The sequence below is a fragment of the Entelurus aequoreus genome, linkage group LG10 (assembly GCF_033978785.1).
Source record: "Entelurus aequoreus isolate RoL-2023_Sb linkage group LG10, RoL_Eaeq_v1.1, whole genome shotgun sequence".
Taxonomy (NCBI): Eukaryota; Metazoa; Chordata; class Actinopteri; order Syngnathiformes; family Syngnathidae; genus Entelurus; species Entelurus aequoreus.
The window spans coordinates 50832561-50904649 of record NC_084740.1 but is presented as its reverse complement, the minus strand read 5'-3'; the positions used below and the strand labels follow the sequence as shown (position 1 = coordinate 50904649).

Genomic DNA, 72089 nt, shown 5'->3' with positions numbered 1-72089 from the left:
ATTCAGCTACACTGAAATAAAGAAAATCCTCCAAACATCACAACTTTTGCCGCATATTTCTGAAAAAGCTGCTGCTAATTCAAGCATTTTAGGTCGCAGGAATCCCAAAAAAGCCCGCACCGGATAAAGGGAAGTACCTGCTTTGTGTTTGATGGACGTTTTACCCATCATCTCGGTACAGGCCCCCGCCTCCAGCAGAGAACCCCCATCTCAACTACCATCATGCTTGTCACCTTATGCATTGCCCTTTCAATTAGATGCTCAATTTCACCCTGCTCGTCCCACGGGAGTCACAACCACACCATCCCAGATTGGAATCCCATAAATGTCACATGACCCACTCCCACTGCGCCGTTCAACACTGCCTAGTCAGCTTGATTGCCAAACATGTGACAGAGAAGAGGACAATGGACGTGTAGTTTCCTGCCTGACACCGGGGTGTGTCTTGATAACAAGGCTGCCTTGTGGGAGACCCACGCTGCTTGATTTTCTGTATGTAAAATCAGCATCACACTAAAAGCAAAATGATAAACATGTTGTCACATTAATACAACACAATAGGAGTTATTTCTTTAAAGGCAGAACTGTCCATCCAGTTCCATATTACACATCCCAAAACCAGTGAAGTTGTCACGTTGTGTAAATGGTAAATAAAAAGAGAATACAATGATTTGAAAATTATTTTCAACTTATATTCAATTGGAGAGACTGCAAAGACAAGATATTTAATGTTCGAACTGGAAAACTTTGTTATTTTTTGCAAATATTAGCTCATTTGGAATTTGATGCCTGTAACATGTTTGAAAAAAGCTGGCACAAGTGGCAAAAAAGACAGATAGTTGAGGAATACTCATCAAACACTTATTTGGAACATCCCACAGGTGAACAGGCTAATTGGGAACAGGTGGGTGCCATGATTGGGTATAAAAGCAGCTTCCATGAAATGCTCAGTCATTCACAAACAAGGATGGGGCGAGGGTCACCACTTTGTCAACAAATGCGTGAGCAAATTTGTCATGTCTGTGTTGATCATGTTTTTGTTTGGCCATGTTTTGCTTGGTTCTTGGACACTTTTTAGTTCTTGTTTTCACTCCCTTGCTTTGTCACCATAGTAACCATTAGTTTCACCTGGTTCACATCCTCAGGTCACGCACCTGTCATGTCACGCACCTGTTTCACGTTTAGAGTCACGCACCTGTTTCACGTTTAGAGTCACGCACCTGTTTTCACTGATCATGTCACTATTTAAGCCTGTCTGAAGGGAATAAGCGGTAGAAAATGGATGGATGGATGTTTCTGTTGTTCGTCCTGGTGACATCCTCTATCATTTCATGCCATGCTTCATCTACCCACGAGATTAATGTTTTTTATAGTTTATTCTTCATGCCATTGCCAAGTAAGTTTTTGTTATTGTTCATAGTTTTTTGCCTTTGTGCATGTCCTTTGTTTTCATAGTCAAGTTTTTGTACTTCCGCCATTGTGCGCGCCTTTTGTTTATTCTTTTTTGAGTGTTAATATTAAATCATGTATACAAATTCACGTCTTGCCCGTGCCAACTTTCCGTTGCCTTCTGAAAAAACAAAACCCCAGGACCAAGTCATGACAAAATTCTCCAACAGTTTAAGAACAACATTTCTCAACCAGCTATTGCAAGGAATTTAGGGATTTCACCATCTACGCTCCGTTATATCATCAAAAGGTTCAGAGAATCTGGAGAAATCACTGCACGTAAGCCATGATATTAGGACCTTCAATCTCTCAGGCGGTACTGCATCAAAAAGCGACATCAGTGTGTAAAGGATATCACCACATGGGCTCAGGAACACTTCAGAAACCCACTGTCAGTAACTACAGTTGGTCGCTACATCTGTAAGTGCAAGTTAAAACTCTCCTATGCAAGGCGAAAACCGTTTATCAACAACACCCAGAAACGCCGTCGGCTTCGCTGGGCCTGAGCTCATCTAAGATGGACTGATACAAAGTGGAAAAGTGTTCTGTGGTCTGACAAGTCCACATTTCAAATTGTTTTTGGAAACTGTGGACGTCGTGTCCTCTGGAACATGATTATTTGCAAAAAATGAAGTTTCTCAGTTCGAACGTGCCAACTTCACTGATTTTGTGTTTTGTAGATAACACCTACAGTAGTAACGTGGCTACTGAGTTGGTCTGTTGGATTTGCATGGTCGGCTGTTACCATCCCATCCGATGTGAGGCACTGAAGGAGGGAATACATTTGTGGTGCAGACCTTAGTTGAAAATCCATTACATGCATGAGCAGCAACATGTTCTCTTTTGCCCTTCAGTTACATCTCATTCATCTTTTCCTGTTGCTTTCTGCCAGTCTAGAGGAAGTCATCATATTCAATGAGACAAAAGCCTTCAGGCAGAGTTAGAGTAAGGATGTTGAGTAGAGTGCAATAATATCAACTAAAGTTGACCTTCTACGCGATGTGGGGTTTCATTTCTATGTTATTTATCCAGAAAAAACAGTGATGTCAGACAGTAGAGAGAGTGTTCTTCACAATCTCCATTCTAGCTTATCCCAAATGTATTTGATGAGGTTGAAGTTAGGACCAGAGGCGTCACAGGATATAAGCAAACTAGAGTTGTACGGTATACCGGTACCCGTATAGTACAGCGATACTAATGAATCATATTCAATACTATACCGCCTCTAAAAAGTACCGGTGTCCGTCCCCGCCCTTTTTTTTTTTTAGCAGGCATGATGCCGCTTTGTCGTCACGTCGTGACATTGCTGGTTTTACCATCAGACGAGCATATTCGGCGGCACACAATCACGGAGTACTTACAAGCAGACACAGTGTGTAGACAGAAAAGGGAGAACTGACACATTTTGGCCTAAAAACTAATGATAAAAGTGAAGTTATATAACACTGTAATACCCTCAAAAGAAGGTGCTTTAAGACATGGCTAGCTAGCTAGCGGCTAACATCCTTTCGCAGTCTGCAGTCAATAACATCAACAAAGCGCACTTTTGTGCATTCGCGCACAGCATAAAACCTTTGGTGGACAAAATGAGACAAAGAAGGAGTGGAAGATTTTACATGTAAACAAACTGCTGTGTCACAGTCCACACTATGGTGAGTTCAAGAACCGCCGAAATGAGTAGGACAAAAGGATGATGAGCAAATAGTGTCATCAGTGAAGCATACACACAAACATATTAAACTGTGGTAGTTCTAACAATTGGGAAGGTTTGTGTCATGTTTGTCCTCAAACAAAAAACATACTAAAACAAACAAAAAAAATTTCGCCCATCTTTTTCCATTTTCAATCCTTTTTTGAAAATGCTCCAGGTAGCCACTTGGGTGGCACTAAAGAACCGCATGCGGCTCGAGAGCCGTAGGTTGCTGACCCCCGGTCTAGTCTATAAAAAAGCGCTCTATAAATGTAATCAATTATTATTATTACTCGCTTTTTTAGCAGAACCATTTAAAAACAGCAGAGCGCTCCTCAAATACAATGGCTGGTTCAAAATAGGACTAAAAGTGGAGGGAGCAGTCTTCACCCTCTGGTCCTTAGCGCCCTGGAAGTCTGGCCCCCAAGACAATTTAGTTACATATTCCTGCAGTACAACAACAAACACAAGTGAAGTAAAGGAAAACTGATTTATGAAATTATTTGTTGGCACTTTTTTGTCATTAAGATGAATAAAACAACACTAAATTATTTAGTGCGGGCCCCCTAATAATTCAGCATTACTCTTAACTGTTAACATAAGCAAGGATGAACACATAATTCTATTGATTTGGAGATCTCAATTGCCTTGGCCTCCCAAGTCCAGTTCTCTATTATGAGATGGGGTTATAGTGACATCTAGTGGTTTGTTCTTTTACAGCTTTTTCCATATACAGAAATGAAAACATCCCTTCGATACTTTATTATTTTGTAATTAAATACATTCTCTTCACAATTCTGGCAAATACTGTACTGCAACCACCACTTTGTATCTAAATTGTATTTAAAATGCCGTGTACTGTTCATATTACCATATTTGCCAACTTATTCTCCATCAGGAGGTACAAAACTATTCCTCAGCCTTGGACAAGATGGCAGGGGAAATCCTCGCTCTGAGCACACAGGTGGTGACGTTGGAGTTGAACAACCAACAGCTGTGCAGTGATCCATCTTTGCAGCAGGCTGTTCATGGCGCCAGCAACCAGGTCAGGGTCGCAGTTGCAGAGCCAAAATGTACAAAACCAAAAACATTTACACATTTAAATGGTAAATAAAAACAGAATACAATGATTTGCAAATCCTTTTCATCTTATATTCAATTGAATAGACTGCAAAGACAAGATACTTAACTTTATTTTTTGCAAATATTAGCTCATTCGGAATTTGATGCCTGCAAAATGTTTCAAAAAAGCTGGCACAAGTGGCAAAAAAGACTGAGAAAGTTGAGGAATCCTCATCAAAGACTTATTTGGAACATCCCACAGGTGAACAGGCTAACTGGGAACAGGTGGGTGCCATGATTGGGTATAAAAGCAGCTTCCATGAAACAAACAAGGATTGGGCGAGGGTCACCACTTTGTGAACAAATGCCTGAGCAAATTGTTTAAGAACAACATTTCTCAACCAGCTATTGCAAGGAATTTAGGGATTTCACCATCTACGCTCCGTTATATCATCAAAAGTTTCAGAGAATCTGAAAAAATCACTGCACATAAGCAACGTTGAATGCCCATGACCTTTGATCCCTCAGGCGGTACTGCATCAAAAAGCGACATCATTGTGTAAAGGATATCACCACATGGGCTCAGGAACACTTCAGAAAACCACTGTCAGTAACTACAGTTGGTCGCTACATCTGTAAGTGCAAGTTAAAACTACTATGCAAAGCCAAAGCCATTTATCAACAACACCCAGAAACGCCGCCGGCTTCGCTGGGCCTGAACTCATCTAAGATGGACTGATACAAAGTGGAAAAGTGTTCTGTGGTCTGACGAGTCCACATTTCAAATTGTTTTTGGAAACTGTGGACGTCTTGTCCGGAAACCCCGGACTGTTGAACAACTTAAGCTGTACGTCAAGCAAGAATGGGAAAGAATTCCACCTGAAAAGCATAAAAAATTGGTCTCTTCTGTTCCCAAACGTTTACTGAGTGTTGTTAAAAGGAAAGGCCATGTAACACAGTGGTGAACATGCCCCTGTGCCAACTTTTTTGCAATGTGTTACTGCCATTAAATTCTAAGTACCGTATTTTTCGGACTATAAGTCGCAGTTTTTTTCATAGTTTGGCCGGGGGTGCGACTTATACTCAGGAGCGACTTATGTGTGAAATTATTAACACATTAGCGTAAAATATCAAATATTATTATTTATCTCATTCACGTAAGAGACTAGACGTATAAGATTTCATGGGATTTAGCGATTAGGAGTGACAGATTGTTTGGTAAACGTATAGCATGTTCTATATGTTATAGTTATTTGAATGACTCTTACCATAATATGTTACATTAACATACCAGGCACCTTCTCAGTTGGTTATTTATGCCTCATATAACGTACACTTATTCAGCCTGTTGTTCACTATTCTTTATTTATTTTAAATTGCCTTTCAAATGTCTATTCTTGGTGTTAGCTTTTATCAAATACATTTCCCCCAAAAATGCGACTTATACTCCAGTGCGACTTATATATGTTTTTTTCCTTCTTTATTATGCATTTTCGGCCGGTGCGACTTATACTCCGGAGCGACTTATACTCTGAAAAATACGGTAAATGATTATTCGCCAAAAAAAATTAGTTTCTCAGTGTGAACATGAAATATCTTGTCTTTGCAGTCTATTCAATTGAATATAAGTTGAAAAGGATTTGCAAATCATTGTATTCTGTTTTTATTTACCATTTACACAACGTGACAACTTCACTGCTTTTGGGTTCTGTAGGCCTGTCCTTTTAACAACACTTAGTAAACGTTTGGGAACTGAAGAGACACATTTTTTATGCTTTTCAGGTGGAATTCTTTCCCATTCTTGCTTGATGTACAGCTTAAGTTGTTCAACAGTCCGGGGTCTCCGGGCAAGACGTCCAAAGTTTCCAAAAACAATTTGAAATGTGGACTCGTCGGACCATAGAACACTTTTCCACTTTGCATCAGTCCATCTTTAGATGAGCTCGGGCCCAGCGAAGCCAACGGCGTTTCTGGGTGTTGTTGATAAATGGCTTTGGCTTTGCATAGTAGGGTTTTAACTTGCACTTACAGATGTAGCGACCAACTGTGGTTACTGACAGTGGTTTTCTGAAGTGTTCCTGAGCCCATGTGGTGATATCCTTTACACACTGATGTCGCTTTTTGATGCAGTACCACCTGAGGGATCAAAGGTCACGGGCATTCAATGTTGGTTTTCAGCCTTGCTGCTTACGTTCAGTGATTTCTCCAGATTCTCTGAAACTTTTGATGATAATACGGGCCGTAGCTGGTGAAATCCCTAAATTCCTTGCAATAGCTGGTTGAGAAATGTTGTTCTTAAACAATTTGCTCAGGCATTTGTTCACAAAGTGGTGACCCTCACCCCATCCTTGTTTCATGGAAGCTGCTTTTATACCCAATCATGGCACCCACCTGTTCCCAGTTAGCCTGTTCACCTGTGGGATGTTCCAAATAAGTGTTTGATGAACGTTCCTCAACTTTCTCAGTCTTTTTTGCCACTTGTGCCAGCTTTTTTGAAACATGTTGCAGGCATCAAATTCCGAATGAGCTAATATTTGCAAAAAATAAAGTTAAGTATCTTGTCTTTGCAGTCTATTCAATTGAATATAAGTTGAAAAGGATTTGCAAATCATTGTATTCTCTTTTTATTTACCATTTACACAACGTGACAACTTCACTGCTTTTGGGTTCTGTAGATCCAAATGATTCAGTTACATCAGGGGTGTCCAAAGTGCGGCCCAGGGGCCATTTTCGGCCCACAGCTAATTGTTTACCGGCTCGCCACACATTCTGGAAATGCTATTGCAAAAATTTAAAAAAAACTTTAAAAAAGTGGAATGAGGTGAAATCTAACTAGAAAAAGTTGCAATGTTGAAACAAAGCTGCCATGCATGCTGTTTTTTTTTCTTTTGTCTATTTTTATTTTATTTTTTTTGCCATTGCTCAAAAAAAAAAAATCAATGTTATAATGAATTATTGACCTATTCAAAGCTCTAATTATTTCAAATATTTCACTTTAAAATGTTTTATGTGGAAAATATTGCATATTTTGTGTGGTTGCCATACAAAAACATCAACGTTTTCTTTGACAAAAGAGCATAAAACAAACAAAATAATAGTTCAAACGTAAAATCGACAGATATATCTGAAGTTGATCTCGTAACTTAAGTGTTGAAAGTTAAAAAAAAACTACTAAAAATGTATCACTTTATGAGTGGGGCACCTTTTGTATCCCAAATATATTTAATGGATTGTATTTATCTTTTCACTGTGATTACTCAAAAATAATAATGAGTTAAAAATCAATGGTGTCCTGCATTATTGATCTTTTTAAGGCTCTATTTACTTCACATCAAACATTGCTTTCTGAATGCTTTGGGCAGTGGGGGAAATACTGCATATTTCAGTTTTATTATAAAAAACAAAGTTGTCTTTGACAGAAAAGGCATAAAACCTTTTTTTTTTTTTTTTAACTTCATATCAACCTGAAGTTGATATACTGTAGAGATTTACTGTAAGCGTTAAATAAAAAAAAAAAAGATAATTTCACTTGTTTTTAACATTTTAATGACTTAGACCCTTTATGGTCCCCGGGAGCCCTAAAGGTAAAAAACAAACAAAATCCATATATTTTGTTATGGTTTGAAAATGAAAAATATCAAAATGGCCCCCGCATGCTTTAATTTTTCCGTGTGCGGCCCTCAGTGGAACAACTTTGGACACCCCTGCCTTACATGCAAAAACACTCAGAAATGTGTTTTGACAGAAAGTGAAGTGAAACATGACCAAGTCGTGACGTAGGAGGTGTGACGCTCATCCTTGTCTGTGTCTATTCCCTAGCAATCTTGCGATAAGACAGCTCATTTAGGCCATGGAGACTCCGATAAGCTGACGTGGGTAAAACATGTTTTATCTTCTGAAGGACAGCATGTGACCCTCGCTGGAAGGATGTCCTTGGACTTGTCTATGCTGGCATCACTGCCAAATAATCATCTCAATGCCTCAGTGGAGTGTATCGCATCAACTGCATTATGCTTTATGGCATGAGTTTACATTGAACATGCATACAACATGATCCATCACAAATATTGATACAGCTCTTGTATTGCATCTCATTTGTGTTGTGGCCAAGTATGAATGTTGCACATGACAGGCCTGACTGTGTCGTCATATTCTAACCTGCAGGGGGAGACGAGTACAGCCGCCTCACAAAAAGACAGGATCATGCAAACCCCGTTTCCATATGAGTTGTGAAATTGTGTTAGATGTAAATATAAACGGAATACAATGATTTGCAAATCCTTTTCAACCCATATTCAATTGAATGCACTACAAAGACAACATATTTGATGTTCAAACTCATAAAACTTTATTTTTTGCAAATAATAATTAACTTAGAATTTCATGGCTGCAACACGTGCCAAAGTAGTTGGGAAAGGGCATGTTCACCACTGTGTTACATGGCCTTTCCTTTTAACAACACTGAGGAAACTAATTGTTGAAGCTTTGAAAGTGGAATTCTTTCCCATTCTTGTTTTATGTACAGCTTCAGTCGTTCAACAGGGTCTACGCTGTCGTATTTTACGCTTCATAATGCGCCACACATTTTCAATGGGAGACAGGTCTGGACTGCAGGCGGGCCAGGAAAGTACCCGCACTCTTTTTTTACGAAGCCACGCTGTTGTAACATGTGCTGAATGTGGCTTGGCATTGTCTTGCAGAAATAAGCAGGGGTGTCCATTAAAGACGGCGCTTAGATGGCAGCATATGTTGTTCCAAAACCTGTATGTACCTTTCAGCATTAATGGTGCCTTCACAGATGTGTAAGTTACCCATGTCTTGGGCACTAATGCACCCCCATACCATCACATATGCTGGCTTTTCAACTTTGCGTCGATAACAGTCTGGATGGTTCGCTTCCCCTTTGGTCCGGATGACATGATGTCGAATATTTCCAAAAACAATTTGAAATGTAGACTCGTCAGACCAAATAACACTTTTCCACTTTGTATGAGTCCATCTTAGATGATCTCAGGCCCAGAGAAGCCGGCGGCGTTTCTGGGTGTTGTTGATAAATGGCTTTCGCTTTGCATAGTAGAGCTTTAACTTGCACTTACAGATGTAGCGACCAACTGTATTTAGTGACAGTGGTTTTCTGAAGTGTTCCTGAGCCCATGTGGTGATATCCTTTAGAGATTGATGTCGGTTTTTGATACAGTGCCGTCTGAGGGATCGAAGGTCACGCTCATTCAATGTTGGTTTCCGGCCATGCCGCTTACGTGGAGTGATTTCTCCAGATTCTCTGAACCTTTTGATGATATTATGGACCGTAGATGTTGAAATCCCTAAATTTCTTGCAATTGCACTTTGAGAAACGTTGTTCTTAAACTTTTTGACTATTTGCTCACGCAGTTGTGGACAAAGTGGTGTACCTCGCCCCATCCTTTCTTGTGGAAGACTGAGCATTTTTTGGGAAGCTGTTTTTATACCCAATCATGGCACCCACCTGTTCCCAATTAGCCTGCACACCTGTGGGATGTTCCAAATAAGTGTTTGATGAGCATTCCTCAACTTTATCAGTATTTATTGCCACCTTTCCCAACTTCTTTGTCACGTGTTGCTGGCATCAAATTCTAAAGTTAATGATTATTTGCAAATGTTTATCAGTTTGAACATCAAATATGTTGTCTTTGTAGCATATTCAACTGAATATGGGTTGAAAAGGATTTGCAAATCATTGTATTCCGTTTATATTTACATCTAACACAATTTCCCAACTCATATGGAAACGGGGTTTGTAAATCCACCCGATACTGATCACAGTCATTATAATCTTGCACCAGAGAACAAGACTAACCTGCTGGGGTCACACAGGAAGTAGACATGTCATACATTAAAGGCCATAGAATTAGATGCAGAATTGGATCAAATCCAATACAAAAACTGCTGTCTTTATTATATTCACTATATGACAATGTTGTGTTGATTAAAACTGTCATATTACAACTAGTGCTTTCATTGTTGTTTGTTTATGGCGGTGACTCTTTTTTCATTCAATATTTCCTTTATTTTGATGAAGGAATGGCACTTTTGGTCATGATCTCACATGACAGTTTAGACTGTGTTCTTTATTTTTATGTGTTTGGAATCGTTTCCTGTCCTTCTGCTGTAGTTTTGGTAGTATTTCCTATTTAGTATCTGTTTTGCAACACTTTTACACTGTGTTCCTCATCCCGCCAGCACACCCGCTCCTCATAGTTGATTAGTTCTGTTTAGCTTCACACTGTTCCCTCTTTCATTATCTTCTGTATGTTAATATGTTCTGTTCCTGCTAGACCTGTGTTACTTTTCTTCTGCCTGGTACCTAATAAACACTTTGTCTACCTTCTTTGCAGCCTGGGATCCCGCCAAACCGACGACACACACCTTTGTTACACTTGTTTTCTAATTGCTTCAATACTACTAAAAAACAGTCACATGTATGTCCTTTCAATTGGCCTGTGCCCTATCTTTTAAATATGTGTATTTTTCCAGACAAAAGTGGCCAAGGACAGATGAATTTGAATACATAAGCTGGAGAAGACTGAGGGGGAGAATTCACACTCTGGAGGCAAAGGTGGAACTGGGATAAATAATCACAACTGACTCTTCAGTATTACAATAACATGGTTTGTTTTGTTTGCACGTGTAGAAGTGGATGACAGCTCTAAGTCCTGCAGAGGAGATAAAAGCAGGACATGTTGGCCTGATAAGGACTTCCGACACTTGGAATCTTCTCCAGTGGTCCTTGGTCAGTTTGGTGTCTAGTCATTTTTATCTCAGTTATGCTGGATGTGAACATATCTTATTTTGCTTTTACTTCTTGCAGAGGACCCATCATATCTGCCAAGAAGGACAGGAGTCCTCCCTCCATCAACACATGCGGTAAATAGGCATTAACTGCCGGTCACTATAGGCCCATTTTCTTAAAAAAGTATGTGATGGTCATTGCTGATGAATACCTTTCAACGCCACTCCCATCTGACACGCAGCTAGCAGATAATTGTGTCTCCATACACAGTGTGGAGCCGCTCCCCTACATTAATAATAATCGCATCCATTACAGCAAATAAACTGAATTTAGAATTTCAAGTAGCATTATCACTGGAGGACGAGGCTAAACATGTTAGATTTAATTGCGTTTTGTTGCTGTATGTAAAAAGGGCACTGCTGAAGTGGCAGCAGCTTTGTGCTCTTTAATGTTTCCCTTTGGTTAAAATAAAGTTAAAGTACCAATGATTGAGCAGTGAGCAACAGCGGTGGCCACGCCCGGGAATCATTTTAGGTGATTTAACCCCCAATTCCAACCCTTGATGCTGAGTGCCAAGCAGGGAGGTAATGGCTCCCATTTTTTTTATAGTCTTTGGTATGACTCGGCCGGGGTTTTAACTCACAACCTACCCATCTCAGGGCGGACACTCTAACCACTAGGCCACTGAGCAGGTCTTTAGAATACAATGATTTGCAAATCATTTTCAACTTATATTCAATTGAATAGACTGCAAAGACAAGATATTTCATGTTCACACTGAGAAACATAATTATTTTTTTTACAAATAATCATTAACTTAAAATTTAATGGCAGAAACACATTGCAAAAAAGTTGGCACAGGAGCATTTTTACCACTGTGTTACATGGCCTTTCCTTTTAACAACACTCAGTAAAGGTTTGGGAACTGAGGAGACACATTTTTGAAGTGGAATTCTTTCCCATTCTTGCTTGATGTACAGCTTAAGTTGTTCAACAGTCCGGGGGTCTTCGTTGTGGTATTTTAGGCTTCATAATGCGCCACACATTTTCAATGGGAGACAGGTCTGGACTACAGGCAGGCCAGTCTAGTACCCGCACTCTTTTAGTATGATGGTATTGTCTTGCTGAAATAAGCAGGGGCGTCCATGGTAACGTTGCTTGGATGGCAACATATGTTGCTCCAAAACCTGTATGTACCTTTCAGCATTAATGGCGCCTTCACAGATGTGTAAGTTACCCATGTCTTGGGCACTAATACACCCCCATACCATCACACATGCTGGCTTTTCAACTTTGCGCCTATAACACTCCGGATGGTTCTTTTCCTCTTTGGTCCGGATGACACGACGTCCACAGTTTCCAAAAACAATTGGAAATGTGGACTCATCAGACCACAGAACACTTTTCCACTTTGTATCAGTCCATCTTAGATGAGCTTGGGCCCACAGAGGCCGGCGGCGTTTCTGGGTGTTGTTGATAAATGGCTTTCGCTTTGCATAGTAGAGTTTTAACTTGTACTTACAGATGTAGCGACAAACTGTAGTTACTGACAGTGGGTTTCTGAAGTGTTCCTGAGCCCATGTGGTGATATCCTTTACACACTGATGTCACTTTTTGATGCAGTACCGCCTGAGGGATCGAAGGTCACAGGCTTAGCTGCTTACGTGCAGTGATTTCTCCAGATTCTCTGAACTTTTTGATGATATTACGGAGCGTAGATGGTGAAATCCCTAAATTGTTTCAATAGCTGGTTGATAAATGTTATTCTTAAAGTGTTGGACAATTTGCTCAGGCATTTGTTGACAAAGTGGTGACCCTCGCCCCATCCTTGTTTGTGAATGACTGAACATTTCATGGAATCTACTTTTATACCCAATCATGGCACCCACCTGTTCCCAATTAGCCTGTTCACCTGTGGGATGTTCCAAATAAGTACTTGATGAGCGTTCCTCAACTTTATCACTCTTTTTTGCCACTTGTGCCAGCTTTTTTGAAACATCAAATTCCAAATGAGCTAATATTTGCAAAAAATAACAAAGTTTTCCAGTTCGAACGTTAAATATCTTGTCTTTGCAGTCTATTCAATTGAATATAAATTGAAAAGGATTAGCAAATCATTGTATTCTGTTTTTATTTACCATTTACACAACGTGACAACTTCACTGGTTTTGGGTTTTGTACAAGGAGCTAATGTAAAATTTTAATGTGTTCGGAATGCCTCAAGATCCCCCGGGAAGAGCTGGACAAAGTGGCTGGGGAGAGGGAAGTCTGGGCTTCTCTGCTTAGGCTGCTGCCCCCAAGACCCGACTTCAGATTAGAGGAAACTTTTATTTTTTCCTATTCTATCCTTATCGGCTGATCTCGTTCACGTATCAAAATCAGTAGCATAAAACTCTATAATAATTAAATGGCGACACAGGAAAATGTATTGTGTGTCATTTGCAGTATTTTATTTGGCCAAATACATTGCACACATGGAATAGAGATGATGTACATTATTCCCGATTATACTCAAACGGGGCCATGACCTAACAAACGCCTTTGCTCACGTGCTAATAAATAAAAAATGCATGTTCTAAACTAGATGATTGGTTATTATTGCCACAAACTATGGACTACAGTGCAGGGGCTTCAGAGTTAGAAGTATGGGCTTATCTGGTAGGAGTATGAGTTCAAAGGTGCTCCGCACATCTGCGTGTCTTTGTTTCTCCACTTTGAAGTTCTCCAGCATCTGCAAAGAAATAAGGCAATGCATTAATGAGATGTACAGTATAACTAAATCGGGTGATACTTGTGCATGTTTATCTCACATGGATGAGAAAGATTTGCATCTCCGTCTCAGCTATCCTGCGTCCTATACACTGGCGCGGGCCGAAGCCGAAGCTCAGGCTGCGGAAGTAGTGGGTCTCGGTCCTGAGCCAGCGAGAGGGCTGATATTGCTCGGGGCGACAAAACACCTTGGGGTCCCTTCCCATTGCATAGAGACCTAACTGCACCAGGGTCTAATCATGGTATACAGACATGTTCATGAGTGAATCAATGTGCTATGTTGACATATTAGTGTATCATTTACCCCCGCTGGGATGTGGTAGTTCTGAATGGTGATGTCCTCAGCTGTGTACCTCTGCAAACTCACTGCTACTGGATGTAACCTGAAGGAGTCATGGGAGTCAGATACTCAAGACTTAAAGCAGGGGTGTCCAAAGTGTGGCCCGGGGGCCATTTGCGGCCCGCAGCTCATGTTTTACCGGCCCGCGGCACATCATTCTAAAAATACTAAGACTTTTTTTTTTTAAACATTAAAACGTGGAATAAAAGAGCAAATAGGTAAAATGCAACGAGAAAAAAAGTTGCATTGTTGACTCTAATAACACAATTTTTTAAAATAATTTTTCAAAAAATAATAATGAGTCAAAATCAATGTTGCTATGAATTATTGACTGATTTAAGGACAAAAAGGACGCAAATACAACAAAAACACGAAAAATTTGAAAATTATTTTAAAAAATACATACAAATTATATAATAATCCTAATTATATTAATTATTATATACTAAACTAATTACACTATATATTATCTGAAGCTGATATAGAGATTTAAGTGTTGAATGTAAAAAATAAAAAAAGCATGACCATTCTATGAGTGGGGCACTTTTGGATCCCCCAAAATTTTAGTGGAATTAAAAAACAGCTGTTTTTGCTAAAAATAATAATAATAAATTCAAATCAATTTTGCTATTAATTATTGACCTTTTTAGGGATCAAATTACTTCACATCAAATATTTCACTTTGAAAATCTTTTTGGGAAAAATATTGTATATTTTGTATTTTTACCCCAAAAAATTGGGTGACTTATTTTTAACCTTTTTTAAGACTGAAACCCTTCTGGGTCCCTAGGACCTAACTTGAGCCAGCCCCAAAGGTTAAAAAAAAAGTGTATATTGTATTGGTTTTGAAAATGAAGAAAATATCAAAATGGACCCCGTGTGCTTTGATTTTTCAGTGTGCGGCCCTCAGTGGAAAAAGTTTGGACATCCCTGACTTAAAGGATGCTGCGACCACTTTGACTGAGTTTCTCAATATTAAAACACACTAACAACAAATCAGTGACAGGCTGCTTCTCAGCGTTGGATTATGGACGGTAGAGCAAATACAGTAGTTGGTAATATTAGTTAGATATCTTTTTCCATACAACTACTTTTATTTATAAGTAAAACTACTTATAAGTGGATGTATAGATACATTTACTTTCATCTGAGAAGAAACAGATCTGCTTGTATCTATGTTTCTACACAGATATTGGATATCTACTTATATATGTAGATGCAGAGTAGATATATCTTTGCATAGAGACATATATATACAGTAAGTAGATATAGCTGTTTCTTTCCATGTATATAAGTAGATGTAGCAATGCGTACAAACAGATAGGGTATATTGTAGCGTCCCGGAAGAGTTAGTGCTGCAAGGGGTTATGGGTATTTGTGCTGTTGTGTCTATGTTGTGTTAGGGTGCGGATGTTCTCCCGAAATGTGTTTGTCATTCTTGTTTGGTGTGGGTTCACAGTGTGGCGCATATTTTTAACAGTGTTAAACTTGTTTATACTGACACCCTCAGTGTGACCTGTATGGCTGTTGACCAAGTATGGGTTGCATTCACTTGTGTGTGTGAAAAGACGTAGATATTATGTTACTGGGCCGGCACGCAAAGGCAGTGTCTTTAAGGTTTATTGGCGCTCTGTACTTCTCCCTACGTCCGTGTACACAGCGGCGTTTTAAAAAGTCATACATTTTACTTTTTGAAACCGATACCGATAATTTCCGATATTACATTTTAAAGCATTTATCGACCAATAATATCGGCAGTCTGATATTATCGGACATCCCTAGTTTTTACGCATAAATATACAGTAAGTACATACTGTATAATCCATGTTTCTATGCATAGATATAAGTACTGTAGATGTATCTATGTTTCTATGTATGGTTATAGGTGGATATATATATATATATATATATATATATGCGTAGAAACATTGACCTAAATAGATAGATCTATGCATAGAAACATAGATATATGTAATATGCATGTATATAAATGGATTAGTAATCTATATATAGATAATAATAATAATAATAGATTTTATTTGTAAAAGGCACTTTACATTGAGTAAACAACCTCAAAGTGCTAGTGTATTCAAAAAATAAATAAAAATAAAAAGTAGAACAACCAAATAACTAAAACTAGTATGCATATATCTAAAAAAAGGCTTTTTTAAAAAGAAGGGTTTTTAAGCCTTTTTTAAAAGCATCCACAGTCTGTGGTGCCCTCAGGTGATCAGGGAGAGCGTTCCACAGACTGGGAGCGGCGCAGCAGAAAGCCCAGATATAAATAAAATATCTGTTTCTATGCATAGATTTAAGTAGATAATGTAAGCGACATGCTACGTGGTGGCCATCATGGCGGGGGCCACTTTGTAAGGCAATGCGACACTTCCTTATATCATTTTCTGTATATTAAAAATGAATCCTAAATTGTTTATTTGAGTGGGCACAATACTGTCATTTTGTGAAAAACTCAAAGGCACCGCTTACAAACCTTACAAAAGCACATTTGCCATAAGAACACACCAATTTGTTGACTTTTTTGTCCATCTAAAACTGTGCAACCAGCACACATTTGAATGTGTTACAATCCTCTGCGGAACAACGTGTGGCCATTCTTGTCTTGGTGACTACAAAAATAGAATACCCTGCTGGCAATTGGTCCCGAGTATCGAAGTAAGCACACAGCTCAAAGGGGGCGTGACTTATATGTTTGTACCTTCAGTTGGGAAGGATTTCATTTGGCCACATTCCTGTGTGGTTCTCGCATGAGATGAAGACGGGGGCTTAATAATTTTGCAATGCAGTCTGCTAAAAACAATGGAAAGCGCCACTCTACAACTCACGCTGTGGTCAAAGTTGACATTGCTACAAAACACATTTTAAGATATTAACATTCTACTGCCATCTGGCGGCTAAAGTGGATAGTGCATTTCCCGCCCCCACAATTTGTCACGTTTCACGTGTCCGGTAAACCGCGAGGAATGGGGCTGTATGAATTCCCTCCTTACTGTACCGGTTAGCTCAGGGGTGGGCAATTCATTTTTACCGGGGGCCGCAAGAGCAACCTGAGCACTGCTGGAGGGCCACATCGACAATATTTCAATTAAATTTTGCTCAAATTATTTTTGATATACCGTAAGATAAATAATAATAATAATAATTTTATTTAACCTAACTTAACTTTATTCAAAAGCTGATTGCTTTTGATGGTTTTATTTTTAACACTGTCTTACAAAACACTTCCTGATGTATAATACTATGCAAAAATGTCCATTTCTGTCACTTTATCCTGCATCCTCTTTAAAAGTCCAACATTTTTCCCCGTCAGATTTGGACAACCATCTGTTGTCACACCTGCCAGCTTGTCCCATTTCAGTCCTAACATGTCCAAACACGCATTTACCTATGTGAACAAGTCATTACCTGTGGTTGTCTCTTTAATTGACTGCATGGCTGCCAGCTCCTCCGTGATTTGAAAGTCTGCAGTTATCCCACGTAAGAAGATGAGCAGCTGGGCGGTGTCACGTACATCGCAGCTCTCATCCAAAGCCAGCGAAAAACAGTCAAAGTCAGCCGTTCTGTTCTTCAGCTGAAGCTCCAAGTTTCCAGCGATGGTCTCAACCCGCAGTGCGTCGGGAGAGTGACACGTTGTCAAATGCGCCCCTCTTCTCCGGGCATATCAGCACAACAGAGTCCAATAAGCACTCCTTAATAAACTCTCCATCAGAAAACGCCTTACTTTTTCTGGCGATTTTGTGAGAAATGACGAAACTTGTCCTGACAGCTGCATCTCTGGGGGTGTGAAATTTGGCAAAAAGTCCATGTTGGGTTTGCAGTTTTACCGTCAACGCATCAGCCTCCCTTGCGCGCGCTTCATCAGACAGATTCCGGTATTTTTCCTGGTGCTTCGTCGTGTAGTGGCGATTCAAGTTATATTCCTTAAACACAGCAACCTGTGTACTACAAATTAAGCACACGGCTTTACCTTTAATTTCTGTAAAGAAATACTTGGCAGTCCATGTCTTGTTGAAAACACGCCATTCCTCATCAACTTTTCTCTTTTTAGCATCTCGGGGGTAACCGGGCATCACTTGTCGCTGTGCACCTTCACTCACAGGTTACACACGGACATACGTCCATAAATAACACTTTTCAAAATAAAAGCAGCACAGTTGTATTGCACGCACGACATAGATGTTTTTTTAAATGTATTTTGTCATTTGTGATTGCCGCTGTTCACATTCACTCACAATTGCGCACGCACATACGTCCACACGGAAGTAATACAAATAACGCTTTTCAAAACAAAAGCAGCACCGTTGTATTGCACACTCGACATAGATACTTTTTTAAATGTATTTTGTCATTTATGATTGGCCTCACGCGGGCCGGACAGGGACGCACAAAGGGCCGGATGTGGCCCGCGGGCCGCAGAATGCCCAGGTCTGGGTTAGCTAATACTAACCTTAGTGTTTCCTTCAGAGCTCCTTTGACCAAAGGAATCTGTTTCAGCATCTCGACCATGTCTCCTTGACACTGGGCCCTGGCTGAGGCCACCTCTGCCCTCAACTCTTCCTGGAGGTTAGGATGTTTGGCCAGCTCATATAACGTCCACAGCAATGTGATAGAAGTCTGGAAGGACGGATGACACCAGTGCTCACTTAAGAAAATGTAGCTTGTGAGAGGAAAGCGTTAGGACTGTTCATTACCGTGTCAACCCCCCCAGCCATTAACTCGGTGACACTGGCCTTGATGTCTTCAATGGACAGCTTGTCCAGCATGAGCAGGCTGGCCAGTACTCCCGGGTATTTGGCCGCTTGGCCGCTCTCCTGACGTAACTTTCTGTAGATGTTCTGGATGCAGCGGTCAGCTGAAGAGGAAAAGGACATTAAATGTTTGCAGATTAGTAGGTCAGGTCTATTCAACCAAGTCCCTGGAATGACACCAAACCGGCCCTCGAGTTCGGTTCATAACTTGGAAAATTCCTAAAACCACTTGAGTTCCTGTTGTGTGGAAGAACAGTGACCAGTTTAAGCACGTTGGAAAATCCTTGCATAGACATTTTAACCACACAAAATAATAATAATAATGGATTAGATTTATATAGCGCTTTTCTAGACACTCAAAGCGCTTCACAGAGAAGTGAGAACCCATCATTCATTTTTACGACTCATTCATTCATCATTCATTCTCCGGTGTGAGCGGCACAAGGGTGAAGTGTCCTGCCCAAGGACACAACGGCAGCGATTTTGGATGGTAAGAGGCGGGGAGCGAACCTGCAACCCTCAGGTTTCTGGCACGGCCGCCCCAAAAGCCAGCGTCCACTGCAGTGGACACTTGTATTTTCCATTACAAGGCTATTTGGTTTTGATATAGGAACCAGTTTACCTTCCTGAAAATGTGGCCCCTCGAACAATTTAGTACTCTAGATGTATCTGCTAATAACAACAAATAAAATACATTCAAAATAATTGTTTTATACAAATATTTATCACTATTTTTGTTCTTAAATGCTACTTACACATTAATTTTTCTATTTAATGTTTTCTTATCTAATTTAAGGATAACCAATACTAATACTAATACAGTACTACTAATTTAGTGTTCACTTAATAATAATAATAATATAAATAAATGATGATAAATGGGTTGTACTTGTATAGCGCTTTTCTACCTTCAAGGTACTCAAAGCGCTTTGACAGTATTTCCACATTCACCCATTCACACACACATTCACACACTGATGGCGGGAGCTGCCATGCAAGGCGCTAACCAGCAGCCATCAGAGGCAAAGGGTGAAGTGTCTTGCCCAAGGACACAACGGACGTGACTAGGAAGGTGGAAGGTGGGAAATGAACCCCAGTAACCAGCAACACTCCGATTGCTGGCACAGCCACTCTACCAACTTCACCACGCCGTCCCTATATGATCAAAAAGGTTTATTATGTATGTAGTCTTATTCATATACTTTTTCAAATTTTCTTGTAATCAGACCATATTGTCAGTATTCCATCAAATATACAGAAAATATAGTCTGATTACAAGAAAATTTGAAAAAGTATAATAATAATAATAATACATTTAATTTGTAAAGCACTTTACATTTGTCAATCTCAAAGTGCTGCAGAGTTTAAAGGCCTACTGAAAGCCACTACTACCGACCACGCAGTCTGATAGTTTATATATCAATGATGAAATCTTAACATTGCAACACATGCCAATACGGCCGGGTTAACTTATAAAGTGCAATTTTAAATTTCCCGCAAAACTTCCGGTTGAAAACGTCTATGTATGATGACGTATGCGCGTGACGTCAATGGTTGAAAGGAAGTATTGGGACACATTGTTTCCCAATACAAACAGCTCTGTTTTGATCTCAAAATTCCACAGTATTCTGGACATCTGTGTTGGTGAATCTTTTGCAATTTGTTTAATGAACAATGGAGACTGCAAAGAAGAAAGCTGTAGGTGGGATCGGTGTATTAGCGGCTGGCTGCAGCAACACAACCAGGAGGACTTTGAGTTGGATAGCAGACGTGCTATCCGACGCTAGCCGCCGACCGCATCGATGATCGGGTGAAGTCCTTCGTCGCGCCGTCGATCGCTGGAACGCAGGTGAGCACGAGTGTTGATGAGCAGATGAGGGCTGGCTGGCGTAGGTGGAGCGCTAATGTTTTTATCATAGCTCCGACAAGGTCCCGTAGCTAAGTTAGCTTCAATGGCGTCGTTAGCAACAGCATTGCTAGAAACAAAAGAAATAAGCCCCTGACTGGAAGGATAGACAGAAGATCAACAATACTACTATCGGGAGACACCGAACCAAACACTGGACCTGTAACTACACGGTTAATGCTGTGCCGCCCGTCGAAGCCTAGCAATGCTTTTGCTAACGACGCCATTGAAGCTAACTTAGCTACGGGACCTCGTCAGAGCTATGATAAAAACATTAGCGCTCCACCTACGCCAGCCCTCATCTTCTAATCAACACCCGTGCTCACCTGCGTTCCAGCGATCGACGGCGCGACGAAGGACTTCACCCGATCCTCGATGCGGTCGGCGGCTAGCGTCGGATAGCGCGTCTGCTATCCAACTCAAAGTCCTCCTGGTTGTGTTGCTGCAGCCGGCCGCTAATACACCGATCCCACCTACAGCTTTCTTCTTTGCAGTCTCCATTGTTCATTAAACAAATTGCAAAAGATTCACCAACACAGATGTCCAGAATACTGTGGAATTTTGCGATGAAAACAGAGCTGTTTGTATTGGATACAATGTGTTTGAATACTTCCGTTTCAACCATTGATGTCACGCGCATACGTCATCATACATAGACGTTTTGAACCGGAAGTTTCCCGGGAATTTTAAAATTGCACTTTATAAGTTAACCCGGCTGTATTGGCATGTGTTGCAATGTTAAGATTTCATCATTGATGTATAAACTATCAGACTGCGTGGTCGGTAGTAGTGGATTTCAGTAGGCCTAAAAGGTATGCAATTTCAAGCAGTATATATATTTTTTCTATCAAAATGAAAAAAATCAATTACATTTAGCGAGAAAATTATAAGTACTTTATTAACACATATCATTCCAAGGTGTTTGGGGGCCAAATAAAATGATGTCGCGGGCCAGATCTGGCCCCCGGGTCTTGAGTTTGACATCTGTGCCCTACATTGTATTTGTTTTTGTACCTTACATGTACAAAATATATCAAAGTGGCCCACACATCCTTCAGTTTTTATGTATGCGGCCCTCGCTGGAATAAGTTTGGACACCCCTGATCTAGAGTTATTCCGAGAGTGTCATACCTTGATTAAAGATTCCATCCCAAGCCTCCACGTGGTCACGCCACACTTTGGCTCCAAGGCGCCTGAGTAGAGCAGGCGGGATGTACAGCATGGGCGAGGTAGTCTTGAACATGAGAGTGATGCAGTCGATGAAGTGCTGAGATTCCGGATCGATGTAGTCCATCATCAAGCCCAGACGCTCGCCGTACAGAACTGAGCTCACAGCTAAAGGATGAAGCAAATAGTCAAGATAGAGTCAAGTGTAGTCACCTGCAAAGTAAGGAGATCCAATACATCGTTGAATGAATAACTGAGCCATGTTGTGACCAGTAACAAAGTATCCTCACATTCCAGTGCATATTTGAAGAGTTCTTGAGAGAGATCAGTGGTCCACTTGTTCTGTCCGTTTCGCTGTATCTTCTTGTGGACCCTGGCCACAAAGTCTTGGCCCACTTCGTCCAGCAAGGGAACAAAGTTTGCCAGCATCTTGGGCGAGATCACCTCCTTGTTGAGGATGACCCGATTGGACCTCCATTCCTCCCCATCCCTGCAAGTGTCCAAAGCGCTGGTAAATCTGAAGACACGTATCTGGAAGATAATGATACCCACTTCAGTAGGACTCCATATTTGCGATTCCTGTAGTCTCTGTATGAGGTCCATGCTTCAACTTTCAGCCTTTTTGGATAATGTCCCTCTGCTTTGAACAGGATGGCAGCATCCTCCGGGTTGATGATGTTTACACTTTCATAGTATCCTATTTTTTCTCTGACAGACACATTGTGAGTGAGAATTAGAGTTACACATCAGCAACATGTTTATATATATATAATATATATTTATATATATTTGTATTACCGGTATATTCAAAGCCAAACAGTACATATTAGTCCCTCATTTTTCAAAGGGCATAAAATCACAGCTGCTGGCTTTTGAACTTTGCGCCTACAACAATCTGGATGGTTCTTTTCCTCTTTGGTCCGGAGGACACGACGTCCACAGTTTCCAAAAACAATTTGAAATGTGGACTCGTCAGACCACAGAACACTTTTCCACTTTGTATTAGTCCATCTTAGATGAGCTCAGGCCCAGCGAAGCCGACGGCGTTTCTGGGTGTTGTTGATAAACGGTTTTCGCCTTGCATAGTCGAGTTTTAACTTGCACTTACAGATGTAGCGACCAACTGTAGTTACTGACAGTGGGTTTCTGAAGTGTTCCTGAGCCCATGTGGTGATATCCTTTACACACTGATGTCGCTTGTTGATGCAGTACAGCCTGAGGGATCGAAGGTCACGGGCTTAGCTGCTTACGTGCAGTGATTTCTCCAGATTCTCTGAACCCTTTGATGATATTACGGACCGTAGATGGTGAAATCCCCAAATCCCTTGCAATAGCTGGTTGAGAAAGGTTTTTCTTAAACTGTTCAACAATTTGCTCACGCATTTGTTGACAAAGTGGTGACCCTCGCCCCATCCTTGTTTGTGAATGACTGAGCATTTCATGGACTCTACTTTTATACCCAATCATGGCACCCACCTGTTCCCAATTTGCCTGTTCACCTGTGGGATGTTCCAAATAAGTCTTTGATGAGCATTCCTCAACTTTATCAGTATTTATTGCCACCTTTCCCAACTTCTTTGTCACGTGTTGCAGGCATCAAATTCTAAAGTTAATGATTATTTGCACAAAAAAAAATGTTTTATCAGTTCGAACATCAAATGTTGTCTTTGTAGCATATTCAACTGAATATGGGTTGAAAATGATTTGCAAATCATTGTATTCCGTTTATATTTACATCTAACACAATTTCCCAACTCATATGGAAACGGGGTTTGTAGTTTTAACTTGCACTTACAGATGTAGCAACGAACTGTAGTTACGGACAGTGGTTTTCTGAAGTGTTCCTGTCAGTTTTTGACGCAGTACCGCCTGAAGGATCGAAAGTCACGGGCATTCAATGTTGGTTTTCAGCCTTGCTGCTTACGTGCAGTGATTTCTCCAGATTCTCTGAACCTTTTGATGACTTTATAGACCGTAGATGGGGAAATCCCTAAATTCCTTGCAATAGGTCTTTGAGAAATGTTGTTCTTAAACAATTTGCTCAGGCATTTGTTGACAAAGTGGTGACCCTCGCCCCATCCTTGTTTGCAAATGACTGAGCATTTCATGGAAGCTGTATTTTACCCAATCATGGCACCCACCTGTTCCCAATTAGCCTGTTCACCTATTGGATGTTCCAAATAAGTTTTTGATGAGCATTCCTCAACTTTGTCAGTCTTTTTTGCCACTTGTGCCAGCTTTTTTTAAACATGTTGCAGGGATCAAATTCCAAATTAGCTAATATTTGCAACAAAAAAAATGTACCAGTTCGAACGTTAAGTATCTTGTTTTTGCAGTCTATTCAATTAAATATAAGTTGAAAATTATTTGCAAATCATTGTATTCTGTTTTTATTTACTATTTAAACAACATGCCAACTTCACTGCTTTTGGGTTTTGTAAAGTAACTAGTTATGCACATTTATACTACCATCAAATGCAGTTTCACCACATTGCATATTTTAAAGCTACTTTTTCCAAATGTTTCCCTAAAATAAGCATTTTCAAACATAATTGCTAAATGAACTAAAATATCAATACTAGTTATATTGACTACTAGATGAAACCAAACCAGGGCATCATGTTCAGTATTGTGGCCACTGATTGACTCCGCTTCAGACAGCATTACCAGATTGGATTAAAGAGTGTAAATGTGACTAAATGGTGTTATTTCATGTCTAGAGGGCTTTCATAATGTTGAAAAATGTATTTAGAAGGTAATAAAAAAGATGTCTATGCTCTAGCTATGAAAATATTCGATTTACAATTAATGATTCCTATTACGCAAAAATCCATTTATCGCAGTCATGTCCGGAACCAATTGACAGCATTAAATGAGGAATTATCGTAATTAAAAACTGTGACATTATTTGTTCATTTAAAAGACTTTCCAATGTTTAAAAAGAAAAAAAAAACATTATATATGTTAGTCATTGGGCTGAATTTGACACATTTGAGCAAAGAAAATATATATATAAATCCAAACATAAGAACGCATATGTCCTGTTTGGCTTTGGTGTATTGTTGAATAACTGCCGGTGTTTGTGAAGGTGTGGAAGAACTGACCACATTCTCGACCACACATCCACCTGTTCAAAAAACAATGACCTAGGTTGAAGTCCTGATTAGATTTTCTCAACAGTATAACTAAAAGTACATCTTCATACCTGTAAATGGGTCCAAAAGTGTTAAAATTCTGCACCATGATCCGGTGAAGGTTTTTGAAGCCATCCAGCTTCCAAAAATTGTACAGGTTGGCCACGCCGTTCTTCCACAGCCCAGGAATCTCTGCAAAGGGTTTGACGATGCTGCTGCTCTCGGTGAAGGCCTGTCTGACCATCGGCACGCTGCTGCTGCTCCTGCGCACACCTGCTGCCATCAGCTCATCCCAACAGTTCGCGGGGAGCACAGAGGGTTGGCGCCACAAAGTCCACCTGGCCATTCCTGCAACTCTTCTGCAATCTGCGCCGTCCGGAGTCAGATGTATGGTTCAAGAGCAGGAGGCTGGTCTAAATAGTCCTCCTACACGCCTCTTTGCTCTCAAGGCTTTCCAAGTTGCAGCACAGTATGTCTTTGTGGGCTACGGTACAAACTACACTCATTATTACTTCAAACTCCAAACTGTTTATTGCAACACTGTAGCTAAAACTCTGCGTGTACTTCAGTGCAAAATACTACCATTATAATAACATACTGTAATGTTAAAGGCCTACTGAAATGACATTTTTTTTATTTAAACGGGGATAGCAGATCCATTCTATGTGTCATACTTGATCATTTTGCGATATTGCCATATTTTTCCTGAAAGGATTTAGTAGAGAACATCGACGATAAAGTTCGCAACTTTTGGTCGCTGATAAAAAAAAGCCTTGCCTGTACCGGAAGTAGCGTGAAGTCACAGGTTGAAAGGCTCCTCACATTTCCCCATTGTTTACAATACAGTGAGAGCGATTCGGACCGAGAAAGCGACGATTACCCCATTAATTTGAGCGAAGATGAAAGATTTGTGGATGAGGAACGTGAGAGTGAAGGACTAGAGTGTAGTGCAGGACGTATCTTTTTTCGCTCTGACCGTAACTTAGGTACAAGGGTTCATTGGATTCCACACTTTCTCTTTTTTCTATTGTGGATCACGGATTTGTATTTTAAACCACCTCGGATACTATATTGTCTTGAAAATGAGTCGAGAACGCGAAATGGACATTCACGGGGACTTTTATCTCCACGACAATACATCGGCGAAGCTCTTTAGCTACGGAGCTAACGTGATAGCACATCGGGCTTGAATGCAGATAGAACACAAAAGAAATAAACCCCTGACTGGAAGGATAGACAGAAAATCAACGATACTATTAAACCATGGACATGTAAATACACGGTTAATGCTTTCCAGGCTGGCGAAGCTTAACAATGCTGTTGCTAACGACGCCATTGAAGCTAACTTAGCAACGGGACCTCTACAGAGCTATGCTAAAAACATTAGCGCTCCACCTACGCCAGCCCTCTGACGGAGGAAGTCAAGGTGAGGTCGGCGGCTAGCACGTCTGCTATCCATCTCAAAGTCCTCCTGGTTGTGTTGCTGTAGTCCACCGCTAATACACCGATCCCACGTACAACTTTCTTCTTTGCAGTCTTCATTTTTCATTAAACAAATTGCAAAAGGTTCACCAACCCAGATGTCCAGAATACTGTGGAATTTTGAGATGAAAACAGAGCTTTTTGTATTGGATACAATGGTGTACCAATACTTCCGGTTCAACGATTGACATCACACGCATACGTCATCATACATAGACGTTTTCAACCGGAAGTTTAGCTGGAAATTTAAAATTGCACTTTATAAGTTAACCCGGCCGTATTGGCATGTGTTGCAATGTTAAGATTCCATCATTGATATATAAACTATCAGACTGCGTGGTTGGTAGTAGTGGCTTTCAGTAGGCCTTTAAATAAAGCTGATCACAAAGAATCTCTATAAAAGGAAAAAGCCATTTATAGCAATCATGTATACAAAAAATGATGTTTTCACATCAACTTAAACATTCAATGAATATCACATTCAAACATTATTCCTGGAGCAGCTTTATTAGTTCCTCCAACTTCATAGCTGTCCTCACATCTCCCTGAATTTGAAGTCGACCACGGCTGTAAGCCGCAAATGGTCCCAGCCTACCCTGGAACATGGCCAGTAGGTCGTCCTCGCACATGGTCAGTGTTACGTCAGGCTCTCCACACAGGGGCCCCTCTCCAGCTGCACCGCAGCCTAAACCATGCACGCAAAAAGATGTTATTGTGTAGCTTAATGATTTATTTTTTTTATACATTCCTCTCAGTGAGATACCTTGGCTCAAATCCACATAGTAGCTGTGATGCTGTCCATCTTCTGAGCTGATGTCAAACTGGAAGCAAGCGCCTACCTGGTTCACCAAAGCTTCAGAGAGGACACGTTCGACCTTGTGGAGCAGCTCTTCAATAGATGTCTGAGGTGTCTGCTCATCTATAAAGGTGACACTGCTCTCTATCCGAGGAAAACGGTACGATTGCGTTAAACAGCAGCGGTGTAACACATTTTCGTGTGAGGCTACCTTGTTGTTGCGAGCTGTTGCTGATAAAGTGCATGGCCAGCTGCTGAAGGGGGCCGGCGAGACCCTCCATGCCTGGTACAGAGGGAGGAACCATGACGGGTCCAGAAGGTGCACCCTCAGGAGCTTTAAGAAGAGATCCTGGTGTAATTTCTACCCGGTCGATCTCCAGGCCCCATGGTCGAGTCATTTCATTTATGTCCATCTGCAGAGAGCAGGAGAGGATTCAGGTGTGACGTCAGGCAGCCATTTAAATGGAATGTGAAGTGTTTTCCTACGCCAAGATATTCTCCAAGTTTCACTCTCTCCGTTTGAATCTCCCTGATCGTCTTCTTGGTAAGGCTGTGAGTTAAAGCGTTCTGTGCGGTCATCCGGGTAGAGACGTTGATGTCCTGAACTGACACCACTGACAAGACTGGGTTCCAAATTCTGAACTGAATGTCTGCACCTACAGACAGGAGGCCACCATCCATGGTATTCACCTAGATGACATGAGGTAGAGGAAAAGGATTGGTCGTCAGACTCGCACATCACCACCAGAGGGCGCTGTCTTAAACTGGTATGACTGCAAGGTTTATCAACAGCCAATCACCTTGAGGTTTTATTACTGCAATAACCCAACAGCAAAAGGCAGAGTTTTTTTATTTTTGTACTTTCCTCCGTCTACGGCAGGGGTGTCAAACTCAAATACAGAGTGGGCCAAAATGTAAAACTGAACAAAGCCGCGGGCCAAGGTTGAACAAATTAACCTTTTCATAGGGACCCAAACAAGTTTTGCATTGAATATTGAACAAGCAAGGCTTATATAACTTTATAGTGACATGCAAAATCCAGTTTCAAATAATAATAATTTTTAAAAAATATCAATGGCATATCAAATTCCATTTAAATAAAAATGGAATGCCTCTTTTCTATTTGCAGCCTTCTGAGGTAAATATCAACATTAACTTTTTCCACAGGCTAATAAATTAGAAAATAAAATAACAATGAATAAACCAACCATTCAGGACTTTAAACTGCTCAGTTTGCAACACACTGATCTAATCTGATGTGCCCAAGCCAGATACCTGCCATCTTTTCTTGGATGCTAGTTCATTAATGTCGGGGCTCAGGCTTTGAGCTGAGGCAACCTTCATTATCCAACCAAGTTGTTCATCGCTCATTATATCTCTTATTCAACCCGGACTACAGTCTTGGGGGCGTGCCTTAAAGGCACTGCGTTTAACGTCCTCTACGAGCTGTCGTCAAGTCCGCTTTTCATCCCTTCTAACAACGTGCCGGCCCAGTCACAAGATGTGCGGCTTCTGTACGCACACTCACGCGAATGCAATGCATACTTGACCAACAGGTTACACTGAGGGTGCCCGTATAAATAACACCCCAACCCCTCCGTGCGTCGGTTGAGGTGAGCGGGGTTGGGGAGGCAGGGTTTGGTTGTAGCGGGAATGTATATTGCAGCCCGGAAGAGTTAGGGCTGCATGGGATTCTGGGTATTTGTTTTGTTGTGTTTATGTTGTGTTACGGTGCGGATGTTCTCCCGAAATGTGTTTGTCATTCTTGTTTGGTGTGGGTCCACAGTGTGGCGCATATTTCTAACAGTGTTTAAGTTATTTATACAGGCACCTTCAGTGTAACCTGTATTGCTGTTGGTCAAGTATGCGTTGCAGTCACGTGTGTGTGCGTGCAGAAGCCGCACATATTATGTGACTGGGCCAGCATTCGTTGGACTGGGTAAAAAGCGGACGTGACGATTTTCGGGAGGGGCACTGAAATTTGGGAGTCTCCCGGGAGGGTCGGCAAGTATGAGAATTAGCGGTGAATGTGGTGTTACCGCATTACGCCCGGGAGTAATAAACATTTCAGGATTTTCAGAAGTCCACAATGGGGTGTTGTCCACATGCACTCAAAAAAGTTTTGAAAATAGATGTTTGCATATTGTTGTAATGTGTGGCAACTTAGGACAATTGTTGATTGACAGTTTAAAAGTAGCCAGACTTCTTCACTCATCAATTTGTTGTATGCATAAAATCTAAAAATAGCAAATTGGATCGCAATCACAATTTTTGGCAGAAAAATCGCAATTAGGTTTTTTTCTCAAAATCGTGCAACCCTAAATTGTGGTTAAAAAATAAAAAATAACGCAAATTTGGATCAGAGCTAACCTACATAGTCTTTGCTAGATGGCTGAAGTTAAGGTGGGAAGACTGTTTGTGTGTTTCATGTAAATTTGTAAAAATTTAGCGCCTAAGTATTTTTCTTCTTGGCTTTTACACAGTGGGGACATAACAAAACAATTGTTAGTCATTAAAAATGTGAAGGGTGCGCTATAGTTTAGATCAGGGGAGTCAAACGTACGGCCTGCAAGCCATGTCAGGCCCACGAACAGGTTTAATTCGGCCCGCAAGATCAGTTTGCTAAATATAAAAATAAGATGCATTATTTTAAATGAAAGAAACTGCTGTTCTAAATGTGTCCACTGGGTGTGGCAATATCAATTCAAGTGTAACTCACATCACACATGACAGTGTTTAAAGATGATGTGTCAGCTGACTTTAAGCGCCCTCTGGATTGGCTGCCGCTACTCCAATCAGCACAGATTTAAGCAATCAGCTGCTGCTGTAGTGGCGGGAACGGTAAGATGCAAAGACTTAAGTCAACTTGACCATCATCTTTGTCGTTAGAGTACCATGCAGCACTTGCAATTGGTTGAATGCACGATGTGCGCGCCCAGACTTCCTCGTAAAAATGTGTGTTTCTACATTTGTTGTGTTCGTTCTATTTTATTTCATACTTAAATCTACCATGTTCACATTGGTTGAGTTTGTAGTTATGTTACCTTGATTTATTCTATGGTGTCGTTAACTGTTTTGTTTGTATTATAATTGTAAAATTTGAATGATGATAAATGAATGTGTTGTGGCAGTATGCGGATTTCCCAAAGCGGCGGTTTGAGTAAACACTCGGTTGCTTTTCCAGACGTTTTTAATGAACTGCCAACATGAGAATTCAAAACAGGAAGTCCTTTAATGGCTTTGTAAATACACTGAGACAAAGTCAAAGTTCATTGTGTTTTTTAATGGTGTTTTTGAAACTGCACCAATTTTTTCCTCAGAATTTTCAACTAACTTGAAGTGTTTTGTCAAGAGGATTATTTGTAATGTGCACATTTTTGGCCAAAGTAAGAAACAAAACAATCTGAAGTTGTCTTTACTTTAAAGTTTTAATGCATGATTTTACCAGTCCGGCCTGCCTGGGAATAGATTTTCCTCCATGCGGCCCCAGAGCTAAAATTAGTTTGACACCCCTGGTTTAGATTATTAAATAGCTAACTAGAGTCATTAATGGAAATGTATACATTAATTGAGATGTATACAGGGAAACTGTGAACAAAAGCATGTATTTTCTTTGTGTGATGATGTAAATGAGGTGTGGTTGTATTGTATATTAAGTATGTGTCCATGAAAGGGCATTTTATGACTTTTTTCTTAATACTTGTGTATGTTTTTATTGTCATAATTTTATTGCATGATTTTTGTATCCCTTTAATTTAGGTAGCCAGGGACTGCAGATGAAAATTAGCTATTTAGCTATAATCTGGTACAGAACATATCTGTCTTTGAGCTTAATGTTTCTGTACATTGTCCCTTCAAATAAAGACTAAACTAAACCACAAACCCTATATTCAAACAGTTATTGAATAAAGAACATAGAAATAGTCTACCAAACAATATTCAAAACCGATTTATTAAAATGTTTTATTATAGTTTGGAACTGGAAAGGAAATGGGGTGTTTCTTTTTAAATCTAGCATATGTAGTATTTATTACTATTTTTCTGTTTTTCATTACATTTTACTTTTGTTACTCTATGTAAAAACCTGCACTGCAACATCATAATTTCCCCATTGTGGGATAAATAAAAGTCTATCCTATCCTAGAACAGTGACAACGAAAAGATGGATTTCAATCAAAAGTGAAGAAACTTGACAGTGGAACAAGATAACGCAAATCTCTTCCTGTAAGGGTAACTGCACTTAGTTTGCAATTTTGCCTATGATTCACAATTTTCATTTGAGAAAAGAATAGGTCTTTTTTTTTTAATTCATTCTAACTTGTAAACAAAACACCAGCAAAATCAGCTAACAATTGAGCTTGTGGGAGTCATGATGTCATTGCGTCTATTGGGCCCATAAAATCCACCTTTAAACATCCAAAAAGTGCCAAAAATACTCTATTTACATTTTGTGAACTGAATATTAACAAAGTATTAGTGATATTGTTATTATAACGTTAACGTTAAGGACTTACTGTTAGCAGCACATCACAAGAGAGGTTAATTCCTTCTGCTGCTATATTAACATTATAAGATAGCTGGTGAAAGTTAATTCTAGATTATAGATAATGCCTCACACACCAGTAGAAGGATGAATAAAACGTGAAGTTGGTCAACTTTGACAGCCAACTTAGACCCGGAGATGGCAGGAAAGACACAAAAAGACGTTCGTTGGCGCCCACCATTTTTTTTAACCCTATGTGAGGATTATGATTAATTTTTCATCTAAACGGCAAGATATGAACATCCAATCAGTCGGCATCCCACTGAGAGCAGACACTGTACAGTAGGTGATTGTTTTATTCTGTTTGTTGGCTCGCAAAGTCAGTTGTAGTCAGTGTATGTGTTGAAGGAAAATGGTGATGCACCTATGAAATTAATGCTCTACCGTATGGTTAAAATGAGCAAAATACGTAACTATTACATGTTGGTATGAGTGTGCCTTTTACTACATTCCATATATACTTACAGCGTGCATATTACACATACCGGTACGTTGATGGAGGTTGTTGGATGTTTTTTCAGAGCGTCTTATACAATTCTTAAAACATTTAGCATATCAGCATGTGGAATTAAATTATGGAACGGATTAAGCAGAGAAGTCAAACAAGGTACTAATATGATCCGGTTCAAGAAACTGTTCAAACTAAGTGTTAACAAAGTACATAGAAGAAGAATTATGATAAATGTCTTCAACTTATTGAAAATGATATGTCATTCATCTCATTGGGTAAATCATAACTGACTTAGTTATATATGAAGAAAACTGTTGTGTTTAGAATTCATTGATGTAAATTGTGTACAAATTGAAAACAGGAAGTGAATATATGTGTTAGTAATTGCTGTGAAGTGGAAAGGAGGTAAGATTAAACAAGGTTTGGTTCTTTTTATTCCTTTTCGGACATGTTGTAAGGCAAAAATTAAAATGTGTATAATATGTGATGTATTATATTGAAACTTTATACAAGTTCGAAATAAACTTAACCTAACCTAACCCTAGAGGCGAAAAAGAGAGACTCCCATTGGCTCTATTGTTGGCTGACTTTTGCTAACGTTTATTTACGAGGTCGAATGCATAAAAAAGACATGTCTGCTTGCCTTACATAGAGATTGTAAATGATAAACATTTCAAAATAAGTGAAGTTGCACTTTAGGGAAAAATTAAAGATCATGATGTTAAAAAGACATGACTTTGAATAAGTTAATGTTATTGTTTATGTATGTTATGAAATAGAACTATGGCCTTAATAGTTGTCTGAGTTGAACAGCTAAAGTTGGATTTGATTAAATGGCAGCAGATAATTTAAGTTTATACTTATTTCTCATCCTATTCATTTGATTTATTTTAATGTTGTATCAATTATTTTCAGGGTTGGTTGTCACATTTCACATACTCATATTTGCACATATACAGTACACAGAGTAGGCTGTCCTAACGATGTGTTTACTATTAATGTTTTTTACTCCTTTTGAGATAAGATGCATTTAAGTTATGCAGTCAAATTATCGATGCGATTAAACTTCTTCTGCCAAGATGCCTTCTATAAAATACACGGCGAGAGAACTTTCCAATGTCCAATATATTATATATTGTTCACAATAAAATTAGCATTGTGACAACCCTCCACATAATGTGGTTGGTTGTCACAAACTGCCAATGACAGTTTTTTACAATGAGTTAGAAAACGAGAGGGATACACATTTCAAGCCAACACCTTAAGCTTCAATCTAATTTAGGAATGACTTTGAACAATGTTACGTGTGATGTGTGTGACAACCAACCCAGTTCTCCACTACCTTGACACCACCAAAAATGAATAAAAGATACATTTAGTAGGAGCAATTATGATGAATGAATACAGTGAGCGTGTGTTTCAAGACTGCCACCTTCAGGAGAAAGTAAAACAGAGTGTAGATAATACCGGAGTGTAAGCATTCTGAATGACCATATTTCTCCAAATATGGCCTCCACTTCAAAAGCCCACTGGCATTTATTTGTTTTAGTGGACAAACCACTCAACTGTAACTTTCTTAGCGTAAAATGTTATCTAATTATTATTTTTGACATTATGTAGTAATATATTAATTAAAAAATATTTTGTTGAAATAAATGCTTACATTCCAACAATTACCTGGTACCCTCTGTCGTTAGGTAAACAACCACAGCCACACATTTTCTAAAATACAATAAATATAAAATAATGCTGTGCGCCATTATTTTATAGCTGGTTTACCTGGGATGGAGGTATATTGAAAGCACGCGTGCGCAAGTCTACCCTCTGCCACTGGTCAATGAGGGGCAGCAGCAGGACAGTACCAGGACCCTTTGGAGGACAGACGCGACCCAGGCGAAAGACCACTATCCTCTGGTAGTTTGGCACAGTCTAAATGCATAATTTATGTTGGTTATCACATAAAGTGGACATGGTTTAGGAGGTTTTAGTGCCTTACCTTTAATACAAACCATCCCGTTATGGGAAAGGTTATAAAGGTGCAGATGTGTACGAGGAAGATGACAATTTGATTGCAAATCCAGGACAGCCATCCCTGGGAACTATCTTGAAAAAAATACACCAAATAAGGTTATACAATTTGCTATTTTTAGGAAGTTGCTATTTAAAGACAAGACCACAGACTGACCTGAATCAGAAAAAAACTGGTGTGGTGTTATATATAGCATCAGATGATCATGGATCAATATGTTTTTATGTATACTTACTGTAAAGGCAGGATACAACACTAAACTGTTTTTTTTCTATAGCACAGTCAGCGGTCTTGTCTTTAAATAGCAACTTCCGGTTCTTGCGTCAATATATGAAAAAACATCAGTTTTTGGTTTATTTGTTTCTGCTGTCTGGTCATTTTCATTTTATTATATGGAATCTGTTTTTAAATCACACCGTTTATAGATGTAGTTATTGTTGCTCCCTGACACTGAATAATAAGCACTTTCAAATAAACCAATTGTTTTTTCTTTTTTCAATTGCCATTCATGAAAAATATATATTTATTAAACAAAGCATACGCTGACTCACATCAGAGTCCAGATCTTAGACTTAGACTTAGACAAACTTTATTGATCCACAAGGGAAACTGTTCTTGATCCTATGGAGAATCTGTGGAGGGAGTGGAAGGTGAGGGTCCATGCTCGGTGCACATTATTATTATTATTATTACTATTATCATCAACATCCCTCATTGAAAACTATTACAAGACATTGTTTTCATTTTTGAATCAGAAAGCAATATGTTCTATTGCCTATTAAATATTAAGGGGCTAGTAATAGTTTTCTTGTTTAAATTCAGTAAATCCTTATGCAGACTTTGTTATAGCGCAGTGGCGGGCTGTGTGTTTACCACTTAGGCCTTCAGTGATGTCCGACTTCAATGATTACCTCTCAAAATACCATCATTTATGTCCCCACATGACCATAGCTGGAGAAATACTACACAGAAACACATTTACGCACTACTGGACATTGAAACACATCAACAGTATACAAAACTGGTTATTTTCCGGCGCATTTAAAAATTTGATACTGTCAAAATTAAATTAGCAAAAAAACATATTAAACGTGAAAAAATAATGATATACCTGTATAATATTTGAACTCACAATTTGTAGGACCCATGTGACGCCGTGTAAGCCAGTGGTACCCATCGTAGTCGGCTGATTCGAGTGGAAATGGCGGGCATTTTACCATGAATTGATTAACGTGGACCCCGACTTAAACAAGTTGAAAAACTTATTCGGGTGTTACCATTTAGTGGTCAATTGTACGGAATATGTACTGTACTGTGCAATCTACTAATAAAAGTTTCAATCAATCAATCAATTCCCCATTTCATTGCCGACATCGTCTCACAAAATGTAGTTTCTCTTTAAATATCCTTTATGAAACTGGCCTTGAAAATGTATATCTGCCACCTAATCAACGTTTTGTTCTCCTTCTTTGTGGGTCAACACTACCTGCTTCCTGCTAAATTGCAACTTGTGATTGGATACTAACTTTGGAATGACGAGTGAGTATCCAATCACAGTCTCGTTAGCATCAGGCTACCGAGAGAGGCTACTGTCAACAACTTGTGATCTGATTGGCTATCGCAACTGTCTATCAACTGTGTATGTTCTCAAATTCATCCGCTAACGTCACACTGAGTATGCATAAATGTCACGTTCAACCTGAGGCCAGCTAGAAGGCCTTACTGACAACAACTTGTCGCAATTGTCTATCAACTGTTTGTGTCCGTTCACTTTGAGTGCACAGACGCCTGCATTGTTGATTCTGAAGGCCCCGGGCAGATTTTGTACAGCATAGCAACATAAGCTATCTGAATTCTGATTGGATTTGTATCTGATTGATTGATTGAAACTTTTATTAGTAGATTGCACAGTACAGTACATATTCCGTACAATTGACCACTAAATGGTAACACCCGAATAAGTTTTTCCACTTGTTTAAGTCGGGGTCCACGTTAATCAATTCATGATACAGATATTTACTATCAGCATAATACAGTCATCACACAAGTTAATCATCAGAGTATATACATTGAATTATTTACAATCCGGGGGGTGGGATGAGGAGGGTTTACTTGATATCAGCACTTCAGTCATCAACAATTATATAATCAGAGAAATGGACATTGAAACAGTGTAGGTCTGACTTGGTAGGATATGTACAGCGATTAGAGAACATAGTGAGTTCAGATAGCATAAGAACAAGTATATACATTAGAAATACATTTGATTATTTACAATCCGGGGAGGTGGGATGTGGAGGGGGGAGGGTGTTAGTCAAGGGTTGAGGTTGACTGGAGGTGTTGTTTTAGTGCGGTTTTGAAGGAGGATAGAGATGCACTTTCTTCTACACCTGTTGGGAGTGCATTCCATATTGATGTGGCATTGATTTCATTAAGGGAGGTAATGTTTTCCTCAACTATATATTTCACCGTGATAAACAGTTGCCATAATTTAAATTGTGCACACGCCACAGTATATAATACACTAATACACTTGATTTTCCCTCGATAATTATGATGATTAGTTTTGACTGACCCTAGTCTAAAACCCTCTGGACTTTCAATCGGAGGATCCAGGTTCGAGCCCGGGCGGAACGGAAGCAGGGGCGTGACCAGGCGAGTACGTTACTCCACAAATACTAGAAATGTAGCTCTTATTTATAGTGGGTTTGTAGGGATACATACCACTGAAGTCGTTCTCAGAAACATTGGGGATGTAATCGAACGAGAGTCCTTTGCTGAGGTAGCCGGGCTGCGAGAAGCTGTCGCCGGACACAAACAGTCCAGGAGTCCTCGACGTTCTCGGGTTACTCTGAGGAAGTAGCTGGTAAGACTTGCTCCCGAACATTGTAAAGTTAAAATAACCCGTTTCTTATATAAAAACACGCGCACAACTGTACACTTTTAAAAACATGTTTCATCTGACGTCTTCATTTTGGCGAACTCGTTTGCTGGCATTTCCGTATTTTGTGTGAGCTCTTCCTCGTGAATTAAAACAGCACCTTGACGCTGGCGCCACCTATCGTCGTTCAGGATGTGTTACAACAACATAGCAGGTTCAGCGTTCAAACATTACTCATTTTGAGTTCAACTTTTAACTAAATCCATCCATCCATCCATTTTACTACCGCTTGTCCCTTTCGGGGTCGCGGGAGGTGCTGGAGCCTATCTCAGCTGCATCTAAATCATTTTATTCTCATCTAGTTGTATTTAATACAATTGTATTATGAACATAGAAATAAAATACAAGAGAAAATGATAATTAGAGTTGCAATAAAACGAACAGTATGTGTATTCCTCAGCTTTGTTGAGCCCAAAGTTGTTTTTTTCATTGGCCACGAAAGTTCTACACTGATCCTAAATGCACAGTGACAGCTGATTTAAAGCAAAATAACTTGATGCAGTTCAACCCGCAGTAAAAGTGTTTATTAACAGTATCTGTGGGGGAAATATACTGCACAAGAACAAATGCAACACTTTTTGCACATTTTTGCTCCAATTTTTTATGAGTTGAACTCAAAGATCTAAAACTTTTACTACACTTATCTGGCTTAGTGTAGAAGGGGCCTCAGGGTACTCTACTTCCTCCCACCTCCGAAGTCTTGTACCTGCGAATGGGTTGATTGGCAACACTAAGGCCCCGTTTACACTGAGCCGGATAAGGTTATCCAGGGTAAATCAAACCTAACCTTATCCGTGTCCACACACAACAATGCCACCGTTTAAGACCTCCGCCACCCTCGGTCCGCCGGCGCAAGGCGACCTATTACGCATGCGCGGGAAAAAAAAATCCACCTAAGCATCCATCTGCTCCAAACTCTCCAGTAGATGACTTCACTTCACTGTGAAGTTATTTAAAAGAGCTATATTGTAAATAGTTTGCTGTGCATTTTACATTTGTTTGCTGTGTTTTGTGTGCAAGTTTTTCAATTAAAATGTATCTCCTTTGAACAATATCCAGTGTTGTGGTATTTCAATGAACTGGAATCCAGTGTGCTATGGGGCCCTTTTGTAGTGAATCACACCTGAGCCATCATAAATTAATCAAATCTTTAATCAACATTAGAAAGTAGGCAATGCGATAAAGAACATTTTACAACAATTATTCTAGACAGAGAATACCCAAAGTATTGTTGTTGTGGGTTGACTCCGCCGTTGGGGTATTCTTTCGTGAGATATGGCGTCAGGGGATAAGCTGGGTCACCCCAAAGAAAAACAGGGTCCGGATCTTCATCTTCCAGCAGTTGTTTGGGACACGAGGGGGTGGTTCCATCTTTCAGCTGCGCTCTGCCTGGCCATTTCACAGTCACATCCATAAAGCAAAATTTGTAGTCACACACTGCCTGTATCACATCCACGGGAGGAAGGGACCAAGTTTTTCGGTAAATGGACTCACAGCTGACCCGGACTTTTGAACGTTCTCATGCCGTCTGAGAAGTGTTGTATCCCAAATAGCTGCAATTTTAGCGTGGCTGAAACGGGGCTTAGGCTAAATAATTATTCGTTTAATGACTTAGTTTAGACATGGCCTAAATTAAGCCCTAGTGTGTGAATGTGAGTGTGAATGTTGTCTGTCTATCTGTGTTGGCCCTGCTTTGAGGTGACGACTTGTCCAGGGTGTACCTCGCCTTCCGCCTGAGTGCAGGTGGGATAGGCTTCAGCACCCCCAAAAGGGACAAGCGGTAGAAAATGGATGGATGGATTGAGCTACAAAAGGCAACTTTTCCAAAGCGTTTAGTGTTCCTACTGTACAGTTAATAATGTTACATATTACGTCGTAAAGAAACTAACACACTGATGTAACTGCACATCATATTCTGATTTGACCTCACCTTAGCTGTCACCTCTCATCCATTAGAACAAGAGTCTGGACGAATATGCTGTATTTAAAAAGAGCATTGCTTACCTGCGTGCGTTCCTATAAAGTCCTTTGAGTTATCAGGTAAAAAAACACCCCCACCCCCAAAGCTCTGTGTCACAGTGTGAGGTACTTTCTGTGTAGATGTTTGACCTAATCTCCTCATGGGGGGTTTCTGTTTTCTTTGTATTTTCTAAAGCTTCCAGTTCTTTTTAAAGTTGTTTCTCCTGTATTCGTTCTTTCACAGTGCAATCATGACCATCTGACCCTATAGTCTGGGGCCTTTCTGAAAGGAGACAATGAGATTGGCACCAAATGCTGTGTAAACAAATGCTAATGTGTCATCCTCTTAATCTCTACTGTCTACACATGCAAATCAATCAGACACAACTAGTGTTGTCCCGATACCAACATATTGGTACCGGTACCAAAATTATTTCGATTCTTTTCGATAGTTTTCTAAATAAAGGGGAGCACAAAAAATGGCATTATTTAAAATAGTAAACATACAAGACAACTTGTCTTTTAGTAGTAAGTAAGCAAACAAAGGCTCCTAATTTAGTCTGCTGACATATGTAGTAACATATTGTGTCATTTTCCATTCTATTATTTTGTCAAAATCATTAAGGACAAGTGGTAAAAAAATAAATTATTAATCTACTAAAACTAAAAACACCACCAACTCCATTGTGAAATTTGCTGACGACAAAGCTGTGGTGGGCCTGATCTCCGGTAACGATGAGACGGCCTACCTGAGTGAAGTGAAAAACCTGGCACTATGGTGTCAGGAGAACCACCTTGCCCTGAACGTCAGCAAGACCAAGGAGATCATAGTGGATTTTAGGAGACGGGGGGCAAGGAACTACAGTCCACTCAGCATAGACAGGACGCCGGTCGAGAGAGTGACCAACTTCAAATACCTCGGAGTGACAATATCAGAAGACCTGTCCTGGGCCACACACATAGACAACGTGGTGAAAAAGGCACGACAGCGTCTCTACTTCCTTAGGAGACTCAGGAAGTTCAAGCTAAACCACAAGATCCTCAGAAACTTCTACTCATGCACAACAGAGAGTGTCATGACTGGAAACATCACCTCCTGGTTTGGGAATAGCACCGCACACGACCGCAACAGACTGCAGAGAGTGGCCAGATCAGCCGAGCGCACCATCGGAGGTGTGCTCCCAACCATCTGCAACATCTACACCAGGCGGTGTAGATCCAAGGCCAAGAGGATAGTGAGGGACTCTAGCCATCCAAGCAACTGCCTCTTCTCACTGCTGCAGTCAGGCAAGCGCTACCGGAGTCTCATGGCCAACACGGAGAGACTCAGGAGGAGCTTCTATCCCCAAGCCATCAGACTGCTCAACTGCACTGCTGATTAAAGGCCTACTGAAACCCACTACCACCGACCACGCAGTCTGATAGTTTATACATCAATGATGAAATCTTAACATTGCAACACATGCCAATTCGGCCGGGTTAACTTATAAAGTGCAATTTTAAATTTCCCGCTAAACTTTCGGTTGAAAACGTCTATTTATGATGACGTGACGTCAATCGTTGAAACGGAAGTATTCGGCCCCATTGAATCCAATACAAAAAGCTCTGTTTTCATCTAAAAATTCCACAGTATTCTGGACATCTGTGTTGGTGAATCTTTTGCAATTTGTTTAATGAACAATGAAGACTGCAAAGAAGAAAGTTGTAGGTGGGATCGGTGTATTAGCGGCGGACTCCAGCAACACAACCAGGAGGACTTTGAGATGGATAGCAGACGCGCTAGCCGCCGACCTCACCTTGACTTCCTCCGTCTCCGGGCCGCCGACCGCATCTATGATCGGGTGAAGTCTTTCGTCGCTCCGTCGATCGCTGGAACGCAGGTGAGCACGGGTGTTGATGAGCAGATGAGGGCTTGCTTGGCGTAAGTGGAGCGCTAATGTTTTTAGCATAGCTCTGTGTGGTCCCGCTGCTAAGTTAGCTTCAATGGCGTCGTTAGCAACAGCATTGTTAAGCTTCGCCAGCCTGGAAAGCATTAACCGTGTAGTTACAGGTCCATGGTTTAATAGTATTGTTGATTTTCTGTCTATCCTTCCAGTCAGGGGTTTATTTATTTTTTTTCTATCTGCATTTAAACCCGATGCTATCACGTTAGCTCCGTAGCTAAAGAGCTTCGCCGATGTATTGTCGTGGAGATAAAAGTCACTGTGAATGTCCATTTTGCGTTCTCGACTCTCATTTTCAAGAGGATATAGTATCCGAGGTGGTTTAAAATACAAATCCGTTATCCACAATAGAAAAAGGAGAGAGTGTGGAATCCAATGAGCCAGCTTGTACCTAAGTTACGGTCAGAGCGAAAAAAGATATGTCCTGCACTGCACGCTAGTCCTTCACTTTCACATTCCTCATCCACAAATCTTTCATCCTCGCTCAAATTAATGGGGTAATCGTCGCTTTCTCGGTCCGAATCTCTCTTGCTGCATTGAAAACAATAGGAAAATGTGAGCAGCCCTTCCTCCTGTGACGTCACGCTACCTCCGGTAGAGGCAAGGCTTTTTTTTATCAGAGACCAAAAGTTGCGAACTTTATCGTCGTTGTTCTCTACTAAATCCTTTCAGTGTTATAACTTCACCTTTATTGTTAGTTTTTAAGACAAAATGCGTCCGTTCTCCCTTTTTTGCCTACACACATTGGGCCCATTCAGCAATAAGTTCCTAACTTTTCCTCTTATTTTTCTTCCTAAGTGTTTTCCTAAGAGGAGTCTATTCAAATTCATGACGTGTTCTTAAACCGCCCAATTGTTCCCACCTGCTGTTCTTAAGTTGCTGAATGCCAAATGGTTAGCGCGTGCGTGTCTATCATAATTTGCATATAAACACGCCCTTATTTCCCCAATATGCATAGGTAAACGCCCTTAATTCCATAATTTCCATAAGTAAAAGCCTTTAATTCCCCATACAAGGGCACAATTCCGGTGGAATAGCCGAACATCAAACACACAGAGAAAACACGGATTACGGAAGAGAAATTCGTATTATCCCGCGGGGGAAATACATAATGTCAAAACGTAAATTTAAGAAAGGGGGGACTGCAGCATTCAAATAAATATTTGTCACCTTTCAGGTCGACATGGTCGTGAAATATGCGCCCCCTCCCCAGGGCACGATCTGTGGCATCTTGTAGTAGCAGCAAAAGCATTGCCATTGTGTGCGTGTGCATGTGTGTGTGTGTGTGTGTGTGTGTGTGTGTGTGTGTGTGTGTGTGTGTGTGTGCGCGCCCGCGTGCACGCACACAGTATTTTGAAATATCTATATATTGCTCATTTTGCTATGTGTCTGTCTGTCTGTCTGTCTGTTTTATCTATCTCTATCTATCTATCTATCTATCTATCTATAGCTATCTATCTCTCTATCTATTTATCTATGCATCCATAGGTATCTATCTATCTATCTATCTATCTATCTATCTATCTATCTATCTATCTATCTATCTATCTATCTATCTATCTATCTATCTATCTATCTATCTATCTATCTATCTATCTATCTATCTATCTATCTATCTATCTATCTATCTATCTATCTGTGATATTAATTTAACATTGGACAATAGAAGTAAGGGAACCTTTAACACTTAAGAACAAATATGCCACCCTAAGAGTGCTCTGGAGCACTCGTAGATTTTGTTCATACCTACGAACAAATGCCAGCTAAGAAAACATTGGTGAATACAAAAATCTCCTTAAAAACTTCTTAAGTGGGCCTAAGAACAAAATTTGTTCCTAAGAACGGTTGCTGAATGGGGCCCATTGTCTGTTTGTAAGTACGCCGTGATTGTGCCCTACCGAACATGCTCATTGCGGGGGGGGGATGCTACTTTTCAGAGGCGGTATAGTACCGAATATGATACATTAGTATCGGGTTACTATACTAATACCGGTATACCGTACAACCCTAGACACAACATTTAATATGCAACATATCCATCTTTGTGATTTTCACTGTACAGTAATAGGAGTGCCCCAACTTAAGAGTGTTCTGATATAAAAGCTGTCTCTCGACAAATTGTTATGCTTTAAATTGCAAGCAAAAGCCTGAGTTACAAGCATTCTCTCCATTAGTTGGTGTAGCAAACGTCACAGGGAAGCCCGTAAGATCCACCCAAATCTGGTCTTACTCACTGGCATTAGTTTACAGCTGGAGATGGACATAACTTTGTTTTCCAAATGTGGAAATAAATAAAGTGGGTGTGAAGGACATTGCTGTAAAGGCGTGGATTATACTCATTGAATTAAAAAAGAAATCATCAAAAGCATATCACTGCTGATCTGCATCATACTGAATGAAGAAGAATGATTCTCTATGGTGGATAATGTACAAACCCCGTTTCCATATGAGTTGGGAAATTGTGTTAGATGTAAATATAAACGGAATACAATGATTTGCAAAGCGTTGGCGCAAATTGCAGCCACGCTTCCGTCAGTCTAACCCAGGGCAGCTGTGGCTATGAAAGTAGCTTACCACCACCAGGTGTGAATGAATGATGGGTTCTACATGTAAAGCGACTTTGGGTACTTAGAAAAGCGCTATATAAATCCCAGGTATTATTATTATTGTTATTATTATATTCAGTTGAATATGCTACAAAGACAACATATTTGATGTTCAAACTGATAAACATTTATTTTTTTGCAAATAATCATTAACTTTAGAATTTGATGCCAGCAACACGTGACAAAGAAGTTGGGAAAGGTGGCAATAAATACTGATAAAGTTGAGGAATGCTCATCAAACACTTATTTGGAACATCCCACAGGTGAACAGGCTAATTGGGAACAGGTGGGTGCCATGATTGGGTATAAAAGTAGATTCCATGAAATGCTCAGTCATTCACAAACAAGGATGGGGCGAGGGTCACCACTTTGTCAACAAATGCGTGAGCAAATTGTTGAACAGTTTAAGAAAAACCTTTCTCAACCAGCTATTGCAAGGAATTTAGGGATTTCACCATCTACGCTCCGTAATATCATCAAAGGGTTCAGAGAATCTGAAGAAATCACTGCACGTAAGCAGCTAAGCCCGTGACCTTCGATCCCTCAGGCTGTACTGCATCAAAAAGCGACATCAGTGTGTAAAGGATATCACCACATGGGCTCAGGAACACTTCAGAAACCCACTGTCAGTAACTACAGTTGGTCACTACATCTGTAAGTGCAAGTTAAAACTCTCCTAAGCAAGGCGAAAACCGTTTATCAACAACACCCAGAAACGCCGTCGGCTTCGTTGGGCCTGAGCTCATCTAAGATGGACTGATAAAAAGTGGAAAAGTGTTCTGTGGTCTGACGAGTCCACATTTCAAATTGTTTTTGGAAACTGTGGACGTCGTGTCCTCTGGACCAAAGAGGAAAAGAACCATCCGGATTGTTATAGGCGCAAAGTGTAAAAGCCAGCATGTGTGATGGTATGGGGGTGTATTAGTGCCCAAGACATGGGTAACTTACACATCTGTGAAGGCACCATTAATGCTGAAAGGTACATACAGGTTTTGGAGCAACATATGTTGCCATCCAAGCAACGTTACCATGGGCGCCCCTGCTTATTTCAGCAAGACAATGCCAAGCCACGTGTTACATCAACGTAGCTTCATAGTAAAAGAGTACGGGTACTAGACTGGCCTGCCTGTAGTCCAGACCTGTCTCCCATTGAAAATGTGTGGTGCATTATGAAGCCTAAAATAGCACAAGGGAGACCCCCGGACTGTTGAACAACTTAAGCTGTACATTAAGCAAGAATGGGAAAGAATTCCACCTGAGAAGCTTCAAAAATGTGTCTCCTCAGTTCCCAAACGTTTACTGAGTGTTGTTAAAAGGAAAGGCCATGTAACACAGTGGTGAACATGCCCTTTCCCAACTACTTTGGCACGTGTTGCAGCCATGAAATTCTAAGTTAATGATTATTTGCAGTCTATTCAATTGAATATAAGTTGAAAAGGATTTGCAAATCATTGTATTTTGTTTTTATTTAGGAATTACACAACGTGCCAACTTCACTGGTTTTTGGGGGCCTTTATCATCACAACTTGATTGTTGAGAGAAGCTGCTATACCTCCTGAAAGATGGTATAGCAGCCTCTGTGATGCTCCTGCAGATGTAGATCAAGACGTGGTTACGATGCACTAGAGATGTTGAGTGTAGACTTTATGGTGACTGAGACCAGAACACAGGATACACGTCACTGCTAAAACCCTCACACATGTCCCTTAATAATCAGTTGAAAGTGAATTACTTCTATTGTATTGGGACTCCTGTGGAAGGTACAAATGTATATGAGTAGAAACATAGACTTTAAACCTCAAAGATGACAAATAGGTCAAATAGGTTTGTTTGAGTTCACACCAAACTAAGCAAGCTTGCATGCGCCAAATGGATCTCACAACATTGCAAACCGAGATGTTCAAAAAGTTCTTGCTAAGAATGACATTGCGGGTTATTTTGCATAAAACAACCCTGTTTACCCTAAAAAGTATTGTTTTGAAACTCTACAGCTAAGGCAGAAAATCATTCCCCACCATAATTTAATAAAGTTCTCTTGTGCATCGCTCAGCACTTGATCCCAGGCAGTGACAGGGAATGGTTGACCAAGATGAAGTAGGAGGACTGAGGTGTCAGCACTATACTACAGCGAGGTTTGCCACGCCTTGCCTTCTGCAGCCACTAATGTAATCCACACAAGGAGTAATTCACTTGTCTCGCTTCGGAGCAAAGTCATGTCAGCCCTGTTTAATAGCAAGGAACACGTTAATAACATAGGAAATGTGACGAGCTCATGGGAATTATGTGAAGCTATTCCATTGCAGATACATAGTCAGACTTTTATTTCAGATTCTTTAAAATAAAGCTGCAAAATCTTGTTTTGAACTATTTTGTGCATTTTAGAACAGATACGTTTTTACATTTCATAAGCATTACGTTTATATTATGTATATTTAAAATATTTTAATTGACATGTGTACAGTGCCATGTGTTGATTATGGGTAAATGTGTTAGAACACTCTGCACTGCCACCTGCAGGTGTGAATCAATAAATATGTACTGTTTGTACTGGGAATACGTTATAAGTAGAACCGCAGACATTACAATCATTATTGTAGTCCAGCACAAAGTTCCCATGTTTAAATGAAAACTATACTTGCAGGTCACTGGATCTGACATTACAGTAGCAGAATGGAAATTACTACATTTTGGAATATTAAAACATGTCATTGTTCTCAGACTTTCCGCACCAAGTGCCACCTTAAAAATAGTGATAGCACCATTGTTTGGGTTTCTTACGCTCTCTACCAGAGTTTAGCTTTGAACATGTGGCCTTATAAGAGAGTTAAATATTAAGGACATTCTTTAATTTTGGTTACATTTCAGCAAATGTGTACAATTATTTCATACACATATTTTGTGTATATTTGACAATGAATATATTTACTACTTTGATTCACCTATTTTCTATACCCAATTGTACTTATTAGGGCTGTATCCTCCCATGGCAAAATTCTGCCTGGAAAAAAACTGAAATTTTTTTTAAAAATTTAAACGGGGATAGCAGATCCATTCTATGTGTCATACTTGATCATTTCGCGATATTGCCATATTTTTGCTGAAAGGATTTAGTAGAGAACATCGACGATAAAGTTTGCAACTTTTGGTCGCTGATAAAAAAAAGCCTTGCCTGTACCGGAAGTAGCGTGACGTCACAGGTTGAAAGGCTCCTCACATTTCCCCTTTGTTTACACCAGCAGCAAGAGTGATTCGGACCAAGAAAGCGACGATTACCCCATTAATTTGAGCGAGGATGAAAGATTTGTGGATGAGGAACGTGAGAGTGAAGGACTAGAGTGTAGTGCAGGACATATTTTTTTCCGCTCTGACCGTAACTTAGGTAAAAGGGCTCATTGGATTCCACACTTTCTCCTTTTTCTATTGTGGATCAGGGATTTGTATTTTAAACCACCTCGGATACTATATCCTCTTGAAAATGAGAGTCGAGAACGCAAAATGGACATTCACAGTGACTTTTATCTCCACGACAATACATCGGTGAAGCACTTTAGCTACAGAGCTAACATGATAGCATCGTGCTTAAATGCAGATAGAAACAAAAGAAATAAGCCCCTGACTGGAAGGATAGACAGAAGATCAACAATACTACTATCAGGAGACACCAAACCAAACACTGGACCTGTAACCACACGGTTAATGCTGTGCCGCCTGTCGAAGCCTAGCAATGCTGTTGCTAACGACGCCATTGAAGCTAACTTAGCTACGGGACCTCGTCAGAGCTATGATAAAAACATTAGCGCTCCACCTACGCCAGCCCTCATCTGCTCATCAACACCCGTGCTCACCTGCGTTCCAGCGATCGACGGCGCGACGAAGGACTTCACCCGATCATCGATGCGGTCGGCGGCTAGCGTCGGATAGCGCGTCTGCTATCCAACTCAAAGTCCTCCTGGTTGTGTTGCTGCAGCCAGCCGCTAATACACCGATCCCACCTACAGCTTTCTTCTTTGCCATCTCCATTGTTCATTAAACAAATTGCAAAAGATTCACCAACACAGATGTCCAGAATACTGTGGAATTTTGCGATGAAAACAGAGCTTTTTGTATTGTGATACAATGTGTCCGAATACTTCCGCCTCAACCATCGACGTCACGCGCAAACGTCATCATACGTAGACGTTTTCAACCGGAAGGTCCCCGGGAAATTTAAAATTGCACTTTATAAGTTAACCCGGCCGTATTGGCATGTGTTGCAATGCTAAGATTTCATCATTGATATATAAACTATCAGACTGCGTGGTCGGTAGTAGTGGGTTTCAGTAGGCCTTTGACCACACAAACAATTGATGTGACAATTTAATGGTAATGGATACTGGCCTCTTTCAAGCTCACACAATCATGTCGGGAAGGTTAACTAGTTCAATAACTTAAAAAATATTATTTGTCAGTTTGTCAAAAACGTGATCTCCACTCCCTTATTTATGGTGGTATGGAACTTAACACCTCCTACTATTTGGCCCGCGGCCTATTGACAAATTTTTACTTTGCGCACCCCTTCATTAGAGTGTTCACTGACCTAACATGCATGTATTGGGGAAATGGGAGGAAACCAAAGTATCATGTAAAGACCCACGCGAGTAGGGAACCAACTCTGCATGTTCTACAAAACCAGATTGTCTGACTCTTTGGCACTACCCTGTATATTTTTAATAACTCTGCAGACATCAGCCAGTTTCGCCAAATCGGGCTTCTCAATGTTGTAGGAAAACTCTTCTTCAGTGTAGTGGCTCACAGGCTGGCCACCTACCTGGAAAAGAACCAATACATTGATACTTTGGTACAAAAAGCAGGGATTCCAGGCTTCTCGAGGCGCATGAACATGATATGGAGTCAAATTCAAGCTGCCAAAAAGTGTGGAAGATATCTCCATGTTTTGTTCCTGGACCTAGCAAATGCCTTTGGGTCATTTCCTCATGATCTCCTCTGGGTGGCATTCCACCATTTCAGTGTCCCGGATGCCATAACTGGCCTCGTCAAAGCCTATTCCCGGGACCTACAGCTATGCCTGTGAGTGTCCCACAGCATGGCAGCGACTTGAAATAGGAATAAGGGCAGGGTGAACCGTCTCACCTCTTGCGTTCACAATGGCTATGGAGGTCATCATCCAAGCCTCTACGTGGGTGGTAAGAGGTCAGAAGATTAAATCAGGTCTTCGTCTCCCGGCCATCAGAGCCTATATGGATGATATGACCATCCTCACCACATCCAAGGTGTGTGCTAGGCGGCTGCTGAACAAGCTGCAAGAAAACATCCAGAGGGCCCGGATGGAAATAAAGCCAAGCAAGTCCAGAAGCATCTCGGTTGTGAGGGGGAAGCGAATGGAACATCAATTCTGTGGGGGTGAGGAGGCTATACCAACCTTGTCTGAGAAGCTTGTCAAAGGTCTTGGAAGTTGATATCATGCCACCCTCAAAGACACAGAGCAGGTGGACTAGCTCAATAGGGATACCATAACTGGCCTTGAAAACATCGATAAGACCATGGTCCCTGGCCGGTTGAAGCTGTGGTGCCTCCAATTTGGGTTGCTACCCAGGCTAATGTGGCCTCTTACCATCTATGACGTACCAACCACAAAGGCAGAAAAGTTGAAGAGGGTAGTTAGCTCACTTGCCAGGAAGTGGCTGGGTCTTCCCAAATGCTTCAGTAACATCGGACTGTATGGAAAAGGTGTTCTGGAGCTTACTGTTTCCAGCTTAGTAGAGGAGTTTAAGTGTGCAAAGGTAGGGCTGGAAATTATGCTAACAGAGTCTTGTGACCCATGCGTTTCCCAAACAGCTCCTACCCTGGTGACCGGAAGGAAATGGACTGCAGCGGCAACTACTCAGGGGAGAGGAGGCCTGGGCCTTGGTGAGAGCAGACCGTTGTGGCCATCGTTTGGGTTTCTTACGCTCTCTACCAGTTTAGCTTTGAACATGTAGCCTTATAAGAGAGTTAAATATCAAGGACATTCTTTAATTTTGATTACATTTCAGCAAATGTGTACAATTATTTCATACACATATTTTGTGTATATTTGACAATTAATACATTTACTACTTTAATTCACCTATTTTCTATACCGAATTGTCCTTATTAGGGCTGTATCCAGAAAACATCTAGAGGGCCCGGATGGAAATAAAGCCAAGCAAGTCCAGAAGCATCTCGGTTGTGAGGGGGAAGCGAATGGAACATCAATTCTGTGTGGGTGAGGAGGCTATACCAACAGTGTCTGAGAAGCTTGTCAATGGTCTTGGACGTTGATATCATGCCACCCTCAAAGACACAGAGCAGGTGGACTAGCTCAAGCAGGATACCATAACTGGCCTTGAAAATATCGATAAGACCATGCTTTCTGGCCAGTTGAAGCTGTGGTGCCCCCAATTTGGGTTGCTACCCAGGCTACTGTGGCCTCTTACCATCTATGACGTACCAACCACAAAGGCAGAAAAGTTGGAGAGGGTGGTTAGCTCATTTGCCAGGAAGTGGCTGGGTCTTCCCAAATGCTTCAGTAACATCGGACTGTATGAAAAAGGTGTTCTGGAGCTTACTGTTTCCTAGTAGAGGAGTTTAAGTGTGCAAAGGTAGGGCTGGAAATTATGCTAACAGAGTCTTGTGACCCACGCGTTTCCCAAACAGCTCCTACCCTGGTGACCGGAAGGAAATGGACTGCAGCGGCAACTACTCAGGGGAGAGGAAGCCTGGGCCTTGGTGAGAGCAGACCGTTGTGGCATATACGGCTGCTCCAGCTTAGCAACACCGGCTGGTTGTGGAGGTACGTCGGCACGAGCAGGCGGAAATATGTGCAAAGGCTGTCTCACAAGTCAAGCAAGGACAGTGGAGGAGCTGGGAAAGAGTTGAGAGGAGAAAGGTCTCATGGAGGGAGTTCTTGGGCATGAAGGCAGTTCACTTCAGCTTCATCTTACGCTCCACTTATGATGTCCTTCCCTCCCCCACTTACCTCAAACAGTGGTATGTAGAAGACCCCACATCCTCCCTGTGTCCATCTCCAGCTAACCTCAAACACATTCTTGTTGGCTGCAAGACAAGTCTGTCACAAGGGCGCGACACCTGGCGGCAAAACCAGGTCCCAAAGTGACCAGTCCAGCTAACCTACATGCCTCTTTGTGTCTCAGGACTCAGCGTGTGTGCTTTCACAGCCTCACGGACAGTCAGAAATTATAGAACTCTTTTTAAAAAATGCTAACTTTTCTCACTGCGGGTAAAATAAATATGAGGGAGCCACAACAAGGAGCCAGAGGGGGTGCATGGAGGTTGCAGACCCTGGTTTCGAACACAATTTGCTTTATTCCATATAGAAATAGTTTTTGCCGCCATATGTTGCATATTTTATAAGAGTTTTTCAATTATTTTTATCATCTATTATTACGCACAAAAATGGGATTTATTTTACTCTTTCAATTTCAACTTCGTCAATTTGTATTTGTGGTTTTCTTTCTCTCCTGCTGTTGCCGAATAGCATTATTTTAGTGTTGCTGCGATTCAAGCATAGCAAGTGCAGTCTTAAATGTAATAAAGGGTGCAGGTACACATTGAAACCACCATACTTCTTAAATAAATGTTGACGTTTTGCTTAATTTTACTCTAATTTAGTCAGCAAATATATGAACTACTTGAAACGTTTTGTGGAACTGATCTTTTTTATAACACAATTAGTGAATGTATCATATTTTTTTAGTTTAATGTATCCATCCAATTACTACCTCCTGTGTCTTTAGTTACTTCCCTATATTTCTATACACCAGTGATTCTCAAATTGTGGTATGTGGGCTCCATCTAGTAGTACGCCAAATAATCACTTTATTCGTATTCAAATAACTGTGTGTAATGTTACAGTGGCCAAAAATATAAAAATAGTGCTTAAAAATAAATGTGCTTTGTTTTTCATGAATACTTAAGCCTACAATGCTACGGTATTTTATTGTTGGTCATTATGGTAGTACTTTTAGGGCCAACTGTTTTCTGAGGTGGTACTTGGTGAAAAACGTTTGGGAACTTTTCTACACAATAACTGATATGGTAACACTAGCCACCAATACAGAATGTGCAGTGATTTTTGGTCTAGAACAGGGGAGTGCAACCTTTACTATCAAAAAATATATTTTGCCACCTCTTCCACTAAAGAAAAATAGTATAGAGCCGCAAAACGTAACACAGCTTTTAAAAGTTTTGATCTTTTTTCTTTTACAGGAAAAGCAGTATTTCCATGTAGAATTAAACTATTTTTCATATACTCTTTACTATTTTGGCAAGTATTCATGTTTATTTTACCCACGGGGTTGCACACTGGAGAAGCTGCACTCAACACACAGGCTTCCAGTGTCCTTTACATGCCTTCCTTGCGTCTCAGGACTCGGCATGTGTGCATTCACAGCCTCACGGACAGTCAGAAATTATATCTTTTTTTTTTTTAAAATGCAAACTTTTCTCTTTCCGGGGTAAAATATGAGGGAGCCACAACAAGGAGCCAGAGGAGATGCATGGAGGTTGCAGACCCTGGTTTCGAACATTATTTGCTTAATTTTTTTAATACTGTATTTAAATTATTCACATGTGAATAAGGCTGTATAATAGACCATTTTTATTACTCACATGTGAATAATGCTGTATAATAGACTGTATTTATACAAACCCCGTTTCCATATGAGTTGGGAAATTGTGTTAGATGTAAATATAAATGGAATACAATGATTTGCAAATCCTTTTCAACACATATTCAATTGAATGCACTACAAAGACAAGATATTTGATGTTCAAACTCATAAACTTTATTTTTTTTTTGCAAATAATGATTAACTTAGAATTTCATGGCTGCAACACGTGCCAAAGTAGTTGGGAAAGGGCATGTTCACCACTGTGTTACATCACCTTTTCTTTTAACAACACTCAATAAACGATTGGGAACTGAGGAAAGTAATTGTTGAAGCTTTGAAAGTGGAATTCTTTCCCATTCTTGTTTTATGTAGAGCTTCAGTTGTTCAACAGTCCGGGGTCTACGCTGTCGTATTTTACGCTTCATAATGCGCCACACATTTTCGATGGGAGACAGGTCTGGACTGCAGGCGGGCCAGGAAAGTACCCACACTCTTTTTTTACGAAGCCACGCTGTTGTAACACGTGCTGAATGTGGCTTGGCATTGTCTTGCTGAAATAAGCAGGGGCGTCCATGAAAAAGACGGCGCTTAGATGGCAGCATATGTTGTTCCAAAACCTGTATGTACCTTTCAGCATTAATGGTGCCTTCACAGATGTGTAAGTTACCCATGCCTTGGGCACTAATGCACCCCCATACCATCACAGATGCTGGCTTTTGAACTTTGCGTCGATAACAGTCTGGATGGTTTGCTTCCCATTTGGTCCGGTTGACACGATGTCGAATATTTCCAAAAACAATTTGAAATGTGGACTCGTCAGACCACAGAACACTTTTCCACTTTGCATGAGTCCATCTTAGATGATCTCGGGCCCAGAGAAGCCGGCGGTGTTTCTGGATGTTGTTGATAAATGGCTTTCGCTTTGCATAGTAGAGCTTTAACTTGCACTTACAGATGTAGCGACCAACTGTATTTAGTGACAGTGGTTTTCGGAAGTGTTCCTGAGCCCATGTGGTGATATCCTTTAGAGATTGTTGTCGGTTTTTGATACAGTGCCGTCTGAGGGATCAAAGGTCACGATCATTCAATGTTGGTTTCCGGCCATGCCGCTTACGTGGAGTGATTTCTCCAGATTCTCTGAACCTTTTGATGATATTATGGACCGTATATGTTGAAATCCCTAAATTTCTTGCAATTGCACTTTCAGAAACGTTGTTCTTAAACTGTTTGACTATTTGCTCACGCAGTTGTAGACAAAGGGGTGTACCTCGCCCCATCCTTTCTTGTGAAAGACTAAACATTTTTTTGGGAAGCTGTTTTTATACCCAATCATGGCACCCACCTGTTCCCAATTAGCCTGCACACCTGTGGGATGTTCCAAATAAGTGTTTGATGAGCATTCCTCAACTTGATCAGTATTTATTGCCACCTTTCCCAACTTCTTTGTCACGTGTTGCCGGCATCAAATTCTAAAGTTAATGATTTTTTGCAACAAAAAAAAAAAGTTTATCAGTTTGAACATCAAATATGTTGTCTTTGTAGCATATTCAACTGAATATGGGTTGAACATGATTTGCAAATCATTGTATTCCGTTTATATTTACATCTAACGCAATTTCCCAACTCATATGGAAACGGGGTTTGTATTATTCCATATAGAAATATTGCTGAGATAGGCTCCCGCACCCCCCCCCCCTCCCCCGCCACCCCGAAAAGGACAAGCGGTAGGAAATGGATGGATGTTGCATATTTTGAGTTTTTCAGTTATTTTTATCATCTATTATTACACACAAAAATGTGATTTATTTTACTCTATCAATTTAAACTCCGTTAATTTGTATTTGTGTTTTCCTTTCTTTTTTGCTGTTGCCGAATAGCATTATTTTATTAAATGCAGGTACACATTGAAACCACCGTACTTCTTCAATAAAGGCTTGACGTTTTGCTTAATTTTACTCTAATTTAGTCCGCAGAAATATGAAATACTTGGAAACGTTTTGTGGAAGCAGGACATGTATCGTCACGTCCAGGCGGCTTTAATTTTGAATACAGTCTGTTTCGTGGGTTCCTGTACAGTCCGTGTGACGTCAGCGCGTCGTCAATTTGTGACGCCGTCTCTCTTTGTTGGCTTAACAGCGGCGACGTTTTGTTGTTATTTTCGCAGCTGCCGGAAAAACAAGCTGGGATCACTTCGCTCCTCGCCTTATTCCGCCATCAGCCGCTTTTTCCCACACTGTGTATTAACCACCATAGGTGAGTTTGTCACAAGTTGATAACCACCCTAGGAATGGACTCAGACGAGGGTTATAACTATGAATACGACGACGAAGAGGAGGAATGTAGCGAGGACAGCGGCGAAGAGGAGCCCGAGGACGACACCCTGGAGCTCGGCGAGGTGGAGCTGGTCGATCCGGTGGTGGCCGGCGGGGAACGAGATGAGTGCGGCGATACCGTCGGAGGCGGCCAAGGCCCCGGCGACGAAGAGGAGGAGGACTACAGCTTCGAGGTTTTGACTGCTGAGCAGATCCTCCAGCATATGGTGGAGTGTATCAAGGAGGTCAACGAGATCATCCAGGTATGTAGACAAGATTTCTTTGACGTCACGGCCAGGAAACGCCGAGGTCCAGCTCCGGTGAACCGTAAACAGGCCATGGATGTTAGCTTAGCTTAGCTTACTAGGTGTAGTTTACTTGCTGGAAGTTGACAGGTTCACCACGAATAGCCAAGAACACGGACTTCAACTTATCGACAATTGCTTCATTCAATTCACTCGTATATGTTGTAAATGTGAAGATATATGCACCTTTCTGATGTTGGTCCAGGAAGTAGTCTAATCCCTATTGAGAAGTTGCCAAGCTAATGCTAGCTCACAGTTAGCCACCTTGCTAAATAGCTAACTCTCAACTAGTTTATCAATTGCTTAAAAAAACGATTCACGAGGAACCAAATACACTACATTTCTGTCTGCTAAGGCTACAACCTCGCTGTAAATAACGCATAGTTAGTTAATTACAACACCGACAGTCTCATTTTACCACTTGACGAAAAGCTTGGTCATCGAATTAGTCGAGCACTTCATGCTAGGCCGTTTACTTTGATAAGCTTTTATATCATTCCCCCGTTAAGTCAGTTCAGTTTCAGTTTATTTCGACGATACAATGTAATGCATCACACAATTCCAGTTGTTTCATTACAGCACGTCCGAAAAGGAGTAGGAGGAAGCAGAGCTGATTTAATCCTACCCCTTTTAATACCATAGCAATTTTATCCAATGTCCTTGTTCTCTGTAACAGAACAGTGAACAAATAAATAATATACCATAGTAAGTAGGGCTGCGAATCTTTGGGTGTCCCACGATTCGATTCAATATCGATTCTAGGGGTCACGATTCGATTGAAAATCTATTTTTTCCGATTCAAAGCGATTCTCGATTCAAAAACGATATTTTCCCGATTCAAAACGATTCTCTATTCATTCAATAGATAGGATTTCAGCAGGATCTACCCCAGTCTCTGTAACAGAACAGTGAACAAATAAATTATATACAATAGTTAGTAGGGCTGCGAATCTTTGGGTGTCGCACAATTCGATTCAATATCGATTCTTGGGGTCACGATTCGATTGAAAAGCGATTTTTTTTTTTTCCGATTCTCGATTCAAAAACGATATTTTCCCGATTCAAAATGATTCTCTATTCATTCAATACATAGGATTTCAGCAGGATCTACCCCAGTCTCTGTAACAGAACGGTGAACAAATACATTATATACAATAGTTAGGAGGGCTGCGAATCTTTGGGTGTCCCACAATTCGATTCAATATCGATTCTTGGGGTCATGATTCGATTGAAAATCGATTTTTTTCAATTGAACGCGATTCTTGATTCAAAAACGATATTTTCCTGATTCAAAACGATTCTTTATTCATTCAATACATAGGATTTCAGCAGTATCTACCCCGGTCTCTGTAACAGAACAGTGAACAAATAAATAATATACAATAGTAAGTAGGGCTGCGAATCTTTTGGTGTCCCACGATTCGATTCAATATCGATTCTTGGGGTCACGATTCGATTGAAAATCGTTTTTTTCCGATTCAACGCGATTCTCGATTCAAAAACGATATTTTCCCGATTCAAAACGATTCTCTATTCATTCAATACATAGGATTTCAGCAGGATCTACCCCAGTCTCTGTAACAGAACAGTGAACAAATAAAAAATATACAATAGTAAGTAGGGCTGCGAATCTTTGGGTGTCCCACGATTCGATTCAATATCGATTCTTGGGGTCACGATTTGATTGAAAATCTTTTTGTTTTTTCCGATTCAACGCGATTCTCGATTCAAAAACGATATTTTCCCGATTCAAAACGATTATTCATTCAATACATAGGATTTCAGCAGGATCTACCCCAGTCTCTGTAACAGAACAGTGAACAAATACATTATATACAATAGTTAGTAGGGCTGCAAATCTTTGGGTGTCCCACAATTCGATTCAATATCGATTCTTGGGGTCACGATTCGATTGAAAATCGATTTTTTTCAATTGAATGCGATTCTTGATTCAAAAACGATATTTTCCTGATTCAAAACGATTCTTTATTCATTCAATACATAGGATTTCAGCAGTATCTACCCCGGTCTCTGTAACAGAACAGTGAACAAATAAATATTATACAATAGTAAGTAGGGCTGCGAATATTTTGGTGTCCCACGATTCGATTCAATATCGATTCTTGGGGTCACGATTCGATTGAAAATCGATTTTTTTTCCGATTCAACGCGATTCTCGATTTAAAAACGATATTTTCCCGATTCAAAACGATTCTCTGTTCATTCAATACATAGGATTTCAGCAGGATCTACCCCAGTCTCTGTAACAGAACAGTGAACAAATAAATGATATACTATAGTAAGTAGGGTTGCGAATCTTTGGGTGTCCTACGATTTGATTCAATATCGATTCTTGGGGTCATGATTCGATTCAAAATCGATTTTTTTCGAATCAGCGCGATTCTCGATTCAAAAACTAGATTTTCCCGATTCAAAAGGATTCTCTATTCATTCAATACATAGGATTTCAGCAGGATCTACCCCAGTCTGCTGACATGCAAGCAGAGTAGTAGATTTTTGTGAAAAGCTTTTGTAATTGTGAAGGACAATGTTTTATCAACTGATTGCAATAATGTAAATTAGTTTTAGTGTACAGCTCTGGTAATGGGTACATTCGCAACCACTTGCACAAATGTACTTCAAAATGTAACAATCGTAACAATCAAAATAAATATGACTTTTTTTTTGTTTACTAGGGCATGCATATATAATATGCATTAGTTTGACCATTTGAAATCAACGATAATAAAAAGGTGATGCTTGGAAATAGCATAAAAATTCCCCAAAAACTTGGAAAAACGCGATTCATAGCGTTACTTTTTGGTGTAACCATCATTATATCATATCATCATAATTCAACATTATTGAAGATATTACAACTGCAATTGATCAAAATAAATACACAATAGGAGTTTTCATTGATTTAAAGAAGGCATTCGACACTATAGATCATCAAATTCTCATTTCTAAATTATATACTTATGGAGTTAGAGGAGTTGCACTGGACTGGTTAACCAGCTATTTACAACAACGACAGCAATATGTTGAGATCGATGATCATAGGTCAGAATGTATGAATATTGAATGTGGAATTCCACAAGGTTCGATTTTAGGACCTAAACTTTTTATTTTATATATAAATGGTATTTGTGAGGTTTCGAAAATTTTACAGTACGTATTATTCGCAGACGATACAAATTTATATTGTTCAGGAGATGACTTGAAAATCTGAGCCGATAATATTGAAGAGGAAATGGTTAAACTAAAATTGTGGTTTGATGTAAAGAAATTATCTGTAAACTTGGAAAAGACTAAATTTATGGTATTCAGTAATAAAATAAAGATAGAAGTTAGTTTATCCATAAACAATGTGAAAATTGAGAAGGTGTCTGAAATCAGATTTCTGGGGGTCATCTTAGATGAAAAGTTGACATGGAAAGCTCATATATTGCATGTGAAAAATAAGGTATCTAAAAGTTTATTTATTTTGAACAAGGTTAGATACAGTTTCCCGTATAATACAATGAGAATGTTATATTGCTCAATTATTTTACCTTATTTCAATTATTGTGCAGAAATATGGGGAAATACATATCACAGCAACATAATGCCTTTATTTCTTTCACAGAAAAGAGCCATTCGTATAATTTTTACAGTAGGATATAGAGACCACACAAATCCACTCTTCATTAGGTCAGGATTATTAAAACTAAAAGACATTGTAGAATTGTATACTCTATTAGTGATGTTCAAAGCTAGAAATAAAGTTCTTCTGAAGGACTTACAAAAGTTATTTGTGTTTACGTCTGAAGATTTTGCCTTTGAAAGTAACACTCCAATGTCCATTAGTGGAGCTGTACACCTAAAATAACACTCCAATGTCCATTAGTGGAGCTGTACACGTTAACTATTAAATTAACCAAAAATTAGACTTATTTTATCTTTGTGAAAATATTGGACAGTGTGTTGTCAAGCTTATGAGATGCGATGCAAGTGTAAGCCACTGTGACACTATATTGGTCATTTTTTAAATTTTTTATAAATGTCTAATGATAATGTCAATGAGGGATTTTTAATCACTGCTATGTTGAAATTGTAACTAATATTGATACTGTTGTTGATAATATTCATTTTTGTTTCACTACTTTTAAATTGTTCTGTGTCATGTTTGTGTCTCCTCTCAATTGCTCTGTTTATTGCAGTTCTGAGTGTTGCTGGGTGTGGTTTGGTTTTGGAATTGGATTGCATTGTTATTGTATTGCTGTGTATTGTTTTGTTGGGTTGATTAATTTAAAAAAAAAGAAGAAAAATAAACAAAATATAGTTTAAAAAAAAAAGAGAATCGATTCTGAATCGCACAACATGAGAATCGCGGTTCAAATTCGAATCAATTTTTTTCCCACACCCCTAATAGTAACATACACATTAAATACATAAATAATCTTTGTTTTAATAAAAAAAAGGTTCAAGATGTTCATCATAATTTTTGTTCTGTACTTTGTGACCACTTTTAGTTTGAACCGTCTCTTAAACTGAATTATATTGTTCCTTTGTTTGATTTATTTGGTTAAACCGTTCCATAAATTAATTCCACATACTGATATACTAAAGGTTTTAAGTGTTGTACGAGCATACAAATGTCTTCAATTGGATTTTCCTCTAAGGTTATATTTCTCTTTTGTTGAGAAGAATTGTTGTACATTCCTGGGTAGCAGGTTTGTACATCATTTTAGCTGTTTGCAAATGCACCAAATCGTTGAATTTCAATAATTGTGATTTAATAAATAAAGGGTTTGTATGTTCTCTATATCCAACTCTATGTAGGGGCTGACAGATGTTTTCATTTTTTAACAGTTACAAGATTTTCAGGATAAAACAGGTCCTTGATGTGTAGTGGGACTCCATTAGCTTTTTGCTATATTAAAGGAATAATGAATAAAACAGTTATTGTTGTGCAACACTTTACATAACATGCATTCACTGTCATGTAGTAACTAGGCCCCTGTTTTAATACGTAATTATTAAAACTCAGCAATTAGTTTGAAGCAGCATTACAGCATTCTGTATTATATTAAAACATTTGTAATATTTTGGTTTGAAATAGACATGTTCTTAGGATGTCTTTATTTTTGTTTTTGTCCTACACTAAAACATACTTTATAGCAGTGTTTTTCAACCTTTATGGAGCCGAGACACATTTTTTTCATTGAAAAAATCCATAGGCACACCACCAGCAGAAAACATTTAAAATTTAAACTCAGCAGCCGATATTGACAATAAAAAGTTGTTCTTGCAATTGTTGGATATGAATTCAAACCATAACCAACCATGCATCACTATAGCTCTTGTCTCAAAGTAGGTGTACTGTCACGACCTGTCACATCACGCCGTGACTTATTTTTAGTTTTTTGGTGTTTTCCTGTGTGTAGTGTTTTAGTTCTTGTCTTGCGCTCCTATTTTGTTGTTGATTGTCATGTACGGATGTACTTTGTGGACGTCGCCTGCTCCACACGCTGTAAGTCTTTGCTGTCGTCCAGCATTCTGTTTTTGGTTACGTTGCAGCCAGTTCAGTTTTAGTTTCGTTTTGCATAGCCATCCCTAAGCTTCAATGCCTTTTTGTTTATTTTTGGTTTAAGCGTTAGATACCTTTTTACTGCACGCTACCTCTCGCTGTCATCTGCATATTGTGATCACGACAAACCATGTTCCTGACATCTACAAACCAATTAGCTACCTGCTGCCACTTACTGATATGGAAGAGTATTACACGGTTACTCTGCCGATCTGTAGACTGCACAGACACTCAACAACGGCACATTTGCGGATTATGATTACTGGTTTGCAAAAAATATTTTTAACCCAATTAGGTGAAATTACATAATCTCCCACGGCACACTAGACAATATCTCACGGTACACGAGTGTGCCGCGACTAGGGTTGGGTATCGTTTGAATTCGAACGATTCCGATTCTTTGTTTCGATTCCGATTCCTGACAATTCTCGGTTCCGATTCTTCTTGTACCATGCCGGGATCAATGTGTTTGACAGGTAGTCCCTGGAAGGTGGTATGTATTTTGGGTTGAGAGTTTTCACCATATCCCTGCAAACATAAACAAACATGTAATGTTGCTGTTACTGTTTAGCTTAGCTCTAACGTTATTGCTTAACTAACCTAAATGTTGGAGATTCCACCTCTGAAAAGGGATGCAGTCTTTTGACTATGTGTGCAGTGACCTTTCTGTGGCACTCTTCCGTCTGTGGCACCGACATCTTCCCCATTGCCGCTACGGTGAACGGAGTACGCTGAGCACATCGCGGAGCCTGGCTAGCAGGTTGTAAATTGTCTATGAAAAAATATGCGGGCTAATTTGTTAGCTTCCTCAACGTTGGCGCAAAACACATTATTTATTGCATATATATTGTTTTACTTACCGGATTCGGACTGCAGTGCAGTCACCGAGGTGCCAGGCTGGGCGTCGGAGGAAGAGGCAGAGGAGGATGGTCGGCGCAGCGCGTCGAAGACGGGACACGCATTTATTTGTACTCCGTGAAATCGGAGGTGCTTCATCATGTTCGACGTGCACCCTCCTAAGCACGAAACAGTCCTGTCGCACGTGTTACATTTCGCCGATATTTAATTTTTTTCAGTAAAATAAAGCCACACTTTCGACCGCCGACGCCCGCTATCCATGCTTGACTGACTCGCTCAACTACATTGGCTCAGCTATGCTAACACTTCCGGCGGTGGGCGCTTCTTCGTTGGTGTTCAGCGGCTTCTTCTTCCGGTCGGCGGACTTATTCTTTTTTCCGGTCGGCGGACTGGGTATCGAAACTAGGAATCGAAATTTAAACTTTTGAACGATTCCGGGAGAATCGGAAAGTTAGTCCCGGTTCCAATCGATACTCGATACCCAACCCTAGCCGCGGCACAGTGGTTGAAAAACACTGCTCTATAGTAACTAAATTACATATAAGGACTGTGAAATCAGTGGCATGGGCATGAGTCCTTCAGTACTTGTCATTCATCTTGTGTCCGTGTGACTTTTTAATGCTGGATTTATTCTATGATGTATTAAGTGTAATGCATTATTTTTTGACAAATTTCAACTAAATCTGTAGAGACATGGACACATGAATAGAGAATAAACGAGAATACTACTACTATGCTTGTTGTTTTTGGCTGTACGGACCGTTTAAATCGCGAAAAGGATAAACGTTTCTTCAGAGTCCCTCAGGAGGTAATCAACAATGGTAAAAGAGTGCAAGATGTTATGAAAATAGATGACAAAAGTGCCATGCACTCCAGTACAAGGGAGCAGAGCTGAAGAATGCACAAGTTTGCAGTTAAAGGTTTGTTTGATATACTTTTAAGGTTTAGTGTTTCCCATTCAAGTATCATCTTGATATTATTTGTATTTCTTGAAACACATTTTTGCTACTAGTATTCTGTAAATATCAACTCGGCAAGTCTAAATTAAATAAATCCAATTTGAGCAAAACCTGAAAGGGTTATGCTTTTATTAAAGGCAATGATCATAAATTAAGCTTTCAGCACATACACAATGTTGAGATCCATAGTTATATTTTGATAAAGATGCGGAAAAACATGCATAGTCCTAAACGGCGTGTGCGACAGCAAGGGCAGGCAACAAACATGACAGGAGACACAAAGTTAAATCATGAAATGTAACCTTACCCAAGCAAAAATTATTATTTATCCGATAAGAGTCTTGATACCAATGTCTTTGACCCAGTCACACACAAAGAAGTTGTAGACCTCCATGGTTTTCCAAGTTTTCATCTGTTTTGTTGTGTAGAATGATGTCTGGAGCACACCATAGTTCTATATGTTTGAGAACCTCACAGTCAAATAATCCTTTATCCCTCGACAAATCTGTTTGTTTTTGATAAAGTATAGGGATCTATTCCATTGCATAGTTGGATTTTTTGCAAGAATATATAGACACCCTGTGTACTCAGTGCGTACAACAGCCATCTTAGCTTGGTTCACTACCACTGGTTTTCACTTCCGGAAAGAAATCATTTGTCGGAATACAAGCAATACCTCAGCACTGAACACTGAATTATTATTATATGCCACAGTCTCCCCTTTGCAGTAGTCCACTGCCCCGAGTGTCCTCTTAAATCAAATGTGTCTCTTTGCAGAGAAGTACATTTAGGAAACAGTCTTTGTTGTTAATAGTGCGACTGATAAGTTCAAGTAGCGATTGTGTATCATTTTGTCAAGGATTTGTCTACTCCAGTTCACGGTTTTTGGACAATTTACTTGCAAAACTTTGGGAAAAGAAAGGCCCTTTTCTGTTTCTGTGTGACTGCCCTAGTGCACAAAAGCAAGCTCCATAAAGGCATGCTTGAATGGGTTTGGTGTGGAATAAGTTTATAGCTAACCCTGACCTCAACCCTATCAAACATCTTTGGGATAAACTAAGAGTGTGAGCAAAGAACCCTCTCAGGTCCAGTGACCTCACAAATCCTCTTCAGTTTGTTTGAAGTTCACACACACACAAAACAGTATTGTTAAAAGTTACTGTATTTTGGTTTCTCTCCACTTTGTAATATTTTCATGTTTTAGGTCACATGGGTGTAGATGGTGTGGATGTATGTGTTTGCAGGTAGAACATAACTTAGGATTCCATAAAACCCATAATTATATGTGATGTTGGAAAATTACTTTCCACTGTTATTACTATTACCATGGTGCTCTTGTTAGGATTACCTTTAACCTTGATTTCTAAGTGTCTTGAATTTACATCCATTTCCTCATTGCCTGTATACATCTGTCATGAAAACCCGATATTAAACACAACACAAAAGTCCCATTTCAGTCTGGTATAAGACCTCTTAGATTCTGTGTGGAGTTTGCATGTTCTCCCCAAGACTGCGTGGGTTCCCTCCGGGTACTCCGGCTTCCTCCCACCGCCAAAGACATGCACCTGGGGATAGGTTGATTGGCAACACTAAATTGGCCCTAGTGTGTGAATGTGAGTGTGAATATTGTCTGTCTATCTGTGTTGGCCCTGTGATGAGGTGACGACTTGTCCAGGGTGTACCCCGCCTTCCGCCTGAATGCAGCTGATAGGCTCCAGCACCCCCAGCGACCCCGAACGGGACAAGCGGTAGAAAATGGATGGAGGGATGGATATCTTTCACACTAAACGCACAGAAGCTTACTAAAGTGATTTACTAATCATGTGATATGGAGCATTTATTATTTAAGAGAACTTTCCATTGATGATGTTTTCACATCTTTATACAGACAACTAGATGTTAAAGACATATTTGTAGCATCTGACTGAACAAACCGTTGCTGCGTTCTCTAATACAGGCTTCATTACTGGGACGTTGAAGTTGTATTTATTGTATCGGTAACTTTTCATTGAATCAATTTTTTTAATAAATATTTATTCAAGCAGATATTGCCCCCTTTCTGTTAACACATACAGCGATTTGCAGCAATCGAGCATTAGAGCAATAATTTTATTTCACATTTGCTTTCTGCGGTGAATTGCTTTGTAGCTAAGTGATCAATGAGTATTTAGCTTACATGTGTTAGCTTGTTAGCCCTGCAAAATATGAGGCATAACACACCGGTCAAGCGCGCCTTTACTTAAGCAAAAATAAACGCCAGGAAGCATAATGACAGAGCATGAAATACATGATAGAGCATGAAATACATGATAGTGTAGGGTACAAAGTGTTCTATTTCATACCTGATACAAAGTGTTCAGTTACACAGATGGAATACATTGTTAGAGATCTCAAAGTGATCAGTTTTTTTGCTTGCTTCTAGTATGTTTCTATGACTGTAATCCACTTGTAAAAGTGTTTCGGGATCTTTGACAATGCGGCTGAATGCTCTCCCATTCCCATCTCTGTATTTGTTCTAACATCCCAGCCAGGGCTGCACGTTTTTGAGAAAAAATCCAATTTGTGTTTTTTTTTCCCCTCCCAAAATAGCGATTGCGATTTAAAAAATGTTTACATAAAAATGGGAAAATAACAATTGAAGGAAGACAAATTACGTTTAGACTGTCAATCAACATAGTCTTGTCTCAAGGTGCCACACGTTGGAACAATTTGTACCGTATTTTCCGCACTATAAGGCGCACCTTCAATGAATGGCATATTTCAAAACTTTGTTCATATATAAGGCGCACCTATGATCCATTAGATTTGTTACCATTCTACTGTAATTGGAAGGTAAATTACTTTATCGTAAATAAACAAACAAAAACTGGTCGAATGTTGCCTTTTTGTTTGTTGTCAACAAGTGATCATGGTATTCTCGCACGCCATCCAATTTGAAGCTTAAATATACCCACAACAAGACATTTGGCTTTGTAATTATATTGTTTCCTCCTAATTTTTAATGTGCGGCGAGTAGGGGGATTGTCTCTTTAGTGCTTCATGCGCTTTAGTCTCCTCTCACCGAGACAAAGATTGTGGATGGCTGAAAAGAGGGCTCACTGCATCCAGTATTTCTGCTGTTAAAAAAACCGTGCTCAGGTGCTGGGAGTGATGTACTGAATGAGATGCCTTTCTCCCTATTTGAAGCGAGAAACGATCTCATTGTCGAACATGGCTGTCACTCAAATGCCAGTGACGGCGGAGGAAAAAGAAAAAAAAATACACCTTTTGCGGTTACATAATGGCACTAATTAAAATGCTGATGTTGATTTGATGTTGATTAATCATGCAGCTCTAATCCCAACGCACAACGTCTGTCTTTCATAGTGTGAACAATAGGGGTGTAACGGTACGTGTATTTGTATTGAACCGTTTCGGTACGGGGGTTCCGGTTCGGTTCGGAGGTGTACCGAACGAGTTTCCACAAGGACATATTAAGTAGCGTAACACACGTTGTGTAAACAATGCACACCGAGGCACAACACACGGCATGCTAGCAGCTAACGGGCTACGATAGACTGACCATACGTCCTCTTTTCACCGGACATGTCTTCTTTTGCGGAGCTGTCAGGGCGGAGTTTCTTAAATGCCTCAAATGTCCGGCATTTTGAGTTAGGGTTGTGTGTATTTTCAATGTACGTTCAGGGTTAAGAAGTGGTTAAAAACAAAACAAATTGTGCGTGCAGCAGCATTGGTGAGGGAGGGGCGGAGACAGAGAGAGTGAGAGAGTTATGATAAACGCGCATGCATCGCCAGGCTCTGCTTTTTTTCCATAGATTTATCACATTTATCATTTATTATCTATAGCAGGGGTGTCAAAAGTGTGCCCCGGAGGCCATTTGCGGCTCACAGCTAATGTTTTAAAGGCCCACGGCACATTCTAAAAATACTATTAAAACATAACAAAAGTGAAATAAACAAGCTTAAAGGTTAAATGTAATTTAGAAAAAGTTGCAATGTTGTCTAATAAAACAAGCTGTTTTTTTTTCTTTCAAACTGTCATTGCTCAAAACATAATATTGAATCAAAATCAATGTTATTATGAATTATTGACCTATCCAAGGTTCCCATTACTTCACATCAAATATTTCACTAAGAAAAATATTTTTGGTGGAAGATTTAGCAAATTTGGTAAATAAATAACCCAAAAATGTATATTTTGTTGTTTTCTTACTGTATCGAAAATGAACCGAACCGTGACCTCTAAACCAAGGTACGTACCGAATCGAAATGTCTGTGTACCGTTACACCCCTAGTGAACAACCTAAGAAAAGACCGAGAAACTAACTCACTCCTGATTTTTCCTGCCAATATGGCATTTTTATTTTGCGTGGTACATGCTGGGCTGCGAGCTCCGTTAAGGGAAATGTTAATGACATTTTAAATGAACAAAATTATGCTAACAAACAATACCTCAAAGACAGGGATCTTCCATAGTCCATTCTATTTTCGTTTGTTTACTAATTTAGGATGATTAACTCTCCCCGCTTACCGCCCGAATGCAGCTGACAAAAGGGACAAGCGGTAGAAAATGGATGGATGGGATGGACCTTACAATGACAATCGGTCAACATACCACAGTAATGAGAAATATAAGGGTATTGTGTTTGAGAGGCTTACCTGCATTACTATTACCGTAATTTCCGGACTATAAGCCGCACCTGACTATAAGCCGCACCAGCTAAATTTAGGGGAAAATACAGATTGCTCCATATATAAGCCGCACCCGACTATAAGCCGCAGGGTTTTGATGTGTAATTACCGTAGTATATAGGGGTTCCTGCTACCACGGAGGGGATTGTCGGGACAGAGATGACTGTTTGGGAACGCAAAGCGTCCCATTTATTAACAATAAATCTTTCAATCATTCAATCAAACTTTCACATCTTTGACATGGCGAACAGCATTCGTGCAGAGTACAAATAATACAACGGTGCAAAGTGATACAAAGTGCTCGCCTGTACGTTATCAAAATAACCAGCCTACCGGTATATGAAAAGTCAGTCTTTAATCATTGTGTCATCGTCTTCCTCCTGCGTACTAAAACCACCGAAATCCTCTTCGTCGGTGTCGGAGAAGAACAGGCCGTAAATAAGCCGCACCGTTGTATAAGCCGCAGGGACCAGAACGAGGGGGAAAAGTAGTGGCTTATAGTCCGGAAATTACGGTATATTATTCAAAACTTCAAAGATTACATCATAATCTGATAATTCTCCCTGCCTTTGTGATCAGTTCTCTTGTATTTACTTTAAAGAGAAACTGGACTATTGGCTCTGGAGTACCTAAACAACACAATGAACGTATCACTTTTAGTGCACAACTGTTGTTCCAATGGGACACATTTGATTTGAAGTCATCATTTGTTCACCTTTGTTACAGAGGGTGTATGCCCAATTCTTGTTTGCGACATACACGTTCACAGAATATGGCAATGCAATTAATTTATTTAGTTTTGTGGGATTTTTTTTCGAGAGATGAACTACATTTTGTGCTTTTTTTTCTACTTACATATTACAATATATGTAAAAAATGTCTACATTCATGTATGTTGCAAAAAAATATTATCTTTCTATGGGATTGTGTCAGAAAGATTAATTTGTTAACTGCTGTACAATAGAGACGTGGCTATCTCTATTGGAATGCATGATTGAATTGGAACAGTGTGTGCTATACCTCTCATTTTACATATCGTCACACTGTTAAAATAATCGCAGAAGTTATTTTTTGTCTATTTTTATTTTTTTGGCCTAAATCATCTCATGATGCCGGTCACCAATGGTAAAATCGCCTACATCCTCAGTTGATAAGATCATGTGATTTTAGATAATGGCCTATTGGAAATAAATTACTTAGGCAATTTTTTGAACATGCCTTTGTGACTTAAGCAAGATATGGTAACACTTTATTTTGAAGGTGTCAGACTTGACAAGGGATGTGTCATGAAAATTAATGCCACTTTGAAGTAACATTAATATACATGATCATGTTTAGGACAGGCTTGTGTGACTCTTATGTAGACACCTTCAAAGTAAAGTGTTACCATTATCTTGCTTGTCACAAAGGCATGTTCAAAAATTGCCAAGGTCATTTATTTTACATAATGTACACACAGTGTTATTACTATGCCAAAAGCCATCCTTTGTTACATCATATTTAGGTGAAATTATCACTTTACACTTTTGGTGAAGTTTTTTGTTCCCTGAAAAACTTGTAAAAATAAGTTTGGTGATTATTTTAACAGGGTGACGATATTGAATAATAAAAAAAAAAAGAGTTCTATACCTGACCCCACGTTTCTTGATTTCTTTAGAATCCTGCAACAATTACACGCATACTTCTTAGTCACTTCAACTGGGATAAGGAAAAACTCATGGAAAGGTAAGAACATGTAGTACATTCTACTGTCTAACTGTCTACTCCTAACTTTCCATCTAGCAATGTGCGGTTCTTAGTTTTTTTCCCTCTTTTGTTGTCTTTACACAGGTATTATGATGGCAACCTAGACAAGCTTTTCTCAGAGTGTCACGTCATTAACCCCAGCAAGAAACCCCGAATCCGTCCTCCGATCAACACTCGGTCATCTGCACAGGACATGCCGTGTCAGATCTGCTATCTAAATTTTCCCAACTCTGTAAGTGGCTTTGTCACACCTAACATTAAAGTGAATATGTTATCGGGAAGAATATATCTTTTGCTTGGTGTCGCATAAGTACTGAGTACACTTCCCAACTATTGCATTGCATTGTAATGTTTTGCTAATAGGTGCCAGGGGTCTGTCGTATCTATACCTGCCACAAATAAATGTTTCACGCTCTTAAATTGAAAATCCTAATTTTAATGCGAAATAATTATTCACGTTAATGATCAGAGCTGAGACTTTTACCTTTTTGTTTTCTTTGTAGCCCATCTGAAGACAACTATTGTTTATATTTCAACTGTAGGGGACAGCACATTAAAACATAACAAAGTAAAATGTTGGCTTTTTTAAGATTTGTCCTTTAATTTAAAAAACACAGCTGTACTCATGTTTTATGTGTTTTTATAGTATTTTACTGGCCTGGAGTGTGGACACAAGTTCTGCATGCAGTGTTGGGGTGATTACCTGACTACTAAGATCATAGAAGAAGGGATGGGACAGGTATAATTCTCATGTTTTCCTTCATAAATATGCTCAGTATTTTTACTGGAGGTCTCACTAATAATGTGTATTTTGTCTTTCACTATCAGACTATTTCTTGTCCTGCTCATAGTTGTGACATTTTGGTTGATGACAACACAGTCATGTAAGTATGGTCTTACTGATCAGAAAAGTGAGCAACTTTTAAGAAAAGACAGTTTTTTTTAAGTTTTGCAAAGACACATACCTGATTTAGCTCTCATGGCGGCTCACAAGCTGACACTAATTGTATTAACCTACATAGCTTTATGGTGTTGCCCACTAACGAAGTACATTCTTCTAATTGATCTATCTGCAAAGCATAACATTTACAAAAGTTTATTCAAATGTATATATATTTTATCTCTTTGTTTTGCCAGAAATGTTTGAATTTCACAGCAACTATTGTCCTTCTGCAATTTATGTGTTGAGGCTATCGAAAGGAAACCTAAGAAAACTATTGTCATGTCTTACAGGCGACTCATAACCGATTCAAAAGTGAAGTTGAAGTACCAGCATTTAATTACAAATAGTTTTGTAGAGGTAAGCTATGAACATGATACAAACCCCGTTTCCATATGAGTTGGGAAATTGTGTTAGATGTAAATATAAACGGAATACAATGATTTGCAAATCATTTTCAACCCATATTCAGTTGAATATGCTACAAAGACAACATATTTGATGTTCAAACTGATGAAACATTTTTTTTTTGTTGCAAATAATCATTAACTTTAGAATTTGATGCCAGCAACACGTGACAAAGAAGTTGGGAACGGTGGCAATAAATACTGATAAAGTTGAGGAATGCTCATCAAACACTTATTTGGAACATCCCACAGGTGTGCAGGCTAATTGGGAACAGGTGGGTGCCATGATTGGGTATAAAAACAGCTTTCCAAAAAATGCTCAGTCTTTCACAAGAAAGGATGGGGCAAGGTACACCCCTTTGTCCACAACTGCGTGAGCAAATAGTCAAACAGTTTAAGAACAACGTTTCTCAAAGTGCAATTGCAAGAAATTTAGGGATTTCAACATCTACGGTCCATAATATCCTCAAAAGGTTCAGAGAATCTGGAGAAATCACTGCACGCAAGCGGCATGGCCGGAAACCAACATTGAATAACCGTGACCTTCGATCCCACAAACGGCACTGTATCAAAAACCGACATCAATCTCTAAAGGATATCACCACATGGGCTCAGGAACACTTCAGAAAACCACTGTCACTAAATACAGTTGGTCGCTACATCTGTAATTGCAAGTTAAAGCCCTACTATGCAAAGCAAAAGCCATTTATCAACAACATCCAGAAACGCCGCCGGCTTCTCTGGGCCCGAGATCATCTAAGATGGACTCATGCAAAGTGGAAAAGTGTTCTGTGGTCTGACGAGTCCACATTTCAAATAGTTTTTGGAAATATTCGACATCGCGTCATCCGGACCAAAGGGGAAGCGAACCATCCAGACTTATCGACGCAAAGTTGAAAAGCCAGCATCTGTGATGGTATGGGGGTGCATTAGTGCCCAAGGCATGGGTAACTTACACATCTGTGAAGGCACCATTAATGCTGAAAGGTACATACAAGTTTTGGAACAACATATGCTGCCATCTAAGCGCCGTCTTTTTCATGGACGCCCCTGCTTATTTCAGCAAGACAATGCCAAGCCACATTCAGCACGTGTTACAACAGCGTGGCTTCGTAAAAAAAGAGTGCGGGTACTTTCCTGGCCCACCTGCAGTCCAGACCTGTCTCCCATCGAAAATGTGTGGCGCATTATTAAGCGTAAAATACGACAGCGGAGACCCCGGACTGTTGAACGACTGAAGCTCTACATAAAACAAGAATGGGAAAGAATTCCACTTTCAAAGCTTCACAATTAGTTTCCTCAGTTCCCAATCGATTATTGAGTGTTGTTAAAAGGAAAGACCATGTAACACAGTGGTGAACATGCCCTTTCCCAACTACTTTGGCACGTGTTGCATCCATGAAATTCTAAGTTAATTATTATTTGCAAAAAAAAAAAAATGTATGAGTTTGAACATCAAATATCTTGTCTTGCATTCAATTGAATATGAATTGAAAAGGATTTTCAAATCATTGTATTACGTTTATATTTACATCTAACACAATTTCCCAACTCATATGGAAACGGGGTTTGTATATAGTAAGTATAAGCTGCTAGTGAAAGCAGTGTGACGTGAACATTTTGTGTATCCTTTTCAGTGCAATCGACTGTTAAAGTGGTGCCCTGCGCCAGACTGCCATCATGTTGTCAAAGTCCAGTACCCAGATGCCAAACCTGTGAGGTGCAAGTGTGGCCGTCAATTCTGGTATGTGGGGGGAGCTTTTTGGGCCAAAAAAGTGAATTATCTGTAAATGTATGCAAGTTTCAAAACATTTTTTATTTCTTTTCTGCAGCTTCAATTGTGGC

General features: G+C 39.9%; 3 protein-coding genes across 3 annotated transcripts in view; 1 reads left to right on the top strand and 2 right to left on the bottom strand.

The window, feature by feature from the left end:
* Positions 1 to 13402: 13402 nt before the first annotated feature.
* Positions 13403 to 25538, bottom strand: LOC133658760 (cholesterol side-chain cleavage enzyme, mitochondrial-like). The gene is made up of 9 exons (XM_062061132.1): positions 25124 to 25538; positions 22471 to 22626; positions 22209 to 22408; positions 21883 to 22086; positions 18789 to 18949; positions 18545 to 18711; positions 14044 to 14122; positions 13781 to 13972; positions 13403 to 13701 (listed from the first exon to the last, which is right to left on the bottom strand). The coding sequence occupies exons 1-9, from the start codon at positions 25396 to 25398 to the stop codon at positions 13579 to 13581; spliced, it is 1557 nt and encodes a 518-aa protein (XP_061917116.1). The 5' UTR covers positions 25399 to 25538; the 3' UTR covers positions 13403 to 13578.
* A 1245-nt stretch (positions 25539 to 26783) lies between these two features.
* Positions 26784 to 37430, bottom strand: LOC133658761 (stomatin-like protein 1). The gene is made up of 7 exons (XM_062061133.1): positions 37078 to 37430; positions 34321 to 34427; positions 34104 to 34253; positions 27817 to 28020; positions 27542 to 27743; positions 27298 to 27474; positions 26784 to 27219 (listed from the first exon to the last, which is right to left on the bottom strand). The coding sequence occupies exons 1-7, from the start codon at positions 37238 to 37240 to the stop codon at positions 27023 to 27025; spliced, it is 1200 nt and encodes a 399-aa protein (XP_061917117.1). The 5' UTR covers positions 37241 to 37430; the 3' UTR covers positions 26784 to 27022.
* A 17104-nt stretch (positions 37431 to 54534) lies between these two features.
* The window catches only part of arih1 (ariadne ubiquitin-conjugating enzyme E2 binding protein homolog 1 (Drosophila)), a 48442-nt gene continuing 30887 nt past the window's right edge, over positions 54535 to 72089 (top strand). The window contains exons 1-8 of the mRNA XM_062061131.1: positions 54535 to 55028; positions 68809 to 68876; positions 68982 to 69129; positions 69544 to 69636; positions 69726 to 69781; positions 70131 to 70197; positions 71882 to 71988; positions 72077 to 72089. The exon at positions 72077 to 72089 is cut by the window's right edge and continues 30 nt beyond it. Coding sequence (XP_061917115.1) covers positions 54741 to 55028; positions 68809 to 68876; positions 68982 to 69129; positions 69544 to 69636; positions 69726 to 69781; positions 70131 to 70197; positions 71882 to 71988; positions 72077 to 72089 — 840 coding nt within the window. The 5' untranslated portion in view covers positions 54535 to 54740. The remainder of the gene's footprint in view (positions 55029 to 68808; positions 68877 to 68981; positions 69130 to 69543; positions 69637 to 69725; positions 69782 to 70130; positions 70198 to 71881; positions 71989 to 72076) is intronic.

Excerpts from the sequence above, each read along its gene's own strand:
- LOC133658760 (XM_062061132.1), bottom strand. The coding sequence starts at position 25,398 with ATGGCCAGGTGGACTTTGTGGCGCCAACCCTCTGTGCTCCCCGCGAAC. Across the intron at positions 13,973-14,043 it reads ACTACCACATCCCAGCGGGG|ACCCTGGTGCAGTTAGGTCT; the intron begins GTAAATGATACA and ends TACCATGATTAG. Across the intron at positions 13,702-13,780 it reads TGCAAATCTTTCTCATCCAT|ATGCTGGAGAACTTCAAAGT; the intron begins GTGAGATAAACA and ends ATTTCTTTGCAG.
- LOC133658761 (XM_062061133.1), bottom strand. The coding sequence starts at position 37,240 with ATGTTCGGGAGCAAGTCTTACCAGCTACTTCCTCAGAGTAACCCGAGA. Across the intron at positions 34,254-34,320 it reads CGGGATGGTTTGTATTAAAG|ACTGTGCCAAACTACCAGAG; the intron begins GTAAGGCACTAA and ends TTATGCATTTAG. Across the intron at positions 27,220-27,297 it reads CTATGTGGATTTGAGCCAAG|GCTGCGGTGCAGCTGGAGAG; the intron begins GTATCTCACTGA and ends TGCATGGTTTAG.